The sequence below is a fragment of the Scyliorhinus canicula genome, chromosome 12 (assembly GCF_902713615.1).
Source record: "Scyliorhinus canicula chromosome 12, sScyCan1.1, whole genome shotgun sequence".
NCBI classification, from domain to species: Eukaryota; Metazoa; Chordata; class Chondrichthyes; order Carcharhiniformes; family Scyliorhinidae; genus Scyliorhinus; species Scyliorhinus canicula.
Genome location: NC_052157.1, coordinates 51,744,468 through 51,804,391, shown reverse-complemented (window position 1 = coordinate 51,804,391; position 59,924 = coordinate 51,744,468). Strand labels below are relative to the sequence as shown.

The window sequence follows — 59,924 nt, the reverse complement described above, 5'->3', positions numbered from 1 at the left end:
TTTGGATCTTAGAATCATGTGTGTTTTTAATTTTCCATGATTGAGAGAGAATGAGTGAAATTTTTAACTAATTGCTGATTTTGTTTAATCGTGTATTTATTGTAAAATATGTTAATATTATTAAACGGCAATATGCCAGATTTAAATATTGATGGAGGATTTGTCAATGGCATCAGATTTAATCGGGAAGTGGTCCCAGGATATTGATACCACACAGCAAGAGGATGGGGTCCTTTCGAAATGGAGGAGGAGGATCCAGAGGTGTGTTCATATCCATGAGTTTTTGAAGCTGAGCCTAAGGAGAAAGATCATTCAGTGTCAGAGAAACAAGATAAAAAGGTTTATTTTCTTCCTTCTGACACTGAGTGATCTCTCTTCTGAGGCTCAGCTTCATCCCCTTACACCCCCACCTTAATGAATAGAGCTCAGCGTGGCTATGAACTCTTCTTTTGTCATCTTTGTTTCTGTGCCCACTTCTTTGGCCAGGAGTCCTTCCCCAACTCAGCAGATGCTTTACCCACCCCAATATTCCCCCTCCACCTGGACCACTCTAGCCACGTACCTGCTAGAAACCTTTCATTGAATTGCTGGTGAGTCATTAGGCTCTCTCAATTTCTCTGCTACCCTCACTTACTTCAACCCATCTCCCTTTAAACTTGCAGCACTCCATTCTCTTGGGTGCATCTCGAGCCTCATCATCAAACCTGCTGACGAGAGTAGTGCTGTTTTCTGACCTAACAGAAGCCGAATGCCAATACCAAAGTGAAACAAATTTAATTGTTTTTCTTTTAGCTTAATAAAGGGTATTTGCTGTTCACAAGGCATGGTGGCACAGTGGTTAGCACTGCTGCCTCACAGCACTAGGGATCAGGGTTCAATTCCAGTCGCGGGTGGCTGTGTGGAGTTTGCACGTTCTCTCCGTGTCTGCATGGGTTTCCTCTTGGTGCTCCATTTTCCTCCCATAGTCCAAAGATGTGCAGGGTAGGTGGATTGGCCATCCTAAATTGCCCCATAATGTCTAAAGGTTACAGTAATCTTGCAATACCAGGCTAAAGTCCAACAAATTTATTTGGAATTACTAGCTTTCGGAGCGCAGCTGATGAAGGAGCTGCGCTCTGAAAGCTAGTGATTCCAAATAAATTTGTTGGACTTTAGCCTGGCGATTGTTCCCACCCCAGTCCAATGCTGGCATATCCACATCATGGCTACCATCTTAAAGGTTAGGTGGGGTTCCTGGGTTATGGGATAGGGTGGGGTGGGGTGTGGGCCTAGGTAGGGTGTCTTTCGGAGGTTGGTGCAGATGGGTCAAATGGCCTCCTGCAATGTAGGGATTCTATGATATTGGGGAGACCAAAAGCACACTGGGTGGGTGACCGCTCTGTCCAAACATGATACCATACTCCTGTCACTTGTCATTTTAATTCTCCACCTTGGTCCGACTCTGACCTTTCTGCCCTTGACCTGCAACAATGAGGTTCGAAGCAAACTCAAGGAACAGGACATCATATTTTAACTCTGCACTCTAGAGCCTTTTGAATTCCGTGTTGACCTCAATAATTTTAGATCATAACTTCTGCCTATTTTGTTTCATGTTTCTTTGCTGGTTTGGTTCTCCCCCCCCCCCCCCCCCCCCCCCCCCCCCCACAACCCCGCATATTACACTCCATACATTATCATTCCCTTTGGCCTTGAACCATGAAATCTTCTGTCATTTATTTTCTCCTGCCCTCCATCTATCACAGACTTTCCCTTTGATTTTTTTCTTCCCATCTTTCACTTGCACAAACCTGCAGCCCTGCAGAAACTCAATACATGATTACCACAGCAGTTCCCATTCTTATGATTCTGACCTGATGATAGTTCAAGAGCAGCAATTTCATCAGAACATCCTCCTTTTAAGACATCATCCTGAATTGGACATAATGGGTGTGATCAAATGGCCTTGTCACGCCCGACTCAGTGACACGACATGGTCGTTAAATCTCCCGAGATTTGTGACGCTTGGAACGCTGCTTGCGAGACATCACAATACGGATCTTGCTGTCACTGGGCGAGATCTGTATTTACATATTCAAGTGAGCCATTAGGCTCAAATATATTGGTGCCTGATTCTCCCAAGGCCTGAATGAATGCAAGCGCCTGAGAGACCACACCATGGCATCGTTTAGCACTGATCCACACAAACGTGGGAGGGGAGGTCTCCCAGGCCATCGGAGGCCCCAGAGTGGTTGGGCTCTGGGTAAGGTGGTACCCTGGCTCTCATGCCACCTGGGCACTGCCAGTGTAGCACTGCCTAGGTGCCAGGTTGTGCGTCCCACAAATCGGGTGCGGGGGTGCCCTGCCCTTTAGAGGTGGAGAGAGGGGGGGGCCCTAAGAGGTAAGTTGGGGCAATGGGAGGAGGGATGGATCCGGAGGCCGCAGTGTGGTGTCAGAGGGGGTCGAGAGATTGGGGCGGTATTTAAGAATGGCACCCCAATCTCTTCCTGCACTGACGAGTTCATCCATCAGTGCAAGAAATGAGCTAAGTGCAGCCTCGGCGAGCTGTTCCCAACCGAGGCCGAAATAACAAGAGTCTCGTTTGCAAAGAACAACGGCGCTATATGCGCCCAAAACAGGACTCTTTTTTTTTGCGCATTAAATTGCACCCAATGTCTTTGTCACTGATCAAATACTATAATTCTCCAACACTCATTAGTTGAAAGAGAAGGCTGATCACCATAACCATATTTATATACTGTAACTTCTCCAATCAGGAATGCCTAGGGCCAAGTTATTTCTGGATTATTCAAGAGCACAACCAAATAAGCTGGAAAAACATAAAGCAGTAATAAAAATTGTTTTACTTATCTGAATACTGCATCTTCCAGGTTGCTGCTCCCGAAGTACTGGACTAAAATAATACTGAATTGTTTGGGGCTCCTCAAAACATTTCAGGGCAACTTATGTTTCTAAAGAATAGATTACTAGATTGGTGAGGTTCCAGTGTCTTTGATTTTAATGCAAGGTGCTTCATAGGAACATTAAAATTACTTTGAGCCAAAAGGGACATCAGGATAGGTAACTAAAGGTTTGGCTAAGGACATATGGTTTAGTTTAGGATCTAGGTACCTGAAAGTAGGGCTAAGAAGCCATTGCTTGAAGTTGTTGGAGGAGGGGTACACCTATGGGAGTGAGGTTGGATGGGGATTTGAACACGAGAATGTGAGTTTTCCAGTTAGTGCATTGGTCGACCAGGAGCCAAAGGTCAGCGAGAGAAGGAGTAATGGATTTGATGCAAATAAAGAAATAGGCAGAGTTTCTAATAAATTCAAGTTTATGAAGGGTGGGGGATAAGAGACCATCAAGAGTGTGCGAGATCAAACTCAAATAGTTGAGCACTTGAAACGCAATAGTATACAAGACTACGGACCAAGTGGTGGAAAATGAGATTAGAATAGATGCTTGATGGTTGGTGTAGACATGATGGACTGAAGGGCCTCTTTCTGTGCTGTAAAAATCTGAAATCTAGAGGCAACAAAAGCAGAGTGTCAGCAACAGATGAAGTAAAACAGAGGCAATATTACAAAGGTGGAACTATGTACTTTTGGTGGAGTGGATATATTGAATTGGCATCAAGTACGACACCAAGATTAGCCAGTGATGAGGGAAAGGACTAGAGTTGGTGATTACAGAACAGTATGTGTGCGGCAGGAACCAAAGACAATAGCTTCAGTCTTCCCAATATTTTGTTTGTAAAACTGTAGTTCATCCCAGCCTGGGCAGCAAACAAGAAGTCAAGACAATTAAGAAAGGTAAAGGGGCTGAGGCACTGGTGAGTTCGAGTTGATGTCATCTGTGTACCTGTGGAATCTGATGCTGACTCTAGTTGTAATAGTGCAAGGGCAGGAAGAAGAAGCTATTGCTTGTGATTCTCTGGTTATGACTGGATGGATATGAATAGAATCAGGTTAGTGAAGCCCAACCCAAAAAGACAATGGAAAAGATGTATTGGAAGATAATGTAATCAACTATTTCAAGGTCATAAGAACAAAATGACCCACTCATAACTCAAAAACTGGGTGTGGGCGAAATGGGTTCTGATTCATAGGGCAATGACACCAGTACTGGGAAAAGAGGGAGTTGTATCGTTTCGCCTGAAACATACTGGGACAACTGACAAATTGAATAACTAGGGCTTTAGAGAGGACTTTAAACTAAATAATGAAAACAAAGTGTTGACTCAAGGGAGATTTGGAAAGGACAAGGCCATAGCACAAGGTAAAGATACTGGTAGCGATAGCAGACTGTGACAGAAAGGGACAAAGTGTACAAACATGAGTACATCAAAGTAGGGAAAAACAGTAAAAAGACAGAATTCAAAGTTCTTTATCTGACTGCATGCAGTATTCATAACAAGATGGATGAACTCATTGCACAAGTACAAATAAATGAGTCTGATGCAGCCATTACAGAAACATGGTTGCAGGGTGACTACAGCTAAGATGTAAATAAGAGTCTCACCAATGTTCTGTACCGTTGTAGCAAGATTTTCCTACTTTTATTCTCCATCCCCCCTGCAATAAAAGCCACATTTCTATTTGGCTTCCTAATTGCTGTATCTACCTATAAGTTAACTTTTTGTGATGCATGTACAAGGACACACCAAAGCCTTTGTGCCATGGCATTTTGCAGCTGATATGACGATCATGTCATACTCATTTGCTTATACTTGCTATCGATTCATCCATCTTGCTACAAATACTGTTTGATAAAGATGTAAGATAAAGAGCCTTTAGTTGCGTCTTTAACTATTTTTCCCTGCTCTGACCTCGGGCTGGTACTCCTTGCACTACTCTTTCCTTTCTTACACACACTGGCTTTCATTAGCCACATTACTGCCCTGCATAATTGCCAGTCCTTTCTCTTTTAACTTTCCAAATTTCCTCTCCCTTGCACCCTCCCCCAACTATTTGGTACAAAGCCCTAGTTATATAATCCACTGGTTTTAGCACAGTTCATTTACTGGTGCTGTGCCCCATGAATTAAAACCCATTTCTCCAAAACCAATCTTTGAGGCTTTCCTGGCGATATTAGCAGATTTGAAAGGGAGAGGACAGTACCTGAAGAAAGGGAAGAGATTACAGCATCAGCCAGCATGGGGACTAAGAAGAACTGGGTGGTTAGAAGTTTAATGGAAATGAGTGTTGAGGACGTAAGAGGTGGGTCTCATATATAAGACAAGCTGAGACGACACGAAGGGAGATGAAAAATGTGAAGTCAGGGCAAGGGTTTGGCTTGCTGAACCTGAAATGAAAGGTAAGCAATAATTGATCTCAATTTCAGTAACAAATAAGTCCATGGGCTCCTGGACGTATTGAAAGTGAGGCAGGGGAGAGGGGTTGAAGGATATGGTTAGTTGTGGAGATAATAAACTGGAGTGTTTGTTCCACTCTAGGATATTCCTGTAGTTGTGAGCAGGATCTAATGATTCTTGATGTAGTTTAACTGGATCTGGCAATTAACCAGCTGAATGGTCATATGCTTCGGTTGGACTTGAGGGAGCAAAGGTGGGGGGCTGTCGTGTGAAAATTTGGGACAGGATATCACATTCCAAGATGAAAAAAAAATCCATTACACATTCAAATATATTGTTCATTTCACTTATGCAAAGCATTCCTACATTGAATCAATCCCACTTCATAAAGTACAGACATGATCTAGACTAACTAGCCTGAGGGGCTGAATAGCAAACAGTTGTTCTTATGTTACATGAATCATTTTAATCCATCGCTGATGTATTCCATCTCTATTAAATTCCATCAATTTGATCAAATCATTAATTTTTATTCCATTCCGCTATCCATTATTAAAATATATGGGGGAACTTAGCCAAGAGAACATTAAACTACACAACTAAAATAGTAAAAATACAAAGCAGTTATAACTACTGAGGGCAGTGCAAAGAAACTCATAGCTGAGATTAGCATCAGGTATTTGAGTTATGGGACAAACTTTATAGCCTGGACTGGCGACATCTGAAAGGTGATCTTATAGATATTGATAAAGAGAATTAAAAAGAAAATATGTCCATTTTGAATGGAGTAGAGGCACAAAATGCCTTGGAATCATTTAAGAAATAATTAACAAGATGGGGATGAGAGAAGACAATAGGGTCATTCTAGATGGATAAATTATCTGCTGAATAGCTTTCCTCACCTCTTATGATCTTATGAAAGCATGTCATGAGAAAGAAACAATTGCTGAAAAACAGACATGCTGTCAACCAATTTAAGATTCAGTTGGGCTTGTAACGTAGTTTGCTATCTAGAAGCAAGCAGGGACCTATACTCTGCAGGCAAAAGGAATATGTACAGACATTACATCCTTTTTCAATAAATTAAAGCATAGGGGAACAACAGCTCTCTGTTACATTCATCATGACAGTGTCTTAACCAATCAGAGCTGACTTGTCAACCAATCAGTACCCTTTTTGTCATGCAGTATAGATTGCTGTTCCCTTTGGAATTTGTCATTCTTCCACCTGTGCAAGATGAAAAGCTTCAACAGCATGTCTCTGTTTCCAGAAATACTCTGTACTACGAATGTTACAAGTGCATGCAAGGGTATCAGCAGGCAGTAGGGTCAATTCATATTAAATGCTGTTCCATCAGCTAACTCCTACTCATTGTGGGTTCGCTGATGCATCCGCAGCCCATTGGAGGTACAGAAACGCTTTGTGCAGAAGGTGCATTCAAATGGTTTTTCTCCTGTGTGAACACGTAGGTGTGTATCCAAGAGACTGGGCCAGCGAAATATCTTCCCACACACAGAACAACGGAACCCTTTCCCCTCCTTGACACCAGATACACACTGGCTGGGGGTGGGTATTGGTGTCTCAGAGGATTCACTTTCTTTCACTTTTTCCTTCCTGGCTCTCCTCTTTGCCTTGTTTGAACATGTTCCATCCAGCAGACCTGGACAAAGAAAATCAATTTATTAGCATAAAAGCTTCAGACTGTCCTCTAACACACAGCTCAGTCAGAACCCATGAAATGAGAACAGCTTTCTGGGCTCGACTTCTTCAGAGGCGCAAAATGAGATGGGCAATTCTCAGTGGAACAAAGTAGCTCATGTCAAGTATTTAAATCTGATGGAGTGCACACCTGACAGGAAGTGGCAGGAGTATAGAGAGTGGGAGAGAAGGCCCAAGACAGAGCATGGACCTGGTCAGGCTTGTCAGGGAAGCATAGTCATTGGCTGTCCCTCGATTTGAGGATGAGGTCTACTGAGGTTTCACGTATCTGCCATGAGTCTTCATGTGGCTGAACAGGCCAATTTTCAACTGCAGATCTTGGGCCACGTGGAGCAGGATGTTCTGCATTGTAGTGGGATCTGGATTGCAAGCTTTGCTGCCTTTTCTTTCCCACTATGCCACTGCTCTGCCTCATGAAGGTACTTGAACTCGATGTAAGATGCAACTTGATGGACAAGTTGTCGCCATTTTGAATGATTGGTAGCAAGCCCCTCTCGGTCATTAATGTCAAAGCTGCTGTGCTTCAAGAAGAGCTTCAGAGTGTCTGTGAAGCATTTTCTTTATCCTTCTTTGGAATGCAGCCCATTTGAGAGTTAGAAAAACTGGACCTGGCAGAGGTACGTTTCAGTCATTTGGACACAATATCCAGTCCACCGTGGTTGACTTTATTCAAGGTGAACAGACTGAGTAGGAGGACTGTGAAGTCCCTGCAGGCAGATTTTAGGGTGTTTGGAAAGTGTAAACTGAATGATAGCAATGTCTGCACAGCAAAAGTGACAATACTGGATGAATCCAGAGATATGGTACAGGAATGAGTGCTTTGGAGTTCTGGGCAATGGCATGGATTTTGGGAGAGATGGGATTTGTACAGGCTAATGGCATACATCATACTGTAGGGGAAGCTTCAAACTAGCTAGGTTGGGGAGTGGAAACTTAGGCATAAATTTAGAAACTATCACACAATAATAGTGCAGAAGAGGCCCTTCGGCCCACCAAATCTGCATTGACACATGAAAACCACTTGACCTGTCTACCTAATCCCATTTGCCAGCACTTGGCCAATAGCCTTAAATGTTATGCCGTGCCAAGTGCTCATCCAGTTACTTTTTAAAGGATGTTAGGCAACACGCCTCTATCACCCTCCCAAGCATTGCATTCCAGACATCACCACTCTGGGTAAAAAGGTTTTTCCTCAAATCTCCCCTAAATGTCCCACCCTTCACTTAGAACGTGTATCCCCTCATAACTGACCCTTCAACTAAGGGGAACAGCAGCTCCCTATCCAGCTTGCCCATGCCCCTCATAATCTTGTACACCTCGATCAGGTCGCCCCTCAGTCTTCTCTGCTCCAGTGAATCAAAGCCGGAAATGGAAGGCAGAAAGTTAGTAAATCTGCAAAACGAAGAAAACAAAGGCTAGAAAGTGGACTACTGTAATAAGTCCATGGAGGCAGAAGTCCCTTCACCAGAACTCTTTTTATTTACAAAGCCAACAGTCGAACAACCAGCTGCATTCAGCTTGCTGTCTAGACTGGGAGTGCAGAGAATCTAACACTCCCTGTTATATACAGAGAAAGGGGTTCCCTGTTTGGGCCACTAATCAGGGAACGTGTATTCTAATTGGCCAATCTCAAAGGCCTGGCCTAAGTCATTACGATAAACAATGTTTAATATTTTACACTGCAAGATGTCTAGTGAGGTGTAAGGGACCTTCCCGTTTGCTCTTGTTAGTTCTCTGTTTATTATCTTAATTCCCCTTTATTTTATTTTTGCCATTACATTTTTGATCCATCAATGTTTAATGGACCTGTGACTTTAAGTCAAAGCAGCCTGTACCTTTAATTCAATCAGTAGTTTTCAGAAGACTGGGATGTTTTAGACTGTGATTTGAGATAGACTGGCATCAGTGATAATTTGGTTTGATTGATTTGGTGGATGGCCAATGAATTGGACTGAAAGGCTGTGCTCTTCTGGTAACAGGCGATGATTGGATCTGGTCCCATAGGAATGTTTCAGAGCTTCAAGAGTTGTGTTTTGGTTTTGGTTTGACTGCTGGCAGACCGGAGGAAGGACTGCTTCCTATCCCCTCTCCGTTTTCTCCAGAGAAGCTGTGTTTCTGAACTGCCAGGGAGCCTGGATGAATCTATGTACAGGGGAACCATTATAGGTTGCAAGCAGGGGAGAACCGATTAACTCTCTCTGTAGAAAAGGCAGAGGCCTAGAAATAAACCACAAACTGATGTAAAGCCAAAGGGACCTCTCCAGGAAAAGCTGCAATACATTTGTAAACTATAGTGAAGATTGTTACAGGCTGCAAATCAAGGACTTTGATCACCAGCACGCTGTGCAGAAAGAGTGCTAAAGAACTACCACTGGAAGCAAAGACTCTTCTCTTTTTACCTTCATCCCAATCATTTTCATCCCTTTCCACCACCCACTTTGTCCTCTTGTGGGGGGTAGGGTTTGGGACAGAAAAGGGGGTAGTAGGTTAGCTTGCTTGTTATCCAGGTGCAATTACTGCGTATTTCATCATTATTCTTGTTATAAATAAACATTAATTGTGTTTCAACTTACAAACCTAGTGACTGTAATTACTAGGCAGCCAAGGGCCAAAGACTTTGGGAATTTTTATAAGAATTATTGGCTAATTCACTTGTACTGTGACTCCGGGACAAGTGGGACTGGAATTAACCGTGCACTTGCCTAGGCTGGCATTACAGAGGTCACTGAGCTGAGCTCACAAACGCTTGAAGCAGACTTGTCCAACTCATTGCTAGTCTGTGTACGTTAGTCTGTGTACGTTAGTCTGCATGCGTTCGTCTGCATGCGTTAGTCTGCATGCGTTAGTCTGTATGCGTTCGTCTGTGTGTGATAGTCTGTATCCGTCAGTCTGTGTGCATCAGTCTGTGTGCGTCAGTCTGTGTGTGTTAGTCTGTGTGTGTTATGGGCGGCACGGTAGCACAGTGGTTAACATGGTTGCTTCATAGCACCAGGGACCTGGGTTCGATTCCTGGTATTCTGTCACTGTATGTGTGGAATCTGCACGTTCTCCCCGTGTCTGCGTGGATTTCCTCCGGGTGCTCCACTTTCCTCCCACAAGTCCCAAAAGATGTGCTTATTAGGTGAATTGGACATTCTGAATTCTCACTCAGGTGCTGGAGGGATTTTCACAGTAACTTCATTGGAGTGTTTTTTTAAAATAAATTTAGAGTACCCAATTCATTTTTTCCAATTAATGGGCAATTTAGCATGGCCAATCCACCTACCCTGCACATCTTTGGGTTGAGGGGGCGAAACCCACGCAAACACGGGGAGAATTTGCAAACTCCACACAGACAGTGACCAAGAGCCGGGATCGAACCTGGGACCTCGTCACCATGAGGTAGCAGTGCTAACCACTGCACCACCATGCTGCCTTCATTACAGTGTTAATGTAAGCCTACTTGTGACACTAGTACAGATTATTATAGAACATAGAACAGTACAGCACAGAACAGGCCCATCGGCCCTCAATGTTGTGCCGAGCAAATTATGATTATTAGTGTGTGAGCGTTAGTCCGTGTGTGTGTCTGTGTGTAAGCGAGTCTGAGTGAGAGTGTATATTGTCTGTGTATGTGTGTTAGTCTGTGTGTGCGTAAGTGAATCTGAGTGAGTCTGTGTGTGTGAGTATGCAAGTCTGAGTGAGTGAGTGTGTGTGTGCTTGCAAGAAGCTGTACGTGAGAGAGTGTACATGGAAGTCTATTTACATGTGCATGTGTGTGTGTTTGCAAGAGTCTATGTATGTGTGAAAATTACAGCATGGTAGCACAAATAGTTAGCACTGTTGCTTCACAGCTCCAGGGTCCCAGGTTCGATTCCCGGCTTGGGTTACTGTCTGTGGAGTCTGCACGTTTTCCTCGTGTCTGCGTGGGTTTCCTCCAGGTGCTCCGGTTTCCTCCCACAGTCCAAAGATGTGTAGGTTTAAGTGGATTGGCCATGCTAAATTGCTCTTAGTGTCCAAAAAGGTTAGGTGGGCTTACGGGGATAGGATGGAGTGGACTTAAGTAGGGTGCTCTTTCTAAGGGCTTGTGCAGACTCAATGGGCCGAATGGCCTCCTTCTGAACTGTAAACAAATTCTAATTCTAAAATCTGTGTGTCTGTTTGCGTGTGTATAAGTATGTGTGTTTGCGAGAGTGTGTACGTGAGAGAATTGGTGTGCATGGGAGTCTGTGAGTGCATGTGTGTAAGTCTGTGTATGCATATGTATTAAAAAATTTTTTTAGAGTACTCAATTCATTTTTCCAATTAAGGGGCAATTTAGCATGGCCAATCCACCAAGCTTGCACATTTTTGGGTTGTGGGGGCGAAACCCACGCAAACACGGGCAGTGACCCAGAGCCGGAAGTGTATGCATATGTATGAGAGTGTGTCTGTGTATGTATGTGTGTGAGAGCTTGTCTGTGTATGTATCTGTGCGAGAGCGTGTCGGTGTATGTCTGTGTGTGTGTGCCTGTGTGTGTGCCTGTGTGTTTGTATGTGTGTGTGCCTATGTGTATGTATGTGTGTGAGCGAGTGACTCTGGGTCATTTTGTGAAATAATGAGACTTGGCGTGAGCTGGAAATACAAACCATGGCTTCCTTGTCCTCCCTCCCGAAAATCCTATCCACAAAGCAGGGTGGGAGAGGGGGAAAACCCAGCCTGAAAGGCATCATACTTCTGGCCCCTGCTTTCACATGAATTCCACCAAGGCTAGCAGGGAATGCGCACCACCAGAGACAAATGCAAGGTCATTGTTAGTTCTAGCTCTGCTTCTTATGCAAAGAGGCAAAAATATTTTATCGGTGAACACTGCTGCATTTTAATGGGCACGTTTACTAATTATTCTTTTTTGAAATTCATTAATTTGATATTAAACATAAATTTTAAAAATAGCAATGTTGTATGAAGCATTATTATCTCACCAAAATTCATCATCGGCCTTCGAGTGAAATTTTTTAAAAAATGTGGCTCCCTCACTCAAAAAGGTTGGATACGCCTGGCTTTAAGGGTAGGAATGCACGGTAGCATTGTGGATAGCACAATTGCTTCACAGCTCCAGGGTCCCAGGTTCGATTCCGGTTTGGGTCACTGTCTGTGCAGAGTCTGCACATCCTCCCCGTGTGTGCGTGGGTTTCCTCCGGGTGCTCCGGTTTCCTCCCACAGTCCAAAGATGTGCAGGTTAGGTGGATTGGCCATGATAAATTGCCCTTAGTGTCCAAAATTGCCCTTAGTGTTGGGTGGGTTACTGGGTTTATAGGGATAGGGTTGAGGTGCTGACCTCGGGTAGGGTGCTCTTTCCAAGAGTCGGTGCAGACTCGATGGCCGAATGGCCTCCTTCTGCACTGTAAATTCTATGATTCTATGAACGGCAACTCCACATTCCTCGTTACAGGGCTTTCAAATGATTTGGGGAGGATGAATCATTGGTTAAGAAACAATTGCAGCCGAGTGGATGAGTGAGATGCTAGAAGGGGCAGCCAATGAAGTAATTTGGGTTTACCTGAGGGAGTAAAAATAAAGGAATAGTAGAGAACTAGAGTAAGAGAGAGATAGAGGAGAAAATACTTAGGCAAATTATGAAGACATATGGAAACTAAAAACAAAAGGGCAGCAATAGTGAGGATTTCAATTACCGTAACCAGGCTCATGGTTCCATATGGAAGACAGGCCAATGAAATAGAAGAACCCAGTGAACAAGGAGCAAAGGGTAAATGGTCCATTTTTGGGGTGTATGTGTTTAAAAGGTTGTTTCCATGGGGTTGCACAGTGCTCATTTGTATATCCCTTGCTTACAGGCTGAATGGCCTATTGTTCCTATTTCTTATAGGGGAGGCAGTGGCTTAGTGGTATTATCATAGATTATCATAAAATTTACAGTGCAGAAGGAGGCCATTTGGCCCATCGAGTCTGCACCAGCTCTTGGAAAGAGCACCCTACCCAAGGTCAACACCTCCACCCTATCCCCATAACCCAGTAACCCCACCCAACACTAAGGGAAATTTTGGACACTAAGGGCAATTTAGCATGGCCAATCCACCTAATCTGCACATATTTGGACTGTGGGAGGAAAGCAGAGGACCCGGAGGAAACCCACGCACACACGGGGAGGCTGTGCAGACTCCGCACAGACAGTGACCCAAGCCGCAATCGAACCTGGGACCCTGGAGCTGTGAAGCAATTGTGCTATCCATAATCCTACCGTGCTGCCCAGTATTGTGACTGGACTAATCATCCAGGGTAATGTTCTGGGGACCCAGGTTTGAATCCCACCAGCTGGTGGAATTTGAATTCAATTAAAAACAAAATCTGGAATTAAAAGTTTAATGATGACTCTGAAATCATTCTTGATTGTCGCTAAATCCCATCTGGTTCACGAATGTCCTTCAGGGAAGGAAATCAGCCGTCCTTACCTGGTCTGGCATAAATGTGACTCCAGACCCACGGCAATGTGGTTTACTCTTAAATGCCCTCTGGGGTGGGTGATAACTACTGGCCAAGTGGACGTCCACATCCCATCAAATTGTTTTTTACGTTCTTGTGTAACCATGTGACCAGACTTTATATCACATGCCCCCTGGTCTGTAGGTCATTCAACCCTTCCAGCCCACTCTGCCATTGAACAAGATGATGGGTCATCATCTATCTCAACATAATTTTCCTGTACTATCCCTGTATCCTTTGATGTTTTTAAATGTAGAAACCTATCGTTACTCAACGATCGAATATGTACGACTCTTTGGGACAGGGAATTCCAAAGATTCACTACCATTTGCTTCTTGATATTTGCTCCTCTAACTCCCTCTTACTGAAGAAATTAATCGTCCACTTGATCTTAAATGACCCTCCCATTTGCTGAGGCTGTGTCCCCTGGTTCTAGAACCCACGCCCAGCCAAGGTAAACATCCTTCTCGCATGTACCGTCAAGATTGTAAGAATTTTGTAGGTTTGAATGAGATCACATCTCAGCCTTCTAAACTCGAGAGAATAGGTGAGATGCCCAAAAACTACACATAGGGCGGGATTCCCTGATCCTGAGGCGAAGTGACAACGTCGCCATAAACGCCGTTGCGTTTTACGACGACATCAACAGGGCCCCAGGAGTAGCTATTCCGAGCCCTACAGGAGGCCAGCATGGCACTGGAACGTCACATGGGCGCCACGGGTCTGCGCATGCGTGGTGGCTTCCTTGTCCGTGCCGGCCCCGATGCAACATGGCGTAGGACGACAGGGGCTGGCGCGGAGCAAAAGAGGCCCCCAGCCCAAGAGGCCGCCCGCCGATCGGTAAGCCCCGATCGTGGGCCAGGCCACAGCGGACCCCCCCCCCCCCCCCCCCCCCCCCCCGCCTCACTCCCCGGTTCGCCCCCGAAAGGATGCATGCCGAAGTCCCGCCGGGTAAGACCACAGGTGGACGGCGCCGGCGGGATTCGGATTTTTTTTGCGGCCACTCAGTCCATCCCGGGCGAAGAATCATCGGGGGGCCACGTAGAGCGCCGGAGAATCAGCGGACCGGCATCGCGCGATTCACGCCCAGCCCTGCGATTCTCCGGCCCGGGGTAGGCTGAGAGAATCCCACCCCCATAATACTCGAGACACTATAGAACTGCAGTTGGACATATTTAAACCTCTTGTAATAAAGGCCAACATGCCATTTACCGCCTTAATGGCTTGCAGTTCCTGCATGTTAGCTTTCAGTGACTAATGAACAAGAACGCACAAGTCCTTTTGAAGTTCAACATTTCCCAGCCTCTCAGTATTTAAGAAATAGCTTGTATTTATTTTTCCCACCAAAGTGGATAACCTCACATTTTTTTCACATTGTATTCCAAGTGCCAATTTTTTGTTCACTCACTTAGCCTTTCCAAATCCCATTGAAATGTCTTTGCATCCTCTTAATAATTGATGCTTCCACCTAGTTTTGTGTCATTTACAAAGTTAGATCTTGGTGTGCTGGGGATGACTTCAAAGTTTGTGGATGATACAAAACTTGGAAATATTGTAAACAATGACGTGGACAGTGTGGAATCTCAAAAGGACCTAGACAAGTTGGTGGTGTGGGCAAATAGGTGGCAGATGATGTTCAATGCGGAAAAGTGTGAGATGATGCATTTTGGTAGGATGAACATGAAGAGACAATATAAAATAAAGGGTAAAATTATTAAGGGGGTGGAGAAGCAAAGGGACCTGGGTGTATATGTGTATAGATCACTGAAGGTGGGCTTTATTAACACAGGATAGAGTACAAGAGCAAGGAGGTTATGCTGAACTTATCCAATACACTATTTAAACCTCAGCTGGAATATTGTGCACAGTTCTCGGTGCCACACTATAGGAAGAGTGTGATGCATTGGAGAGAGTTCAGAAGAGGTTTACAGGGATGAGAGACTTTAGTTATGGGGATAGATTGGAGATACTGCGACGGTCTCCTTGGAGAGAAGAAGGCTGAGAAGAGATATGATAGAGATGTTCAAAATCATGAGGGGGCTGGACAAAGTGGATAGGGAGAAACTGTTCCCATTCTTAAAATGATCAAGAATGGGAGGGCATAGATTTAAAAGGATTTGCAAAGGAAGCAAATGTGATGCGAGAATAGGATTTTTAATGTAAGCAGCAAGGGTTTGGAATGCACGGCCTGGAAGTTTGGTGGAGGCAGGTTCAATCAAGGCATTCGAGAGGGGATGAGATAATTATTTGAATAGGAAGAATGTGCATGGGTACAATGAAAAGGCAGATGATGAAACTGTCATGATGCTCATTTGATTGATTCCAGCAACGAGAGTGGGGTTGCAAAAGTGGAACTTCAGCGAGGGGAGGGGAGATATATACAGCAAAACTTCAGTGAGGGTAGAAGAGCTGTGAAGACTGAGACTTCAGCAAGGAGAGCGGGGCTGTAAAGAGCGAGTCTTCAGTGAGAGCAAGGCTGTAAACAGCGAGACTTCAGCAACAAATGCTGGGCAGTACAGGCTGAACATCAGAGAGGTGAGCAGGGGTTTAAAGAGCAAGACTTCATGAGGAGAGCGGGACTGTAAAGAGCAACACTTCAGCGAGGAGAGTGGGGCAATGAAGAGCGAGGCTTCATGAGGAGAGCGAGGCTGTAAAGAGCGAGACTTCAGTGAGGAGAGTGAGGCTGTAAAGAGAGAGACTTCAATGAGAAGAGCAGGGCTGTAAAGAAAGAGACTTCAGCGAGGAGAGAGGCTGTAAAGAGCGAGACTTCAGTGACGAGAGTGAGGATGTAGGGAGCGAGACTTCAGCGAGGGGAGCAGGGCTGTAAAGAGAGAGATTTCAGTGAGGAGAGCGAAGCTGTAAGAGACAGACTTCAGCGAGGAGAGCGGGACTGTAAAGAGCGAGACCAGCGAGGAGATCGAGGCTGTAAAGAGAGAGATTTCAGTGAGGAGAGCGAGGCTGTAAGAGACAGACTTCAGCGAGGAGAGCGGGACTGTAAAGAGCGTGAGGAAATGAACAGAAAGGCATAATCGGTAGTTAGGCCAAGTTAGGAGTAAAATTTTACTGCAGTAGAATAAGGAGTTAGGTTAGTGGACTTTTAAACATCAACTGGGATTCAAGGCAGTAAGAGGGGGATGGGCAGCCACTAAGACCATTTCTTTGTTGCCAGGGATACTGGGAAAAGGGGCCTCAGGCCAGGTTAAGGAATGTGGGGAAAGCCTATGGGAGCTTTGCATTTGTACCGTTGCCTTATTTGGTTGTATGTATGTGAAACTTGATGCAACTTGAATGTATATGAAATTAGATGTTTTGTTCCTTTGTCCTGCACTCTGGCTGTTGAAGAGGCAGGAGACTGGTGGCGTCCTGCTCTCCCAATAGAGTGAGTCACCCAGCTAGCTGGTTAAAATAAACAATAATTGATACCTGCAAATCCGTCTCAAATTTTATTGAGCCCAGACTGGCAGCAAAAGAATCAGGATTGTCATTTGGTGCTGAAACCCACGATTTTTCCAGACGATCACCTCTCATCTGCGAAATCAGAATTGGACTGATCTCGGAAGGGGAAAGAGGAAATGGGCCCATGATATGAGTAGCTGGAAAATTGTCATGTCGATTTTCCTCTCTCTCGTATTCTGATTACAGTCTAATCACTCGCATTTGATCAGGTAAGATCGTCTCGACGAAATTAAAGGTCAGTCTGGCGGATTAGAAGAATTAATTTCAGTCGTGCAGGTACGGTTGAGGGGTTGAATATGATTGAGTGAATACGGAGTAACAATTCAGCTGGTGACTGTTGGAATGTTGCCTAGTCAGTCAGTTGCATGCGAGTTGAAAATTAAAATTGGTTATATTAAATTACACTTTAATTCGGTTAAGGTCTTTAACGGGTTGATGGAATGTCACAGAGACAATTCAGTAAAGACCGCTGATGGAATGTTCTGGAGACAATTCAATTCCGTACAATTAGAATTGGCTAAGTTAAAATTTATTATTGGGAGATATGTTTTTTTGAGTGAAACAAAGAGTTGGGAGATGAATGGCCACTAGGGGGAACCAGAGACTTGGGAAGTTTAGAACTGTATCGGAAAGTGGAGCTCTCAGGATTTGCTAAAATTCTATTCTGGTTTCTTTGAAAAATTCAAACTTTTATTGTTGGGTTGGTTGAGATGAATGAAAGTATAATGATTTGAATTCCTTTTGTTTGAATGGAGATCTCCAACGAATGAATGAGTCCGTTTAATAAGAATTTGTGAAGATCCTCTGGTATTCCTAGTTTTAAAATGTTGTGTTTTGCAAAACGAAGTTGCACATCAATTAGGAGGTATACTCGGCCGTTAAAGTGAGATTTAAAACGGGATAAGTATTTGAAAGTTCTTTAGAAAATCAGTAATAATGATTAACATTGTGGGAGTTAATTAGAACATAATTCTCAGGAAGTAAACAAAAAGTAAAATCAAAATGTATAAATTGGGATTTGTAAATGATTAGTTTCAACTCGGCATAGTCTTGGTTGCTAAAAAAATTAATTAAGAAATAAGAGAACAAAGGAATCTAAATTGAAGTGTGAAGACTAGGCATTCGGTGTGCGCCATGTGCTCCTTTGTTGGAGGTAGCCATGATGTACTTACAATTAAAAATTTTGTTCGGTGTGTTCCAAATTTGTAGAGATTTCAGTGTTTTCTCTGGAAACTCACTACAGATCATATTTACTGATCAGGGATTTTCATACAGTAAAGACTATGGATTTTTTTTTTGGACTACATTGCAGATGGAGCTTTAAGGAATAAAGATATGGGACCGGAGCTTAGATTAGGAGTATTACTTGCAGTATCAGGAAATGAGAATCTGATGGCAGGGAAAGATTAATAAAAATAGATGCAAAAAAAGAGAAAAAATTAAGATATAAACACCAATTGATAACTAGAGGAGATAAGGAAAGCAAAACTAGTAATACCTTTGGCACTAAACATTACGTATACTGTAAATTGCCACAAGGATATGTTAATTCCCTGAACCACTTTCAGGCAATAGTAAGGGAGCTGATTAAACATGATTTGGCTTTAGTATATATTGATGATGTGTTAATTAGAGATGATGATCAGGGGGACACATGTTGAAAGAGTGACCAAAATTATTAAAACACTTAGTGAAGTAGGATTTAAAATAGGGTTAAAGAAATGCCAGATTGGCAGGAGCGAAGTCGACTATTTAGTGTATTCAGTGTCAAAGGCAGGCAGGAAGGCCAGTGTTGGGATGAAAGAGAAAGTTACTAGAATCACAGCGCCTGTTTCACAAAACGGGGTTCAGCAAATCATGGGAACTTTGGGGTATTTGAGACACCGATGGAAGAATGGTCATGAGAGTATGCAGGCTTTCTTTTTCCTCGGAGCAGCAAAAGTAATTTGTACTTTTTTATCACAGCTGATAGAAGTACAGGGGAAGTTGCATTAGAGAATTGGTCCCCAGTTTAAAATGATTCCATGTGAACATAATGAAACATCGTGTCAAAGGTGTGGCACGTCCTGTAGCCCAGTAGTTTGGTCAAGGAGTAATCATATGAAACCTAGGAGATTGACAGATACAGCGTAGTCAGACAATTTGATATTGCATTTAGAACAACAGAAATGGGGAAATGCTTCGGCTCAAAGCAATACTGGTGATTGAAGTTTGTGATGACCTGGGGACGTAAAATTAGCCTAACAGTGCTTAGAGACTGTATCACTGCAATGATGCCGTGCCACAGGATAGATCATATCCCCCAACCGCTCGGACAAGGGAAAAAGGAATGTTTGGGTGTGGGTGTCAGGATGCCAGTGAATTGAAATCTGTTAGCAGCATCGATAGGACAGGTGATACAGTGAAAATGTCATATTCGGAAGTTAGCTTTCAAAAAATCCTGTCACAATCAGAATTAAAAACATTTAAGTAGATGCAGTAGCAATATCCGAAATGTAGCAGGGAAAGTTTCGACCTGATTGAATCACAGAGTTAGAAAAAGAGGAATGGTGGTAATGGAAATCCGGACGTCCTGGAAAGGGTACTTCTGGAATATCCAAGCAAGGATCGGAAGATACAAATCAAGAAATAGGGCCCTCTCCGCCTTTGACCTGTTCATTTGGGTTTCAGATGAAGCAACAATAATACAGATGACGAACCTGAACAACACTCTGGAGAAGAATGTTTCAGACACTATGGGGAAAAAACTAATGATACAATTGGCTACATATTTGAGGGAATTAAATGATAGAGCCCGGAAGAAAAACCTTACGGGTTAGCAACAAATCAAAATATCAAATTATTACTGAATAGTGAAACCTCGGGTCAGACATCTCTAACTAGACGTTAGCTGATGGGTGATCTGTGGTCTCCAGGAGGGGCGTATTACACGGTGGAGTTATTAAGGGTCTCGGCAGACAGCAGCGACTGACGAGGAACCCCCGTATTTTAAATGACAATAGTTTAAGAATCTTGGCAGCTTTCTGCCACGAGGGGAAATCTGTAACCAATGCAGCAACCAATATAGCATTGGAGAGTATAACAGTTATACTGTCCTGTAAGTTGTCAGGGACTGTTATGTATGGATTCAACTGGGTTGTAACCACAAAAAGTTAACTGCATTAAATGTGCGAGTAGTGTTATTGAAAAAAAAAACAAACGAATAATGGCAAGTATACACCTCATGCTGTAAGGAAAATGATAACGGACAAAAGGGGTTTGAAGAAAACTGAGTTATTGTCTCAAGTAAGTCAGGGCTGGCAGATTACATGGTTCAGTACAATGTTCGACGTTAGTGTACGGAAGTCAGGAATAGAAACAGGATCGGTTGAAGCTCCTGCAATTAATAAAGCAAGATAATCAGTGGATAATACATGATATCATAATTTACCATTCCAATGAGAAACGGAAAGCACTACCTACGTAAAAAAAAACCCAGTGAGGGATAAAAGACCTTTTGGTTGCTGATGGACTGAGTTGTGTGCTGTTTCTAAGGGACATGAGGAAGCTTTTACGGTGCTGCTACCCCAAGGTAGTCAGATGACTTGGAGGTAGTGGGACACACGGATATAGCTATTGTGTTACCTTCCTGAGCGGCGACAGCTATGGTTCACGGTGATTGGACTTGAGGAAAGCACAACACAAAGGGTCTATCGGCACTGGTCTGCGAGATGGATGCATTTACCATTGATTTACGTGCACAGTTTACAAATCATGACATGTACATACGAATGACAAGGATGAGGGATAGTTGCTAGTCACTACAACTATAAGAGGGATATAAACCCTACAGCAGGATTCAGCTCAGAGTTAGCTCTCATAGCTCGGTCATGGGGTTTTACCTGATGCATGGATTGATAATACTTGTTATTATAATGATTGGATGCCTTAATATGTGTTGTAAGCTGGCTATGGCTTGGATGATGCCGATAGACTTGGCCCATCATTACTCACCAAGATGACATCCCGTTACTGGTGACCATTACACCAGAAGGAAGCTGGACAGAGAGCCAGAGGCTGTAAAAATGTGATGAGGTGTTTATGTACGGAATACCAGCTCAGTTAAGTTCTGATAACGGGCCCCATTTATTGGATAGATTAACTAGGAGTTCTGCTCCCAGTTGAGCATACGCCAGCAGTTCCACTGTGTGTACTGGTCACAGACGGCCAGCTTAGTTGAGGGACACAATTAGATCCTCAAAACCAACTTGGCCAAATTACGAGTGGACAGGGGGTTAACATGGTTTAAGTTGCTCTCCGTTGCCCTCTTCCAGCCGCGGGTCACACCTGCGGGATCGGCCCGGCTCTCTCCTGCCGAGATCTTTTATGGTAGGCCCATTAGAACACCCTGGAACCTGCCTGTTCCCAGACTGGTCCAGTTTCACCATATGACTGAAGAAAGGACTAACTATGTTCTAGCCCTTACTAAAGCCCTCAAGGAACTCCACAGCCAGGTTCGAGCGGTTCACCCGTCACCATCCCCATTACATTGCTCGCTTGAAAAATGAAACATCAGTGCAGCCTGGTAGTTATGTCATGGTTAAGAACTGGACTCGGAAAGGGTTGGAGCCACAGTGACAGGAGCCCTTCCAAGTTCTCCTTACCACCCCCACTTCAGTTAAAGTGGAGGGGCGGAGTGCAGGGTCTACCTCCACCACTGCAAAATGGTCGATCACTAACCTGCCCCCTTTCCCCAGCGCTGTTTTACAGGTGTGGAGCATTACGGATTGGATACGGGCCACCTGTGCTGTCTTCGGCTTTGCCTCACTTGGAACACCATCTATACCTGTAATCCCGACCAAACTACAAGGACATTTCACTTACGCAGAGGTGACGTTCTCCGATGCCCCCATGTACGAGTATCGACATACTCATAGTATCGACTCATGGAAGGTTATCAAGTTAAAGGACAATGAAGGGCTCATGAAACAATTATATCGGTCCCGGCGATGGGAAGGGAACATTGCATGGACATTGCCTTGTTTGGAGTAAATGTACATTTGATTTTGGATGTGATAAGACTGGTGCAATAAAGGTAAAATCAGTGTGGAGGGGGTAGGAAAAGGTTGTAGGGGAGAGAGGAGGAATAGCAAGAGGACGGAACGAGTAAGAAGGGAGGCACGACGAGAACGCAGGTTATCAGGAGGTATACTTACTTCACTTAGGACCCAGAACGAAGGGAACCTGGGCAGCATGAATCTCTTGTATCAAATCTACCACCGGATGTATGGCCAGGGACTGGTTGCCTGCTACCCGAACCCCACATCGGTGTCTAGGTTATTTTCCGTCTCACCGCTTTGGGGAACTCCCCAAAACGGTGGTTCACTGTCAGAGTTCCGAGCCACCGCCCGAGTACATTACTCTTCCTTACGATCCAGGTTCGGCCCCACCAGCTATTTGCCTTCCCCTTCCTTGGGATAACTCCCATTCACAGTATGATAAGCTTCAACGGTGGAGGGCGTATATACCTAGCCACTTCACTCCCAATAAAGATTCCCGGTCGTACGAGAATTGTTTCAGCAGTGAGGAGCACGGCTGTTTGCTGGTAGAGATGGAAATGAATATAACATGTCTGTTCTCCACTTGTACTGATCGGAAGTGTCGCATAACGCTGACATCAGGTCAATGCAGGCCTTCAGCTTTGTGGCTGGGCGAATGTCTCTGATATCACTGTAGGAACTAGGGCTTTCGTCATTGCTAGGAAGGCCGAATGGGCATTCCAAAGCTGGATAAACTGAGCTACTGGGGATTCCTGCTCAACCGATATACTGATCAAGGATACACCTTCTTTAATGGCACAGCGACCAATGTTTTGTCACCTCCATTTCCCCGCCAAATCACTATCGGGACTCTAATCCCTACCACAGACCCCTGCCCCTCTGCGTGCGGGCAGTCTCAGCAGAATTCTGCAAGAGGGGAATCCTGAGCACAGCTAGGGATTGGACCAATAGGTTATCATGAAATGATAAAAGGAGGAATGAGGAAATGAACAGAAAGGCATAATGGGCAGTTAGGCCAAGTTAGGAATAAAATCTTACTGCAGTAGAATAAGGAGTTAGGTTAGTGGACTTTTAAACATCAACTGGGATTCAAGGCAGGAAGAGGGGGATGGGCAGCCACTAAGACCATTTCTTTGTTGCCAGGGATACTGGGAAAAGGGGCCTCAGGCCAGGTTAAGGAATGTGGGGAAAGCCTATGGGAGCTTTGCATTTGTACCGTTGCCTTATTTGGTCGTATGTATGTGAAACTTGATGCAACTTGAATGTATATGAAATGAGATGTTTTGTTCCTTTGTCCTGCACTCTGGCTGTTGAAGAGGCAGGAGACTGGTGGTGTCCTGCTCTCCCAATAGAGTGAGTCACCCAGCTAGCTAGTTAAAATAAACAATAATTGATACCTGCAAATTCATCTCAAATTTTATTGAGCCCAGACTGGCAGCAAAAGAATCAGGATTGTCAAGCGAGACTTCAGCGAGGAGAGTGAGGCTGTAAAGAGCGAGACTTCAGCGAGGAGGGCGAGGCTGTAAAGAGAGAGACTTCAGTGAGGAGAGCGAGGCTGTAAAGAGCGAGACTTCAGTGAGGAGAGCGAGGCTGTAAAGAGCGAGACTTCTGCGAGGAGAGCGAGGCTGTAAAGAGAGAGACTTCAGTCAGGAGAGTGAGGCTGTAGAGAGAGACTTCAGCGAAAAGTGAGGGGCTGTAAAGAGCGAGACTTCAGCAAAAAGTGAGGGGCTGTAAAGAAAGACACTTCAGTGAGTAGAGCAGGACTGTAAAGAGCGAGACTTCAGTCAGGAGAGTGAGGCTGTAGAGAGAGACTTCAGTGAGGAGAGCGGGGCTGTAAAGAGCGAGACTTCAGCGAGGAGAGCGGGGCTGTAAAGAGCGAGACCTCAGTGAGGAGAACGAGGCTGTAAAGAGTGAGACCTCAGTGAGGAGAACGAGGCTGTAAAGAGCGAGACTTCAGCCAGGAGAGCGGGACTGGAAATAGCGAGACCTCAGTGAGGAGAACGAGGCTGCAAAGAGCGAGACTTCAGCGAGGAGAGCGGGGCTGGACAGAGCGAGACTTCAGTGAGGAGAACGAGGCTGCAAAGAGAGAGACTTCAGCGTGGAGTGGGTGACTGTAAAGAGCGAGACTTCAGCGTGGAGTGAGAGACTGTAAAGAGCGAGACTTCAGCGAGGAGAGTGAGGCTGTAAAGAGCGAGACTTCAGTGTGGAGTGAGAGACTGTAAAGAGCGAGACCAGTGAGGAGAGTGAGGCTGTTAAGAGCGAGACTTCAGTGAGGAGAGTGAGGCTGTAAAGAGTGGGACTTCAGTGAGGAGGGCAAGGCTGTAAAGAGCAAGAATTCAGCGAGGAGAGTGAGGCTGTAAAGAGCGAGACTTCAGTGAGGAGAGTGAGGCTGTAAGAGCAAGACTTCAGTGAAGAGAGCGGGATTGTAAACAGCGAGACTTCAGCGAAGAGTGAGGGGCTGTAAAGAAAGAGACTTCAGTGAGGAGAGCGGGGCTGTAAACAGCGAGACTTCAGCGAGGAGAGTGAGGCTGTATAGAGCAAGTTTTCAGTGAGGAGAGTGAGGCTGTAAAGAGCGAGACTTCAGCGAGGAGAGCGGGACTGTAAAGAGAGAGACTTCAGCGAGGAGAGTGAGGCTGTAAAGAGAGAGACTTCAGTGAGGAGAGCGGGGCTGTAAAGAGCAAGATTTCACTGAGGAGAGTGAGGCTGTAAAGAGAGAGACTTCAGCGAGGAGAGCGAAGCTGTAAAGAGAGAGACTTCAGTGAGGAGAGTGACGCTGTAAAGAGAGAGACTTCAGCGAGGAGCGCGAGGCTGTAAAGAGCGAGACTTCAGTGAGGACAGTGGGGCTGTAAAGGGCAAAACTTCAGCAAGGAAAGTGAGATGCTGTAAAGAGAGAGACTTCAGCGAGGAGCGTGAGGCTGTAAAGAGAGAGACATCAGCGAGGAGAGCAGGGCTGTAAAGAGCGAGACTTCAGTGAGGATAGTGGGGCTGTAAAGGGCAAAACTTCAGCAAGGAAAGTGAGATGCTGTAAAGAGAGAGACTTCAGCGAGGAGCGCGAGGCTGTAAAGAGAGAGACATCAGCGAGGAGAGCAGGGGTGTAAAGAGCGAGACTTCAGTGAGGAGGGCAAGGCTGTAAAGAGAGAGACTTCAGAGAGGAGGCAAGGCTGTAGAGAGACTTCAGTGAGGAGAGTGGGATTGTAAAGAAAGAGACTTCATCGAGAAGAGTTGGGCTGTAAGGAGTGTGACCTCAGGGAGGAGAGCGGGGCTGTAAAGCTTTGCTCCAGAATAGGTGTTAATAGCAGGACAAGGATCACCAGTGTCTGGAAGCAAAACAAGAGAACAAGATCCAGACTCGGGGCAAAAAAAATCAAGATTTCATGTCCTAAAGTTATTGACCTCAATGTTGAGTCCAGAAGGCTGTAAATAGCCTAACTGGAAGACGAGGTGCTGTTCTTCCAGCTTCCACTGGGCTTCACTGGAACATTGTAGCAGGCTGAGGAGAGATATGTGAGCATGAGAGCAAGATGGTGAATAGAATTGGCAAGCGGTTAGAAGGTTGGAGTCATGCATGCATGCAAAGATGTTCTGCAAAGTGGTCACCCAGTCTGTGTTTAGTCTCCCCAATGTAGAAGAGACTGCATTGTGAGCAACAAATATAGCAAACTAAATTGAAAGGAGTGGAAGTAAATCACTGCTTCACCTGGAAGGAGTGTTTGGGGCCTTCAACAATGAAGAGGGAGGAGTGTTACACCTCCTGTGATTGCATGGGAAGGTGTTGTAGGAAGGGGATGAGCTGCTTAGGGTGCTAGTGGAGTGAACCAGGGTGCAACAGAGAGAACAATCCCTTCATAATACTGTCAGGAGAGTTGAAGGGAAGATGTATTTCGTAGTGGCAACGGGGGAAGATAATCCTTTAAATATGGAGGCTGGCGGGGTGGAAGATGAGGAAAAGGGGAACCCTATTATGGTCTAGGAGAGAAGGGAAAGGATATGGGCAGAATGCAAGAAATAGGTCAGTCATGGTTGAGGCCTTGGCTACCACAGAGAAGGGAGCCTTGGTGAAGAAAAAAGAATAGACGTTAGAAGGACTGTTGTGGAAGGTAGCATAATGAGAACAGATACGATGTGAGGTGGAGAACCTGGGAGAATGGAACCCTTACAGGAAGCAAGGTGTGAGGAAATATAGTCAAGGTAACTATGGGAGCATCCAATGTTTTGCTTTTATTTGAGAGTGAAAGATTGGGGTGCATTGGTGCAATAGACTGCAGACACACCTGGCTCTGTTAAACCTGACTCGGGAATAGTTCAGACCAACATCAAGTGGCTGGCCCCACAGTATCATTCTGAGCTATGTGATTTGGTTTTTGACTGACAATCTTCCAATTTGAAAGTGGAGGGCAACACAAACGGAGTGAAAACTTTATGATAAAAAAATCTAACTTTTCTATTTATAAAATATCAAATGAAACTGAGAAATGTAACTATACAATGAAACACTGTTTACAATTTCAACTCAACCCCATTGTGGAAAGTTGTCAGTGAATTTGATAAATCTGCTCATTTATGCACCAGATGAAGTGAATCAAGTTCAATAATGTCCTTCACGGAAGGGAATCTGCACCCTCGTTCAGTCTGGCTATATGGTTTTGAAGTGGTCTGATAAGACCCTCACAGCAGAAGGTGGGAGGCGAGGAAGGAAAACAAACAATAACATGGCCAGTATTGCCTACAGCCTGAAAAATAAAAGAAGCTATGACAGAATTGTGCAAACATATCTGTGTGCTGTGAATGATTCCAATCACCAGTGCAGGGTGGTTTTGGCGTGCTTTACCTTTCTCATCATGTCCTTCTCCTCGCTGGTGCCTCGTCAAGTTACTGGATCTGTAGAAGCGTTTCTTGCACAGAGGACATTCGAAGGGTTTCTCGCCAGTGTGGATTCCCTGGTGCTGAATCAAGTGACTAGATGTGTAAAAGCTTTTCTTGCACACGGCACACTCAAAGGGCTTTTCCCCAGTGTGAACCCGCTGGTGGACAACCAACTCACTGGGCCGACTAAACTGCTTCTTGCACTCGGGGCACTCCACCCGCTTTTCGCCAGTATGGATCCGTCGGTGCACTGTCAGATCACCGGGCCGGTTGAAACGTTTCTTGCAGTCTACACACTCATACGGTTTTTCACCAGTGTGGACGCGCTGGTGCACAGTTAGTTCACTGGGGCTATTGAACCGTTTGCTGCAGTCATGGCACTCAAAGGGCTTTTCGCCAGTGTGGATACGCTGATGCCGGGTGAGGTGGCTGGAGGTGAAAAAGCGCTTTTTGCACACCTGGCACTCAAACTTCTTCTCCCCCGTGTGGAACTGCTGGTGCCTGTTCAGGTGACTGGAACGGTAAAAGCGCTTCTTGCAAACAATGCACTCAAAGGGCTTCTCACCAGTGTGGATGCGCTGGTGAACCCGCAGCTCATTGGACTTGCTGAAACGTTTCATGCACAGGAGGCACTCAAAAGGTTTCTCCCCTGTATGGACCCGCAGGTGGACATCCAGAAGACAACGCCACCTGAACCCCTTCCCACAAGTCATGCACCAGAAAGCATGACCCCCGGGGATTCCCAAGGGAAGTTGGCTGGGCCCAGGCATGCCAGACAATGCGGGCTGTTCATTAATTAATATCTCAGATTCTTTCAGCATTTCCATGCTGGTGGCCATGTGCCCTGCTCTGTCTCTCAAACCTAAAGGAACAGAACAAATTTCAAGCTGTTAGTTTTACATTGCACAGAACTTAGAGCTGCCTGCCCTTTAAATGAGTCTGAATACTGGATGAGATGAAAATAGATAGAGGTATAAACAAGATGGATTAGTCAGTTGGTCTGGATGGGAAAACTTAGGTGAAAGGGTTAAAAGTCCCTAAAAAGGCCCTACTTTTTAAAAGGATAAATTTTACTCAAAAGGTAAGACATGGAGCGGAGCTCCAAGCCATGGTCTGCCCTTCCTGCTCCATGTGAGAGACCAGGAACTTTTCCAGTTCCCAGGACCACCATGTGTGCAAGAAGTGTCTCCAACTACAGCTCCTGGAAGCCCGAGCTTCAGAGCTGGAGTGGCAGCTGGAGACGCTGAAGCATCCGCGAGACGGAGAGTATCGTGGAATACACGTACAGAGAGGTGGTCACACCGCAGGCTCAGACTCCACGGGCAGGAAGGGTATGGATGACCACCAGGGCAGAGCAAGAGAGCTAGTCAGGCAGTGCAGGAATCTCCTGAGGCCATTTCCCAACAAAACAGATATACTGCTTTGGATACTGTTGAGCGGATTGACCTCTCAGGGGAAAACAGCAACAACCAAATTTGTTACACCACGGTTGCTTCTGCTGCAGAGGAGAGGAGTAAAAAGTATGGGAATGCAATAATTACAGGAGATTCAATTGTAAGGGGAATAGATAGGCATTACTGTGGCCACAAACGAGATTCCAGGAAAATGTATTGCCTCCCTGGTTCTAGGGTCAAGGATCTCTCGGAGCGGTTACAGGACATTCTGGAGGGCGAAGGTGAACAGCCAGTGGTCGTGGTACACATTGGTACAAACAACATAGGTTAAAAACAAAAAGAATGAGGTCCTGAAAGCAGAATATAGGGAGTTGAGAAGTCAGACCTCAAAGGTCATGATCTCAGAATTACTACTAGTGCTAGTCAGAGTAGAAATAGCAGGATATATCAGATGAATACGTGGCTGAAGAGATGGTGTGAGGTGAAGGTTTCAGATTCCTCGGGAATTGCGACCGGTTCGTAGGGAGGTGGGATCTGTACAAACTGGGCGGATTACGCCAGGGTGGGACGGGGAGGATTCCCTTGGGGGTAGGGTACTTTCTTGACCTGTTGGGAGGGTTTAAACTAAAATGGCAGGGGGATGGGAACCTATGTAAGGATTCAGAGAAGGGGGAATCAAGAACAAGAAAAGAACACAGCAAGGAGAATAAGAAAAATGATAGGCAGAGAATCCAAGCGTCTTTATCAGAAAACAGCACTGTAAAAAATACTAGGGACCGGTCAAGGAAATTATAAGGACTAGCCTTAAGGTTTTGTACCTAGCACAGTGGCGCAGTGGATAGCATTGCTGCCTCACAGCGCCCAGGTCCCAGGTACGATCCTTGTTCTGGGTCACTGTCCGTGTGGAGTTTGCACATTCTCCCCGTGTTTGTGTGAGTTTCACCCCCAGAACCCAAAGATTTGCAGGGTAGGTGGATTGGCCATGCTAAATTGCCCCTTAATTGGAAAAAATGAATTGGGTACTCTAAATTTATTTTAAAAAAAGGTTTTGTACCACATTTGGAATACTGCGTGCAGTTCTGGTCGCCACATTACCAGAAGGATGTGGATGCTTTGGAGAGGGTGCAGAGGAGGTTGACCAGGATGTTGCCTGGTATGGAGGGTGCTAGTTATGAAGAAAGGTTGAGTAGATTAGGATTGTTTTCGTTGGAAAGACGGAAGTTGAGGGGGGACCTGATTGAGGTATACAAAATTATGAGAGGTATGGACAGGGTGGATAGCAACAAGCTTTTTCCAAGAGTGGGGGTGTCAGTTACAAGGGGTCACGATTTCAAGGTGAGAGGGGGAAAGTTTAAGGGAGATGTGCGTGGAAAGTTTTTTACGCAGAGGGTGGTGGGTGCCTGGAACGCTTTACCAGCGGAGGTGGTAGAGGCGGGCACGATAGCATCATTTAAGAGGCATCTAGACAGGTACATGAACGGGCGGCAACAGAGGGAAGTAGACCTTGGAAAATAGGAGACAGGTTTAGATAAAGGATCTGGATCGGCGCAGGCTGGGAGGGCCGAAGGGCCTGTTCCTGTACTGTAATTTTCTTTGTTCTTTCTTTGTTCTTTGAATGCTCGGAGTATTTGAAATAAAATTGTGAATTAGTTGCACAAAGAGATGTAAAGGGGTATGATATAGTAGTGGTTATAGGGAGATAAAGGGAGATATGGCTCCAAGGTGACCAAGGATGCAAACTAAACATTGAGGGTGTAATGAACTCCAATTGGCTTTATTGGTTGGCCAATTGGAGTATGAGCTCCCTCAATGATAGCTCATTGAGGGGGCCCATATAATCACCTGTGTAGGCTTTGTGAGCAGTCTTAAGTTGACTGGACTGCTAGCAGCACTGTTTGTAGCTGCTCCTGTAATATCGTTATTGTAAATAAATATTGGTGTGGTGACGGAACTCCTGCCTCCCGTGGATTACTACAGAGGGCTATTCAGTTTTTAGGAAGACAAGACAGAAAGGAAAAGATTGTGGAGTTCATTGCTGATTAAAGAAAATATTGATACAGTACTGAGGAATGATATTGTGCAATCTGTATGGGTTGAGTTAAGAAAAACACCACGGGGCAAAAAACATTCGTAGGGGTGGTATACAGACCACCAAACTGCAACGGTAATATTAGGAATAGAATTAGACAGGAAATCAGTGATGCATGTGTTAAAGGAAGATCTGTGATTATGGGTGACTTTAATCCACATATAGATTGGGTGAGTCAAATTAGCCACAGTAAAATAGAGGAGGAATTTCTGGAGTGTGTACGGGATCGTTTTCTGGACCAATATGTTGAGGAGCCAACAAGGGAACAGGCCATCTTGGACTGGGTGTTGTGCAATGAGAAAAGATTAGTTGGCAGTCTGGTTGTGAGAGAACCCTTGGGGATGAGTGACCATAACATGATAAAATTCTTTATCATGGTGGATAGTGAGGTAGTTGATTCTAAGACTAGGGTCCTGAATCTCAATAAAGACACCAGTGGGATGCCAGAGCTCCAGGAGAATCACGGGCACATGTGAGTTTAGTGCCATCACTAAGGAAAAGGTTCTGGGGAAACTGAAAGATCTGAAGGTGGATAAATCATCTGGACAGGATGGACTCACCCATCTAAAACAGATAGCTGAGGAGATTGTGAAGGCATTGGTGATGATTGTTCAGGAATCATGAAGCAGGGCGGGTCCCGGAGGACTGAAAGTGGTTAATGTATCACTGCTGTTTAAGAAGGGAGGGAGGCAGAAGAAGGGAAATTATCGGCCGGTTAGCCTGACTTCGGTCATTGGTAAGATTTCAGAGTCCATTATTAAAGATGAGATCGCAGAGTACTTGGAAGTGCATGGTAAAATAGGACTGAGTCAGCATGGCTTCGTCAAGGAGGTCATGTCTGACAAATCTGGTAAGAGTTGGTTGAGGAGGTAACAAGGCAGTTAGACAAAGGAGAACTAGTGGACGTGATTTATTTGACAAGGTGCCGCACAGGAGGCTGTTAAATAAGTTAGGAGCCCATGGTATTAAGGATTAGATCCTGGCAAGGATACAGGATTGGCTGACTGGCAGAAGCCAGAGAATTGGGATTTTTCAGGAAGGCAGCCGGTGACCAGTGGTCTGCCTCAGGGGTCGTGCTGGGACCACAACCTTTCACAATATACATTAATGATTTAGAAGAAGGAACTTAATGCACTGTTGCTAAGTTTGCAGATGATACAAAGATATGTAGAGGGACAGGTAGTATTGAGGAAACAGGGGGGCCGCAGGCTACGGGAGTGGGCAAAGAAGTGGCAGATGGAATACAATGTGGAAAAGTGTGAGGTTATGCACTTTGGAAGGATGGATGGAGGCATAGACTATTTTATAAATGGGGAAATGCTTAGGAAATCAGAAGCTCAAAGGGATTCGGGAGTCCTTGTTCACGATTCTCTTAAGGTTAACATGCAGGTTCAGTTGGCAGTTAGGAAGGCAAATGCAATGTTAGCATTCATGTCGAGAGGGCTAGAATACAAGAGCATGAATGTATTTCTGAGGCTGTATAAGGCTCTGGTCAGACTCTATTTGGAGTATTGTGAGCAGTTTTGGGCCCGTATCTAAGAAAGGATGTGCTGGGTTTGGAAAGGATCCAAAGGAGGTTCACAAGAACGGTCCCTGGAATGAAGAGCTTGTCGTATGAGGAATGGTTGAGGGCTCTGAGTCTGTACTCGTGGAGTTTAGAAGGATGAGAGGGGATCTTATTAAAACTTACAGGATACTGCGAGGCCTGGATAGAGTGGACGTGGAGAGAACGTTTCCACTAGTAGGAAAAACTAGAACCAGAGGACACAATTTCAGACTAAAGGGACGATGCTTTAAAACAGAGATGAGGAGGAATTTCTTCAGCCAGAGGATGGTGAATCTGTGGAACTCTCTGCTGCAGAAGGTCAAATCACTGAGTGTCTTTAAGACAGAGATAGATAGGTTCTTTATTAAAAAGGGGATCAGGGGTTATGGGGAAAAGGCAGGAGAATGGGGATGCGAAAAATACCAACCATGGTTGAATGGCGGAGCAGACTCGATGGGCCAAGTGGCCTAATTCTGCTCCTATGTCTTATGGTTTTATGATGGTATGAGGCATGAGTTGATTATTATGGACTGGGAAACATTACTGAAAGTAAGGACAGGGGGCAGACAATGGCAGGCATTCAAGGAACGAATGGGAGAACTCCAAAAGTTGTTTCTTCCTATTTGGCGCAATAGTAGAAAAGGAACTGTGGCCAAACCATGGTTTAGAAGTGAAATTAGAGATAGTATTAGATTCAAAGAAAAGGCAGACAAGTTAGCAAAAAAAAGCAATAGGTCTGAGGATTGGGAACAGTTTAAAATTCAGCAATGGCAGACCAAAGGATTGATTAAGAAGTGGAAACATAAAAAAATGGCTGTAAAAATTTCTATAGGTATGTAAAGAGAAAAAGGTTGACAAAAATGAATGTAGACCCTTTACAGTCAGAAATGGGGAAATTCATAACGAGGAACAAAGAAATGGATGAAGAATTAATAATAATAATCTTTATTAGTGTCACAAATAGGCTTACATTAACACTGCAATGAAGGTACTGTGAAAATCTCCTAGTTATCACATTCCTGCGCCTGTTCGGGTACACAGAGGGAGAATTCAGAATGTCCAATTCACCGAACAAGCACGTTTTTCGGGACTTGTGGGAGGAAACCGCAGCACCCGGAGGAAATATATGCAGACATGGGGAGAATATGCAGACTCTGTGCTGTTAAGTGACCCAAGCTGGAAATCGAACCTGGGTCCCTGGTGCTGTGAACAACAATAACCACTGCCGCCTAACTAAATTTGTACTTTACTTCTGTATTCACAAAGGAAGACATGAATTATGTACCGGAAGTTTTAGTGAGGAGGTGAAGGAAATTAGTATTAGTACAGAAACGGTTTCAGGAAAATTAGTGGGATTGAAGGCGGATAAATCTCCAGGGCCTGATAATCTTCACCCCAGAGTACTTAAGGAAGTAGCCCTAGATTTAGTAGATCCATTGGCGGTCATTTTCCAAAATTCTTTGCACTCCGAATATAATCCTAACAGACTCATATGACACTCCCTCCATCCCAGATATCAGCCTGGAGACCTTCGCTACACTCCCTCCATAGTAAGAACATCCTTCCTCAGATAAGGACACAAAGACTACAAACAATTCTCCAGGTGTGGCCTCGGTGGCATGATAGTAGTGGTTAGCACTGTTGCTTCACAGCACCAGGGTCTCGGGTTCGATTCCCGCTTGGGTCACTGTCTGTGCGGAGAATACACGTTCTCCCCGTGTCTGCATGGATTTTCTCTAGGTGCTCGGTTTCCTCCCACAAGTCCCGAAAGACGTGCTGTTAAGTGAATTCAACGTTCTAAATTCTCCTCTTCTGAACCAGAACAGGCGCCGCAATTTGGCGACTAGGGGCTTTTCACAGTAACTTCATTGCAGTGTTAATGTAAGCCTACTTGTGAGAATAAAGATTATTATATAATTGCATTAAAACAGCGATATTCCTATCGTCAAATCCTCTCGCTATGAAGGCCAAAATACCATTTGCCTTCTTTACTGCCTGCTGTACCTGCACGCTTACTTTCAGCAATTGATGCACGAGGATACCAAGGTCTTGCTGGGTATCTACCTTTCTCAATTTACACCCATTCAAATAATAATCTGCCGTCCTATTTTTGCCACCGAAGTGGATAATCTCACGTTTATCTATATTATACTGCATCTGCCATGCATGTGTTCACTCACTCAGTCTGTCCAAATCCCATTGAAGCATCTCTGCATCCTCCTCACAGCTCACCCTCCCACCCAACTTTGTATCATCCGCAAATTTGGTGATAATACATTTAGTTCTCTCGTTCAAAACATTGATATATAATGTGAACAGTTGGGGTCCTAGCACAGATCCCGGTGGTACCCCTCTAGTCACTGCCTGCCAATCGCCCATATGTTATACATTATGTAATCCTAATTATTAGTTGTGAATGGATACAGATAATTCCGAAACAAATGTACTCTTTTGATTGGTATATGTTAATCACTTAGAAGGTAAGGATCAGACAGGCTTTGTTAAGGGTAGACATCTGACGTCAAACATCAGGCGCCTGCTGAGCGTGACAATGACCCCATCCGGGGAAAGAACACCAGAGGTGATTATCTCCCTGGCCGCAGAAAAAGCCTTCGACACAGTCGAATTGAAGTACTTCATAGAGGTACTGGAGAGGTTTGGGCTCGGAGCAGGGTTCACTGCCTGGGTGAAACTCCAGTACCACTCTCCCACAGCGAGCATGCAGACCAATACCACCAGCTCTAAATACTTCCAGCTGCACAGAGGCACAAGGCCTGCTGTCTGCACTCCTATTTGCCCTGGTGATTGAACAACTGGTTCTCATTCTATGCCGATGACCTGCTCCTGTGTGTCTCGGACCCTCAAAGCAACATGGAGGGGGATTGTGACACTCCTGAAAGAGCTCAAACTTTCTCGGACTACAAACTCAACTTGATCAAAAGTGAAATCTTCCCAGTTAACCCACAAGGGAGAGGGACAAGCCCAAAATAAATTCTACCTGCTGATCCAAATTGCCCACGACTGGACACGAATTCACAAATTGAACCTGACTAGTCTGATGGAGGAGGTAAAGAAGGACCTGCAGAGGTGGGACATACTCTCTCACTCCCTGGCGGGGAGGTTGCAGACAATTAAGATGAACGTACTGCCCAGGGTCCTCATCCTGTTTGAAAGAGTGAGGGGATGGGTAAGGGAGCCAGAAGCAGAATGGCTAAGAATGGAGGAGAGTTTCTGCATAGGAATGTCCCGCCAGGCTCTTGTCATAGCAACACACCCATCCCCGACAGCTAAGCACCCCATAAGCTCAGTGGTAATAGCCATGGTCTGGTCATGGAACTAGCTGAGGTAGCACTTCAGCCTTACTGACATGTCCACCATAGGCCCATCTGCAACAATCACAGATTCACAATTGACTCCTCCTTTAAAAGGTGGAGACAGGACAGGGGGGCATTGATAGTTAGGGACGACAGACGCCGAGACACTCAATGATAGAGGAACTGTTGGATGCAGGCGACTTTGGTCGGGGGAACTGCGCGGACACGGATGTCCAACTGTTAGAAGAGGCAATTGAAAATGGTGCACAAAGCATACCTAACCAGAACTAGATGAGCAGGTTCTTCTCGGAGGGAGAGGACAAATGTGAACGGTGCCAGGGAGGCCCGGCCTACCACATGTTCCAGGCATTCCCCAGACTTCCCGGGTACAGGACAGCCTTCTTTGCGGCAATGTCCAAGGTTGTGGCGGTGAGGGTGGAGCCAAGCTCGAAAGTGGCAGTCTTCGGGGTATCAGTCCAGCCAGAACTCTTCATGGGGAAGCGGGCTGACACTATTGTCTCTCTCTCTGATTCCAGGTATTGGGGATATTCTCTCTCACTGATTCCGGGTATTGGGGATATTCTCTCACTCGGATTCCGGGTATTGAGGATATTCTCTCTCTGATTCCGGGTATTGGGGATATTCTCTCTCTGATTCCGGGTATTGGGGATATTCTCACTCTCTGATTCCGGGTATTGCGGACATTCCCTCTCTCTCTGATTCCGGGTATTGGGGATATTGCCTCTCTCTGAATCTGCGTATTGGGGATATTCTCTCTCTCTCTGATTCCGGGTATTGGGGATATTGCCTCTCTCTGATTCCGCGTATTGGGGATATTCTCTCTCTCTCTGATTCCGCGTATTGGGGATATTCTCTCTCTCTCTGATTCCAGGTATTGGGGATATTCGCTCTCTGATTCCGGGTATTGGGGATATTCTCTCTCTGATTCCGGGTATTGGGGATATTCTCTCTCTGATTCCGGGTATTGGGGATATTCTCTCTCTGATTCCGGGTATTGGGGATATTCTCACTCTCTGATTCCGGGTATTGCGGACATTCCCTCTCTCTCTGATTCCGGGTATTGGGGATATTGCCTCTCTCTGATTCCGCGTATTGGGGATATTCTCTCTCTCTCTGATTCCGGGTATTGGGGATATTCTCTCTCTCTGATTCCGGGTATTGGGGATATTCTTTCTATCTGATTTTGGGTATTGGGGATATTCCCTCTCTCTCTGATTCCGGGTATTGGGGATATTCCCTCTCTCTGATTCCGGGGATTGGGGATATTTTCTCTCTCTCTGATTCCGGGTATTGGGGATATTCTCTCTCTCTCTCTCTGATTCCGGGTATTGGGGATATTCTCTCTCTCTGATTCCGGCTATTGGGGATATTCTCTCTCTGATTCCGGGTATTGGGGACATTTTCTGTCTCTCTCACTGATTCCGGGTATTGGGGATATTCTCCCTCTCTGATTCCGGGTATTGGGGATATTCTCTCTCTCTGATTCCGGGTATTGGGGATATTCTCTCTCTGATTCCGGGTATTTGGGATATTCTCTCTCTCTCTGATTCCGGGTATTTGGGATATTCTCTCTCTCACTGATTCCGGGTATTGGGGATATTCTCTCTCTCTCTCTGATTCCGGGTATTTGGGATATTCTCTCTCTCACTGATTCCGGGTATTGGGGATATTCTCTCTTTCTCTCTGATTCCGGGTATTGGGGATATTCTCTCTCTCTCTCTCTGATTCCGGGTATTGGGGATATTCTCTCTCTATCTGATTCTGGGTATTGGGGATATTCTCTCTCTCTCTCTGTGTCTGATTCTGGGTATTGGGGATATTCTCTCTCTGATTCCCAGTATTGGAGATATTGTCTCTCTATGTCTCTGATTCCGGATATTGTGGAAATTCTCTCTCTCTCTCTCTGATTCCGGGTATTGGGGATATTCTCTCTCTGATTCCGGGTAATGGGGATATTCTCACTCTCTGATTCCGGGTATTGCGGACATTCCCTCTCTCTGTAATCCGGGTATTGGGGATATTCTCTCTCTCTGATTCCGGGTGTTGGGGATATTCTCTCTCTCTGATTCCCAGTATTGGGGTTATTCGCACTCTGTTTCCGGGTATTGGGGATATTCTCTCTCTCTGATTCCGGGTGTTGGGGATATTCTCTCTCTCTGATTCCCAGTATTGGGGTTATTCGCACTCTGTTTCCGGGTATTGGGGATATTCTCTCTCTCTGATTCCAGGTATTGGGGATATTCTCTCTCTCTGATTCCGGGTATTGGGGGTATTCTCTCTCTCTCTCTGATTCCGGGTATTGGGGATATTCTCTCTCTCTTTCTGATTCCGGGTATTGGGGATATTCTCTCGCTCTCTGATTCCGGGTATTGGGGGTATCCTATCGCTCTCTCTGACTCCGGGTACTTGGGATATTATCTCTCTCTGTTTCTTGGTATTTGGGGATATTCTCTCGCTCTCTGATTCCGGGTATTTGGGATATTCTCTCTCTCTGATTCTGGGTATTGGGGATATTCTCTCTCTTGGATTCCGGGTATTGGGGATATTCTCTCTCTCGGATTCCGGGTATTGGGGATATTCTCTCTCTCTGATTCCAGGTATTGGGGACATTCTCTCTCTCTGTCTCTGATTCCGGGAATTGGGGATATTCTATCTCTGATTCCGGGTATTTGAGATATTCTCTCTCTCACTGATTCCGGGTATTGGGGATATTCTCTCTCTCTCTGATTCCGGGTATTTGGGATATTCTCTCTCTCACTGATTCCGGGTATTGGGGATATTCTCTTTCTCTCTGATTCCGGGTATTGAGGATATTCTCTCTCTCTCTCTGATTCCGGGTATTGGGGATATTCTCTCTCTCTCTCTGATTCCGGGTATTGGGGATATTCTCTCTCTCTGATTCTGGGTATTGGGGATATTCTCTCTCTGATTCCGGTTATTGGGGATATTCTCACTCTCTGATTCTGGGTATTGCGGACATTCCCTCTCTCTCTGATTCCGGGTATTGGGGAGATTCTCTCTCTCTGATTCCGTGTTTTGGGGATATTCCCTCTCTCTGATTCCGAGTATTGGGGTTATTCGCTCTCTGTTTCCGGGTATTGGGGATGTTCTCTCTCTCTCTGATTCCAGATATTGGGGATATTCTCTCTCTGATTCCGGGTATGGGGCTATTCTCTCTCTCTCTGATTCCGGGTATTGGGGATATTCTCTCTCTCTCTCTGATTCCGGGTATTGGGGATATTCTCTCACTCTCTGATTCCGGGTATTGGGGATATTCTCTCTCTCTCTCTCCGATTCCGGGTATTGGGGATATTCTCTCACTCTCTGATTCCGGGTATTGGGGGTATTCTATCGCTCTCTCTGACTCCGGGTACTTGGGATATTCTCCCTCTCTGATTCCGGGTATTGGGGATATTCTATCCCTCTGATTCCGGGCATTGGGGATATTCTCTCTCTCTCTGATTCCGGGTATTGGGGATATTCTCTCTCTCTGATTCCTGGAATTGCAGATATTCTCTCTCTAATTCCGGGTGTTCGGGATATTCTCTCTCCCGCTGATTCCAGGTATTGGGGATATTCTCTCTCTCCCTCTGATTCCGGGAATTGGGGATATTCTCTCTCTGATACCAGGTATTGGGGATATTCTCTCTCTCTCTCTGATTCCCGGTATTAGGGATATTCTCTCTCTCTGATTCCGGTTATTAGTGATATTCTCTCTCCGATTCCGGGTTTTGGGGATATTCTCTCTCTGATTCCGGGTATTGGGGATATTCTCTCTCTCTCTCTGATTCCGGGTAATGGGGATATTGTCTCTCACTCTCTGATTCCGGGTATTTGGGATAGTCTCTCTCTCACTGATTCCGGGTATTGAGGATATTCTCTCTCTCTGATTCCAGGTATTGGGGATATTCTCTCCCTCTGATTCCGTCTATTGGGGGTATTCTCCCTCTCTCTGATACCGGGTATTGGGATATTCTCTCTCTCTCTCTGATTCCGGGTATTGGGGATATTCTGTCTCTCTCTCTGTCTGATTCTGGGTATTGGGGATATTCTCTCTCTGATTCCCGCTATTGGAGATATTCTCTCTCTCTCTCTCTCTCTGATTCCGGGTATTGGGGATATTCTCTCTCTCTCTGATTCCGGGTATTGGGGATATTCTCTCTCTGATTCCGGGTAATGGGGATCTTCTCTCTCTGATTCCGGTTATTGGGGATATTCTCACTCTCTGATTCCGGGTATTGCGGATATTCCCTCTCTGTGATTCCGGGTATTGGGGATATTCTCTCTCTCTGATTCCGGGTATTGGGGATATTCTCTCTCTCTGATTCCGGGTGTTGGGGATATTCTCTCTCTCTGATTCGGGTATTGGGGGTATTCTCTCTCTCTCTGATTCCGGGTATTGGGGATATTCTCTCTCTCTCTCTGATTCCGGGTATTGGGGATATTCTCTCGCTCTCTGATTCCGGGTATTGGGGGTATTCTATCGCTCTCTCTGACTCCGGGTACTTGGGATATTATCTCTCTCTGTTTCTTGGTATTTGGGGATATTCTCTTGCTCTCTGATTCCGGGTATTTGGGATATTCTCTCTCTTGGATTCCGGGTATTGGGGATATTCTCTCTCTTGGATTCCGGGTATTGGGGATATTCTCTCTCTCTGATTCCAGGTATTGGGGACATTCTCTCTCTCTCTCACTGATTCCGGGTATTGGGGATATTCTCCCTCTCTGATTCCGGGTATTGGGGATATTCTCTCTCTGATTCCGGGTATTGGGGATATTCTCTCTCTCTGATTCCAGGTATTGGGGACATTAGAACATAGAACAGTACAGCACAGAACAGGCCCTTCAGCCCTCAATGTTGTGCCGAGCCATGATCACCCTACTCAAACCCACATATCCACCCTATACCCGTAACCCAACAACCCCCCCCCCCCCTTAACCTTACATTTATTAGGACACTACGGGCAATTTAGCATGGCCAATCCACCTAACCCGCACATCTTTGGACTGTGGGAGGAAACCGGAGCACCCGGAGGAAACCCACGCACACAGGGGGAGGACGTGCAGACTCCACACAGACAGTGACCCAGCCGGGAATCGAACCTGGGACCCTGGAGCTGTGAAGCATTTATGCTAACCACCATGCTACCCTGCTGCCCTAATTCCGGGTGTTCGGGATATTCTCTCTCCCGCTGATTCCGGGTATTGGGGATATTCTCTCTCTCCCTCTGATTCCGGGAATTGGGGATATTCTCTCTCTGATTGCAGGTATTGGGGATATTCTCTCTCTCTCTCTCTGATTCCCGGTATTAGGGATATTCTCTCTCTCTGATTCCGGTTATTGGTGATATTCTCTCTCCGATTCCGGGTTTTGCGGATATTCTCTCTCTGATTCTGGGTATTGGGGGTATTCTCTCTCTCTGATTCCGGGTATTGGAGATATTCTCTCTCTCTCTCTGATTCCGGGTATTGGGGATATTCTCTCTCTCTCTCTGATTCCGGGTATTGGGGATATTCTCTCGGTCTCTGATTCCGGGTATTGGGGGTATTCTATCGCTCTTTCTGACTCCGGGTACTTGGGATATTATCTCTCTCTGTTTCTTGGTATTTGGGGATATTCTCTCGCTCTCTGATTCCGGGTATTTGGGATATTCTCTCTCTGATTCTGGGTATTGGGGATATTCTCTCTCTTGGATTCCGGGTATTGGGGATATTCTCTCTCTGATTCCAGGTAGTTGGGATATTCTCTCTCTCTGATTCTGAGTATTGGGGATATTCTCTCTCTCTGAATCCGGGTATTGGGAATATTCTCTCTCTCTGATTCCGGATATTGGTGAAATTCTCTCTTTCTGATTCCGGGTATTGGGAGTATTCTCTCTCTCTCTGATTCCGGGTTTTGGGGATATTCTCTCTCTCTGATTCCGGGGATTGGGGGTATTCTCTCTCTCTGATTCCGGGTATTGTGGAAATTCTCTCTCTCTGATTCCGGATATTGGGGATATTCTCTCTCGCTCTCCGATTCCGGGTATTCTCTCTCTCTCTGATTCCGGGTATTGGGGATATTCTCTCTCTCTCTCTGATTCCGGGTATTGGGGGTATTCTCTCGCTCTCTCTGACTCCGGGTAGTTGGGATATTCTCTCTCTCTGATTCTGAGTATTGGGGATATTCTCTCTCTCTGAATCCGGGTATTGGGAATATTCTCTCTCTCTGATTCCGGATATTGGTGAAATTCTCTCTTTCTGATTCCGGGTATTGGGAGTATTCTCTCTCTCTCTGATTCCGGGTTTTGGGGATATTCTCTCTCTCTGATTCCGGGGATTGGGGGTATTCTCTCTCTCTGATTCCGGGTATTGTGGAAATTCTCTCTCTCTGATTCCGGATATTGGGGATATTCTCTCTCTGATTCCAGGTATTGGGGATATTCTCTCTCTGAATGCGGGTATTGGGGATATTCTCTCTCTGTGATTCCGAGTATTGGGGTTATTCGCTCTCTGATTCCGGGTTTTGGGGATATTCTCTCTCTCTCTGATTCCGCGTATTGGGGATATTCTCTCTCTCTCTCTCTCTGATTCCGGGTATTGTGGAAATTCTCTCTCTCTGATTCCGGGTATTGGGGATATTCTCTCTCCCTCTGATTCCGGGTATTGGGGATATTCTCTCTCTTTGGATCCGGGGATTGGGGATATTCTCTCTCTCTGTTTCCGGGTATTGGGGATATTCTCTCTCTGATTCCACGTATTGGGGAAATTCTCTCTTTCTGATTCCGGGTATTGGGGATATTCTCTCTGTCTCTCACTGATTCCGGGTATTGGGGATATTCTCTCTCTCTGATTCCACGTATTGGGGATATTCTCTCTCTCTCTGATTCCGGGTATTGGGGATATTCTCTCCCTTTCTCTCTGATTCCGGCTTGTTGGGGATATTCTCTCTGATTCCGGGTATTGGGGATATTCTCTCTGATTCCGGGTATTGGGGGTATTATCTCTCTCTCTGATTCCAGATTTTGGGGATATTCTCTCTCTCTGATTCCGGGAATTGGGGAAATTCTCTCTCTTGCTCTGATTCCGAGTATTGGGGATATTCTCCCTCTCTCTGATTCCGGGTATTGGGGATATTCTCTCTCTCTCTCTCTCTCTGATTCCGGGTATTGGAGATATTCTTCCTCTCTCATTCCGGGTATTTGGGATATTCTCTCTCTCTGATTCCGGCTATTGGGGGTATTCTCCCTCTCTCTGATTTTGAGTATTGGGGATATTCTCTCTCTCTGAATCCGGGTATTGGGAATATTCTCTCTCTCTGATTCCGGGTATTGGGGATATTCTCTCTCTCTGATTCCACGTATTGGTGAAATTCTCTCTTTCTGATTCCGGTATTGGGGATATTCTCTCTCTCTGATTCCACGTATTGGTGAAATTCTCTCTTTCTGATTCCGGGTATTGGGGATATTCTCTCTCTCTCTGATTCCGGGTATTGGGGATATTCTCTCTTTCTGATTCCGGGTATTGGGGATATTCTCTCTCTCTCTGATTCCGGGTATTGGGGATATTCTCTCTCTCTGATTCCGGGTATTGGGGATATTCTCTCTCTCAGATTCCGCATATTGGGGAAATTCTCTCTCTTGCTCTGATTCCGAGCATTGGGGATATTCTCTCTCTCTCTGATTCCGGGTATTGGGGATATTCTCTCTCTCTCTCTGATTCCGGGTATTGGAGATATTCTTTCTCTCTGATTCCGGGTATTGGGGATATTCTCTCTCTCTGATTCCGGCTATTGGGGGTATTCTCCCTCTCTCTGATTTCGGGTATTGGGGATATTCTCTCTCTCTCCGATTCCGGGTATTGGGGATAATCTCTCTCTGATTCCAGGTATTGGGGATATTCTCTCTCTCTCTGATTCCAGGTATTTGGGATATTCTCTCTCTCTCTGATTCCGGGTATTGGGGATATTATCTCTCTCTCTGATTCCGCGTATTGGGGATATTCTCTCTCTCTGATTCCAGGTATTGGGGATATTCTCTCTCTCTGATTCCGGGTATTGGGGATATTCTCTCTCTGATTCCGGGTATTGGGGATATTCTCTCTCTCAGATTCCGCATATTGGGGAAATTCTCTCTCTTGCTCTGATTCCGAGCATTGGGGATATTCTCTCTCTCTCTGATTCCGGGTATTGGGGATATTCTCTCTCTCTCTCTGATTCCGGGTATTGGAGATATTCTTTCTCTCTGATTCCGGGTATTGGGGATATTCTCTCTCTCTGATTCCGGCTATTGGGGGTATTCTCCCTCTCTCTGATTTCGGGTATTGGGGATATTCTCTCTCTGAATGCGGGTATTGGGGATATTCTCTCTCTGTGATTCCGAGTATTGGGGTTATTCGCTCTCTGATTCCGGGTTTTGGGGATATTCTCTCTCTCTCTGATTCCGCGTATTGGGGATATTCTCTCTCTCTCTCTCTCTGATTCCGGGTATTGTGGAAATTCTCTCTCTCTGATTCCGGGTATTGGGGATATTCTCTCTCCCTCTGATTCCGGGTATTGGGGATATTCTCTCTCTTTGGATCCGGGGATTGGGGATATTCTCTCTCTCTGTTTCCGGGTATTGGGGATATTCTCTCTCTGATTCCACGTATTGGGGAAATTCTCTCTTTCTGATTCCGGGTATTGGGGATATTCTCTCTGTCTCTCACTGATTCCGGGTATTGGGGATATTCTCTCTCTCTGATTCCACGTATTGGGGATATTCTCTCTCTCTCTGATTCCGGGTATTGGGGATATTCTCTCCCTTTCTCTCTGATTCCGGCTTGTTGGGGATATTCTCTCTGATTCCGGGTATTGGGGATATTCTCTCTCTCTCTCTGATTCCGGGTATTGGGGATATTCTCTCGCTCTCTGATTCCGGGTATTGGGGGTATTCTATCGCTCTCTCTGACTCCGGGTACTTGGGATATTATCTCTCTCTGTTTCTTGGTATTTGGGGATATTCTCTTGCTCTCTGATTCCGGGTATTTGGGATATTCTCTCTCTTGGATTCCGGGTATTGGGGATATTCTCTCTCTTGGATTCCGGGTATTGGGGATATTCTCTCTCTCTGATTCCAGGTATTGGGGACATTCTCTCTCTCTCTCACTGATTCCGGGTATTGGGGATATTCTCCCTCTCTGATTCCGGGTATTGGGGATATTCTCTCTCTGATTCCGGGTATTGGGGATATTCTCTCTCTCTGATTCCAGGTATTGGGGACATTAGAACATAGAACAGTACAGCACAGAACAGGCCCTTCAGCCCTCAATGTTGTGCCGAGCCATGATCACCCTACTCAAACCCACATATCCACCCTATACCCGTAACCCAACAACCCCCCCCCCCCTTAACCTTACATTTATTAGGACACTACGGGCAATTTAGCATGGCCAATCCACCTAACCCGCACATCTTTGGACTGTGGGAGGAAACCGGAGCACCCGGAGGAAACCCACGCACACAGGGGGAGGACGTGCAGACTCCACACAGACAGTGACCCAGCCGGGAATCGAACCTGGGACCCTGGAGCTGTGAAGCATTTATGCTAACCACCATGCTACCCTGCTGCCCTAATTCCGGGTGTTCGGGATATTCTCTCTCCCGCTGATTCCGGGTATTGGGGATATTCTCTCTCTCCCTCTGATTCCGGGAATTGGGGATATTCTCTCTCTGATTGCAGGTATTGGGGATATTCTCTCTCTCTCTCTCTGATTCCCGGTATTAGGGATATTCTCTCTCTCTGATTCCGGTTATTGGTGATATTCTCTCTCCGATTCCGGGTTTTGCGGATATTCTCTCTCTGATTCTGGGTATTGGGGGTATTCTCTCTCTCTGATTCCGGGTATTGGAGATATTCTCTCTCTCTCTCTGATTCCGGGTATTGGGGATATTCTCTCTCTCTCTCTGATTCCGGGTATTGGGGATATTCTCTCGGTCTCTGATTCCGGGTATTGGGGGTATTCTATCGCTCTTTCTGACTCCGGGTACTTGGGATATTATCTCTCTCTGTTTCTTGGTATTTGGGGATATTCTCTCGCTCTCTGATTCCGGGTATTTGGGATATTCTCTCTCTGATTCTGGGTATTGGGGATATTCTCTCTCTTGGATTCCGGGTATTGGGGATATTCTCTCTCTGATTCCAGGTAGTTGGGATATTCTCTCTCTCTGATTCTGAGTATTGGGGATATTCTCTCTCTCTGAATCCGGGTATTGGGAATATTCTCTCTCTCTGATTCCGGATATTGGTGAAATTCTCTCTTTCTGATTCCGGGTATTGGGAGTATTCTCTCTCTCTCTGATTCCGGGTTTTGGGGATATTCTCTCTCTCTGATTCCGGGGATTGGGGGTATTCTCTCTCTCTGATTCCGGGTATTGTGGAAATTCTCTCTCTCTGATTCCGGATATTGGGGATATTCTCTCTCGCTCTCCGATTCCGGGTATTCTCTCTCTCTCTGATTCCGGGTATTGGGGATATTCTCTCTCTCTCTCTGATTCCGGGTATTGGGGGTATTCTCTCGCTCTCTCTGACTCCGGGTAGTTGGGATATTCTCTCTCTCTGATTCTGAGTATTGGGGATATTCTCTCTCTCTGAATCCGGGTATTGGGAATATTCTCTCTCTCTGATTCCGGATATTGGTGAAATTCTCTCTTTCTGATTCCGGGTATTGGGAGTATTCTCTCTCTCTCTGATTCCGGGTTTTGGGGATATTCTCTCTCTCTGATTCCGGGGATTGGGGGTATTCTCTCTCTCTGATTCCGGGTATTGTGGAAATTCTCTCTCTCTGATTCCGGATATTGGGGATATTCTCTCTCTGATTCCAGGTATTGGGGATATTCTCTCTCTGAATGCGGGTATTGGGGATATTCTCTCTCTGTGATTCCGAGTATTGGGGTTATTCGCTCTCTGATTCCGGGTTTTGGGGATATTCTCTCTCTCTCTGATTCCGCGTATTGGGGATATTCTCTCTCTCTCTCTCTCTGATTCCGGGTATTGTGGAAATTCTCTCTCTCTGATTCCGGGTATTGGGGATATTCTCTCTCCCTCTGATTCCGGGTATTGGGGATATTCTCTCTCTTTGGATCCGGGGATTGGGGATATTCTCTCTCTCTGTTTCCGGGTATTGGGGATATTCTCTCTCTGATTCCACGTATTGGGGAAATTCTCTCTTTCTGATTCCGGGTATTGGGGATATTCTCTCTGTCTCTCACTGATTCCGGGTATTGGGGATATTCTCTCTCTCTGATTCCACGTATTGGGGATATTCTCTCTCTCTCTGATTCCGGGTATTGGGGATATTCTCTCCCTTTCTCTCTGATTCCGGCTTGTTGGGGATATTCTCTCTGATTCCGGGTATTGGGGATATTCTCTCTGATTCCGGGTATTGGGGGTATTATCTCTCTCTCTGATTCCAGATTTTGGGGATATTCTCTCTCTCTGATTCCGGGAATTGGGGAAATTCTCTCTCTTGCTCTGATTCCGAGTATTGGGGATATTCTCCCTCTCTCTGATTCCGGGTATTGGGGATATTCTCTCTCTCTCTCTCTCTCTGATTCCGGGTATTGGAGATATTCTTCCTCTCTCATTCCGGGTATTTGGGATATTCTCTCTCTCTGATTCCGGCTATTGGGGGTATTCTCCCTCTCTCTGATTTTGAGTATTGGGGATATTCTCTCTCTCTGAATCCGGGTATTGGGAATATTCTCTCTCTCTGATTCCGGGTATTGGGGATATTCTCTCTCTCTGATTCCACGTATTGGTGAAATTCTCTCTTTCTGATTCCGGTATTGGGGATATTCTCTCTCTCTGATTCCACGTATTGGTGAAATTCTCTCTTTCTGATTCCGGGTATTGGGGATATTCTCTCTCTCTCTGATTCCGGGTATTGGGGATATTCTCTCTTTCTGATTCCGGGTATTGGGGATATTCTCTCTCTCTCTGATTCCGGGTATTGGGGATATTCTCTCTCTCTGATTCCGGGTATTGGGGATATTCTCTCTCTCAGATTCCGCATATTGGGGAAATTCTCTCTCTTGCTCTGATTCCGAGCATTGGGGATATTCTCTCTCTCTCTGATTCCGGGTATTGGGGATATTCTCTCTCTCTCTCTGATTCCGGGTATTGGAGATATTCTTTCTCTCTGATTCCGGGTATTGGGGATATTCTCTCTCTCTGATTCCGGCTATTGGGGGTATTCTCCCTCTCTCTGATTTCGGGTATTGGGGATATTCTCTCTCTCTCCGATTCCGGGTATTGGGGATAATCTCTCTCTGATTCCAGGTATTGGGGATATTCTCTCTCTCTCTGATTCCAGGTATTTGGGATATTCTCTCTCTCTCTGATTCCGGGTATTGGGGATATTATCTCTCTCTCTGATTCCGCGTATTGGGGATATTCTCTCTCTCTGATTCCAGGTATTGGGGATATTCTCTCTCTCTGATTCCGGGTATTGGGGATATTCTCTCTCTGATTCCGGGTATTGGGGATATTCTCTCTCTCAGATTCCGCATATTGGGGAAATTCTCTCTCTTGCTCTGATTCCGAGCATTGGGGATATTCTCTCTCTCTCTGATTCCGGGTATTGGGGATATTCTCTCTCTCTCTCTGATTCCGGGTATTGGAGATATTCTTTCTCTCTGATTCCGGGTATTGGGGATATTCTCTCTCTCTGATTCCGGCTATTGGGGGTATTCTCCCTCTCTCTGATTTCGGGTATTGGGGATATTCTCTCTCTGAATGCGGGTATTGGGGATATTCTCTCTCTGTGATTCCGAGTATTGGGGTTATTCGCTCTCTGATTCCGGGTTTTGGGGATATTCTCTCTCTCTCTGATTCCGCGTATTGGGGATATTCTCTCTCTCTCTCTCTCTGATTCCGGGTATTGTGGAAATTCTCTCTCTCTGATTCCGGGTATTGGGGATATTCTCTCTCCCTCTGATTCCGGGTATTGGGGATATTCTCTCTCTTTGGATCCGGGGATTGGGGATATTCTCTCTCTCTGTTTCCGGGTATTGGGGATATTCTCTCTCTGATTCCACGTATTGGGGAAATTCTCTCTTTCTGATTCCGGGTATTGGGGATATTCTCTCTGTCTCTCACTGATTCCGGGTATTGGGGATATTCTCTCTCTCTGATTCCACGTATTGGGGATATTCTCTCTCTCTCTGATTCCGGGTATTGGGGATATTCTCTCCCTTTCTCTCTGATTCCGGCTTGTTGGGGATATTCTCTCTGATTCCGGGTATTGGGGATATTCTCTCTGATTCCGGGTATTGGGGGTATTATCTCTCTCTCTGATTCCAGATTTTGGGGATATTCTCTCTCTCTGATTCCGGGAATTGGGGAAATTCTCTCTCTTGCTCTGATTCCGAGTATTGGGGATATTCTCCCTCTCTCTGATTCCGGGTATTGGGGATATTCTCTCTCTCTCTCTCTCTCTGATTCCGGGTATTGGAGATATTCTTCCTCTCTCATTCCGGGTATTTGGGATATTCTCTCTCTCTGATTCCGGCTATTGGGGGTATTCTCCCTCTCTCTGATTTTGAGTATTGGGGATATTCTCTCTCTCTGAATCCGGGTATTGGGAATATTCTCTCTCTCTGATTCCGGGTATTGGGAATATTCTCTCTCTCTGATTCCACGTATTGGGGATATTCTCTCTCTCTGATTCCGGCTATTGGGGGTATTCTCCCTCTCTCTGATTTCGGGTATTGGGGATATTCTCTCTCTCTCCGATTCCGGGTATTGGGGATAATCTCTCTCTGATTCCAGGTATTGGGGATATTCTCTCTCTCTCTGATTCCAGGTATTTGGGATATTCTCTCTCTCTCTGATTCCGGGTATTGGGGATATTATCTCTCTCTCTGATTCCGCGTATTGGGGATATTCTCTCTCTCTGATTCCAGGTATTGGGGATATTCTCTCTCTCTGATTCCGGGTATTGGGGATATTCTCTCTCTGATTCCGGGTATTGGGGATATTCTCTCTCTCAGATTCCGCATATTGGGGAAATTCTCTCTCTTGCTCTGATTCCGAGCATTGGGGATATTCTCTCTCTCTCTGATTCCGGGTATTGGGGATATTCTCTCTCTCTCTCTGATTCTGGGTATTGGAGATATTCTTTCTCTCTGATTCCGGGTATTGGGGATATTCTCTCTCTCTGATTCCGGCTATTGGGGGTATTCTCCCTCTCTCTGATTTCGGGTATTGGGGATATTCTCTCTTCACCGATTCCGGGTATTGGGGATAATCTCTCTCTGATTCCAGGTATTGGGGATATTCTCTCTCTCTCTGATTCCAGGTATTTGGGATATTCTCTCTCTCTCTGATTCCGGGTATTGGGGATATTATCTCTCTCTCTGATTCCGCGTATTGGGGATATTCTCTCTCTCTGATTCCAGGTATTGGGGATATTCTCTCTCTCTGATTCCGGGTATTGGGGATATTCTCTCTCTGATTCCGGGTATTGGGGATATTCTCTCTCGCTCTCTGATTCCGGGTATTGGGGATATTCTCTCTCGCTCTCTGATTCCGGGTATTCTCTCTCTCTCTGATTCCGGGTATTGGGGATATTCTCTCTCTCTCTCTGATTCCGGGTATTGGGGGTATTCTCTCGCTCTCTCTGACTCCGGGTAGTTGGGATATTCTCTCTCTCTGATTCTGAGTATTGGGGATATTCTCTCTCTCTGAATCCGGGTATTGGGAATATTCTCTCTCTCTGATTCCGGATATTGGTGAAATTCTCTCTTTCTGATTCCGGGTATTGGGAGTATTCTCTCTCTCTCTGATTCCGGGTTTTGGGGATATTCTCTCTCTCTGATTCCGGGGATTGAGGGTATTCTCTCTCTCTGATTCCGGGTATTGTGGAAATTCTCTCTCTCTGATTCCGGATATTGGGGATATTCTCTCTCGCTCTCCGATTCCGGATATTCTCTCTCTCTCTGATTCCGGGTATTGGGGATATTCTCTCTCTCTCTCTGATTCCGGGTATTGGGGGTATTCTCTCGCTCTCTCTGACTCCGGGTAGTTGGGATATTCTCTCTCTCTGATTCTGAGTATTGGGGATATTCTCTCTCTCTGAATCCGGGTATTGGGAATATTCTCTCTCTCTGATTCCGGATATTGGTGAAATTCTCTCTTTCTGATTCCGGGTATTGGGAGTATTCTCTCTCTTTGATTCCGGGGATTGGGGGTATTCTCTCTCTCTGATTCCGGGTATTGTGGAAATTCTCTCTCTCTGATTCCGGATATTGGGGATATTCTCTCTCTCTGCATCCGGGTATTGGGGATATTCTCTCTCTCTCTCTGATTCAGGCTGTTGGGGATATTCTCACTCTCTCTCTCTCTGATTCCGGGTATTGTGGAAATTCTCTCTCTCTGATTCCGGATATTGGGGATATTGTCTCTCCGATTCCGGGTATTGGGGATATTCTCTCTTTCTGAATCCGGGTATTGGTGATATTCTCTCTTTCTGAATCCGGGTATTGGTGATATTCTCTCTCCGATTCCGGGTATTGGGGATATTCTCTCTTTCTGAATCCGGGTATTGGTGATATTCTCTCTCCGATTCCGGGTATTGGGGACAGGGTCAACGCCTCCTTACCTGAAAATGGCGCCCGCTGGGTGTTCAGGCCGTGACGCATGCCTGCCCACTCTGCGCCTGCGCGGTTTCTGTAATCGATGCAGCGGCTTCTCCCTCGCGCGGAACTATGGGAGGATCCGGCGCCATTTGTCATTTCTTTTGGGATCAGGACAGCCTTGACTGAACCTGCTAAATCGGTATTCTAGACTACAATATCACGAAATTAACCATGACCTCTTGTCTTTTACCCCATTACGTTTCCTGCCTTCGTGACTTCATTGGTACTCGAGGTTTTCAAGAAGTCCGTGAGAAATACTTGTTGGGTTACGGGTATAGGGTGGATATGTGGGTTTGAGTAGGGTGATCATGGCTCGGCACAACATTGAGGGCCGAAGGGCCTGTTCTGTGCTGTACTGTTCTATGTTCAACACCTATATCATCAACACCAAACCCTGTGCTATCCTCAACTCCTTGAACGACGATATATGGAACTATTCTTTATCACGAGCGTTATGGACTTTCACAGTAACTTCATTGCAGTGTTAATGTAAGCCTACTTGTGACAATAGTAAAGATTATTATTTTTTGCTGCTTCATTTTACTGTCAGTTGTTTTTAATTAGTTTAGTAAAGCCAGGGGAGTCCAATTAATTTTTAAAAAGTATTTTTATTCAGAAAACAACATTACCTACACAAGGCCCTGTACCTCTCACTGATTCACCAAAGGAGCAGTGCTCCAAAAGCTAGGGTTTGAAACCATCCTGTTGGACTTTGACCTGGTGTTGTAAGACTTCTTACTGTGCTCACCCCAGTCCAACGCTGGCATTTCCACATCAGGGTCCTTTCTGGTCAGCCCCACATTACCTGAGTTTATAAGCTGCACTGCTCATACTGGGGGAGCTTGTAGCACCAATGGGCACAAAACGGACTGCCTTCCCCCTCTTCCGCAGCTTCATTCACAGCCAGCTGTCCCTGGAGAGGGAGCATTATGTGTCCACGGGCATTCTCGAGGTCTTCCGTGCCTGGTGGGCACCGCAGGGGTTGGATTGCTTTATCAAACCCTCTTTTAACATTATGATTTGATGTTGCTAAGTTTCCGTTTTTCTGTGTTCGTTTTGGGCAACGCCCCTACCAGTAGGGGACCCTTTTAATTTATCCTTGAGTTAATTTTTGTTATTGTATTCAGTTGATTGGACCCTAAATTAAGCCATTGAGCACAGGGAAACTATCATCCTCAACTGGATGTGTCAGGTGCAGGTTATTACAGCCCTCCCCCAAGTCCGCAAATCCTCCCAAGGAGGACCATGAAGGAGAAAAAAAATTGAGGAAAAAGATGAAAATCTGTGCAACACCTACAGTGGCAGGGCGACTACAGAAAAAACAAACAGCGTTATGATTCCTAGAGGACGCAACCAAACGGGGTGCAGGACGGCCTGGCGTGTTCACTGCTGATCATTACTTCTGGGCTGACACCCCTACTAATCACACCGGGGACGAAGTCACCAACAACTAACCCGGGAACCCATCATGGCGTCGGAGCCATCAGCCCAAGGACCAATCGGCATGGCGTTTCTTCTAGCCACAGAAGGTCCAGATGGGAGGCTAATAGACAACGTCCAGCTCATTCTCCCCGTGTCTGTGTGGGTTTCCTCTGGGTGCTCCGGTTTCCTCCCACAGTCCAAAGGTGTGCAGATTAAATGGATTGGCCTTGCTAAATTGCCCTTAGTGTCCAAAAAGGTTAGGTGGGGTTACTGGGTTACCAGGATAGGTTGGAGGTATGGACTTAAATGGGGGTGCTCTTTCCAAGGGCCAGCAGACTCTATGGGCTGAATGGCCTCTTTCTGCGCTGTAAATTCTATGTCTGTGATCAACATCCCATATGCTCTTTCATACTGCCAGCGTGGAGAAAGGGGATCTACAGCACATCCCAAAACCAGGGGAGCTGTCACCCCGAAGTGTTTCCTGTACATTTCTCACAATCATATAAAACCACATTGAATATATTTTTAAAAACAGCTGGGTTCCTCGCATGCCGCCACAGGACCCACAGTCCCTTAAAGAACAACTAGCTAACTCAACGAGTCTTCACTGTGCTCATCCGCACATCTGGGGCTGGATACTCCGCCCTTCCACGCCGCATTTCTGCCCCGACCCACCGGGAGGTTTCACCGTTACGCTGGCTGGTCAATGGAGTTTCCATTACGTCCGCAGGACCCCCTGGGTGCCAGCAAAATGGAGAATCCCACCCCTGGTGTGCCTCTGCAGCGTACAACCTGCCAGTGTCTTTAGTCGTCAATTATCAGCCGCAGGCAACCGTCAGCTCACAGGCAGGAGCATCGTAGCACAACTCTCCGACCAACCAGTGGCGGAACAGTCCAAGTAACATAATACCACAATCACAACCCAAACAAAATTCCAACAGGGAGGCATTAAACTCAAAAACGGCCGCCCAAGTGGACCACTCTGCCGCGGCAAACCAAATCTGATAACGACAGCAGAAGGAAACAGATGGAAATGTTGCACAGCCCTCAGCAGAAGTCAGTCAAATGATACTACTGGATCCTCCAGGCCCCGGAGCTCACCAGGAAGAAGAGCAAGATTGAAAGTGGAGCCAGGAGGATAATAGAGCATGAGAAATAGCAGGCTGAGAGCAGAGTCAACAGGATAAAAGAGTGCAAGGAAAAGCGAGACGGAGAGCAGGACCAGGAGGATAAAAGAGCGCAAGAATGATGAGACTGAAAGCAGAATGTTTGTTTGGAGCTCCTCGGGACAGCAGGATTTAAACGTGCAAATGGAAGCAACTGGTTAGGTAAGAGTAAATATTTACTTATTTTATGGCTCATAGTTTGTAAGGTCTATATTTGGTTGTCTATAGTTTGTAAGGGCTATATTCTGTAGTGACGAGGGAAGTAGGGTCCAAGAGTAATTGATATTATTTCATAGAATTTACAGTGCCATTCAGCCCATCGAGTCTGCACCGGCTCTTGGAAAGAGCACTCTACCCAAGGTCAACACCGCCACCCTATCCCCATAACCCAGTAACCCCACCCAACACTAAGGGCACTTTAGCATGGCCAATTCATCTAACCTGCACATCTTTGGACTGTGGGAGGAAACCGGAGAACCCGGAGGAAACTCACGCACACACGGGGAGGATGTGCCGACTCCGCACAGAAAGTGACCCATGCCGGAATCGAACCTGGGACCCTGGAGCTGTGAAGCAATTGTACTTTCCACAATGCTACCGTGCTGCCTATTTGATTTTAAGTATCTTACAAAAGGTTTAATTTAAAGGGGTAAGTTATGGCATGAGAGCTCAAAGCCATGGTGTGTTCCTCCTGCTCTGAGTGGGATGTCGGTAACATTTTCAGTTCCCAGGGCCAGCATGTGCACAGGAAGTGCCTCCAGTTGCAGCTTCTGGAAGCCCGGATTCCGGAGCTGGAGTGGCAGCTGGGAACACTGTAGAGCATCCACGAGAGTATTGTGGATAATATATATCAAGAGGTGTTCACGCCGCAGGCTCAGACCCCACAGGCAGGAAGGGTGATCACCAGGAAGAGCAAGAGGACTAGACAGGCAGTGCAGGAATCTTCTATGGATATTCCCCTGCAAAACAGATATACCATTTTGGATACTGTTGTGGGGAATGGCATGATCGGGGATAACAGGAGCAGTCAAATTCGTAGCACCATGGTTGGCTCTGCTGCACAGGGGAGGAGCAAAAGGTGTAGAAATGCAATAGTCATAGGAGATTCAATTGTGAGGGGAACAGATGGACATTTCTGTAACCGCAAAAGAGACTCCAGGATGGTATGTTGCCTCCATGGCGCTAGGGTCAAGGATGTCTCAGATTGGTTCCAGGACATACTGAAGGGGAGGGTGAACAGCCAGTTGTCGTGGTAAACATTGGTGCAAACCACATGGGTAAAAAAGTGATGAGATCCTAACAGCAGAATATAGGGAGCTAGGCAGCAAGTTTAAAAAGTAGGATCTTGTGCTTCCGGTGGCATTATGTAGAGGGTAGACCCACACGAGGTGGCTCCCGCCAGGGTACCGCAATTTTAGCCGTTTGGCAAGTTTCTGGGTGTACATTAGTTCAAACTCCCACCTGTTCAATGGTATAAGCTGCTCAGAGGAACAGGGCAAAATCAGTTGAAGAAATAAATTTATCAATGAAATCGGCAGCTTCCGGGGCTCTTCCTTGGGCAAAATGGTGGAGGCTGCTGCTACGTCTCTGTCCACTCCGCTAACGGCCTCAGCTGATGGCCGACATACATACCAGCATCTTGGTCGGTTTTGGAGAAATCAAACGAGTTGGTAAAAGCGCATGTTGCAGTGATAAAGGGCGTGAAGGTGACTCTCTCGTAAGGCAACCAGATTGCCTCTCTTGAAGCTGAGATGCTACATATGGCCGATGTGAATAAAGTACTGAGGGCCAAAGTGGACCATCTGGAGAATTGTTTTAGGAGGCAGAATCTCAAAATTGTGGGTTTGCCAGAGGAAATAGAACGCTCAACTCCCACAAAATTCTTTTCTAAGATGTTTGGGGGAGGGTGGATTCACGTTCCCCTCCCGAGCTGGATCGAGTGCACCGGACACTCTGGAAGTAGCCGCATCCCAACAAGCCACCATGGGCTGTTATTGTAAAGTTCCATGGTCAGCAGGGGGAAGGGGCAAGTCCTAAGATGGGCCAAAGATCATCAAAATTATAAATGGGAAGGCCAGACCATCAGGCTCCGGAGCTGGAAAGGAGGCGGGTGGTGTTTAACAAGGCTAAAGCCACCCTGTATACGAGTGGAGTTTGATTTGGGGGACAGTGTACCTTTCACTCGAAAGACTTTTTTAGATCCGCTGGAGGATGCAGAGGCATTTGCAAAAAAGCAAAGTCTGGGCACGAGCTGAGTGGCGTTTGTGTGCGACATCTGAATGTTGGGGCTGGGTATGTGGTTGTGGGGAGTTGTTGGGGCTCCTTGTATATGTTTGTATTTCTTTGTTTTTGGGTGGGCCGAGGTGGACCTCGAATGGACCTTCAATGCTCACTTCTACCCTGGAGTTGCTTGCGACTAGGAAAAAGCTGCAGATATAATTTGAATTGTTGTCAACGGGTAAACAAGCTGCGACGGTCTAGAGGGACATTTGATGAACATGGGGAGACAGCCTGCTGTCTTTTAGCTCATCAGCTGAGGCTGCGGGGGCTACTTCCTATGAAATTGTGCAGATAAGGGACTCGGGTGGCAGTTTGGTTTCCACGCGCCTAAAGTCCACATGGACTTTTAAGCATTCTGTTGGGATCTCTGTAAGTCGGAGCCCCCGGAGGAAATTTCCGCCATGGCAAAGTTTTTAAATGGGTTATTTAAATAGTGGGGGAGGGAAAGGCAGGCGGAGCTGAAATTCCCGTAGGGCCATGAGGAAGTTTTGAAATGCATTGGGCTATACAGATGGGTAAAGCTCCTGGCCCTGATGGATTCCCCACTGAGTTTTAAAGGTGTTTGTGGGTCAGTTGATCCCCTTGTTATTGGATATGGTCAATAACTCCTTGTCCTGGGGTCGTTGCCCATTACACCTGCGCAGGCCTCCATTTTGGCAGTCCGGCTGCACAGTGGTTAGCACTGCTGCCTCACAGCACAAGGGACCTCGAGTGCCTGTCTGTATCGAATTTGTACATTCTCCCCATTCTGCATGGGTTTCCTTTGAGTGCTCCGGTTTCCTCCCACAGGCCAAAGGTGTGCAGGCTAAGTGGATTGGCCATGATAAATTGACCCTTAGGGTGGGGTTGCAGGAATAGGGCGGGGGATTGGGCCTAGATAGGATGGCCTTTTGAAGGGTCGATGCAGACTCGATGGGCTAAATGTCCTCCTTCTGCACTGTAGGGATACTATGATATCCCTGATCCTGAAGAAGGATAAGGACCCTACGGAATGTGGGTCATTTCAACCCATCTGGCTTCTGAATGCGGATGCCAAATTGCTTGCAAAGATGTTGGAGCTACGGCCGGAATCTTGCCTCTCAGAGGTGATCGTGGAGGGTCAAACAGGCTTTGTTAAGGGTCAGCAATTGTCAGCCAATATATGTCAGCTGTTAAATATTGGCCTGCCCTCCTCTCTGCCTGAAACGGAAGTATTTGTATCCATGGACGCAGAAATGATTGGGTGGAGTGGGGATATCTCTTTGAGGCTTGGGAGGTCTGGACTTGGCTGAAAGTTCATATCCTGGATTTGGTTGTTGTACAGGGCCCCCACTTCTAGTTTTCACAGTAATGCCTTAAGCACTGGCTGTTTTCACTAAATAGGGGTGAAATGTGTGCAGGAGGGTTTCCTGACACAATATGTTGACAAGCCAACAAGAGGCGAGGCCACATTGGATTTGGTTTTGGGTAATGAACCAGGCCAGGTGTTAGATCTGGAGGTAGGTGAGCACTTTGGAAACAGTGACCACAATTCGGTGACCTTTACGTTAGTGATGGAAAGGGATAAGTATACCCTGCAGGGCAAGAGTTATAGCTGGGGGAAGGGCAATTATGATGCCATTAGACATGACTTAGGATGTGTTGGTTGGAGAAGTAGGCTGCAAGGGTTGGGCACACTGGATATGTGGAGCTTGTTCAAGGAACAGCTATTGCATGTTCTTGATAAGTACGTACCAGTCAGGCAGGGAGGAAGGGTTCGAGCGAGGGAACCGTGGTTTACCAAAGAAGTGGAATCTCTTGTTAAGAGGAAGAAGGAGGCCGATGTGAAGATGAGGCGTGAAGTTTCAGTTGGGGCGCTTGATATTTACAAGGAAGCGAGGAAGGATCTAAAGAGAGAGCTGAGACGAGCAAGGAGGGGACATGAGAAGTCTTTGGCAGGTAGGATCAAGGAAAACCCAAAAGCTTTCTATAGGTATGTCAGGAATAAAAGAATGACTAGGGTAAGAGTAGGGCCAGTCAAGGACAGTGGTGGGAAGTTGTGTGTGGAGGCTGAGGAGATAAGCGAGATACTAAATGAATACTTTTCGTCAGTATTCACTCAAGAAAAAGATAATATTGTGGAGGAGAATGCTGAGACCCAGGCTATTAGAATAGATGGCATTGAGGTGCGTAGGGAAGAAGTGTTGGCAATTCTGGACAAGGTGAAAATAGATAAGTCCCCGGGGCCGGATGGGATTTATCCTAGGATTCTCTGGGAAGCCAGGGAAGAGATTGCTGAGCCTTTGGCTTTGATTTTTAGGTCATCATTGGCTACAGGAATAGTGCCAGAGGACTGGAGGATAGCAAATGTGGTCCCTTTGTTCAAGAAGGGGAGTAGAGATAACCCTGGTAACTATAGGCCGGTGAGCCTAACGTCTGTGGTGGGTAAAGTCTTGGAGAGGATTGTAAAAGATACGATTTATAATCATCTAGATAGGAATAATATGATTAGGGATAGTCAGCATGGTTTTGTGAAGGGTAGGTCATGCCTCACAAACCTTATCGAGTTCTTTGAGAAGGTGACTGAACAGGTAGACGAGGGTAGAGCAGTTGATGTGGTGTATATGGATTTCAGTAAAGCGTTTGATAAGGTTCCCCACGGTCGGCTATTGCAGAAAATACGGAGGCTGGGGATTGAGGGTGATTTAGAGATGTGGATCAGAAATTGGCTAGTTGAAAGAAGACAGAGAGTGGTAGTTGATGGGAAATGTTCAGAATGGAGTTCAGTTACGAGTGGCGTACCACAAGGATCTGTTCTGGGGCCGTTGCTGTTTGTCATTTTTATAAATGACCTAGAGGAGGGCGCAGAAGGATGGGTGAGTAAATTTGCAGACGACACTAAAGTCGGTGGAGTTGTAGACAGTGCGGAAGGATGTTGCAGGTTACAGAGGGACATAGATAAGCTGCAGAGCTGGGCTGAGAGGTGGCAAATGGAGTTTAATGTGGAGAAGTGTGCGGTGATTCACTTTGGAAAGAATAACAGAAATGCGGAATATTTGGCTAATGGTAAAATTCTTGGTAGTGTGGATGAGCAGAGGGATCTCGGTGTCCATGTACATAGATCCCTGAAAGTTGCCACCCAGGTTGATAGGGTTGTGAAGAAGGCCTATGGTGTGTTGGCCTTTATTGGTAGAGGGATTGAGTTCCGGAGCCATGAGGTCATGTTGCAGTTGTACAAAACTCTAGTACGGCCGCATTTGGAGTATTGCGTACAGTTCTGGTCGCCTCATTATAGGAAGGACGTGGAAGCTTTGGAACGGGTGCAGAGGAGATTTACCAGGATGTTGCCTGGTATGGAGGGAAAATCTTATGAGGAAAGGCTGATGGACTTGAGGTTGTTTTCGTTAGAGAGAAGAAGGTTAAGAGGTGACTTAATAGAGGCATACAAAATGATCAGAGGGTTAGATAGGGTGGACAGCGAGAGCCTTCTCCCGCGGATGGAGGTGGCTAGCACGAGGGGACATAGCCTTAAATTGAGGGGTAATAGATATAGGACAGAGGTCAGAGGTGGGTTTTTTACGCAAAGAGTGGTGAGGCCGTGGAATGCCCTACCTGCAACAGTAGTGAACACGCCAACATTGAGGGCATTAAAAAATTTATTGGATAAGCATATGGATGATAAGGGCATAGTGTAGGTTAGATGGCCTTTAGATTTTTTCCATGTCGGTGCAACATCGAGGGCCGAAGGGCCTGTACTGCGCTGTATCGTTCTATGTTCTATGTTCTAGGGGTGCGAGGCAGGGATTTCCATTGTCTCCGCTTCTATCTGCTTTAGCAATTGAATCGTTAGCTACAGCGTTAAAATCTTCTAGTAAGTGGAAGGGGATAAATTGGGGAGGGAGGGAGCATAGCGTGTTCTTGTCCGCAGATGATCTGCTTCTTTATATTCCGGACCCAGTCTCCACTATGGATGAGATAATGAAGCTCCTAAGGAGTTTTGACTCCTTCTCAGGGTGTGGGTTGAATTTGGACAAGAGTGAATACTTTCTGCTGAATCCCCCCCGGGGAGGGGAGCCTATCTGGGGATGTTGCCTTTTCGCCTGGTCTGATCTCGCCTTCTGTAATAACTTGCAGCTGGAGGATGGTTGTTTTCCTGTGCCCAATGGTGCTGAAAGCTCCCCCCCCCCCCCCCCATGGGGTAGCTTATTAGGACTGATTAAAAAGCTCAGCCAGTGTGGGGCTGACCAGA

The 59,924-nt window shown here is 45.9% G+C and overlaps 1 protein-coding gene across 1 annotated transcript; it reads right to left on the bottom strand.

The window, feature by feature from the left end:
• Positions 1-2,823: 2,823 nt before the first annotated feature.
• Positions 2,824-50,852, bottom strand: LOC119974233 (zinc finger protein 235-like). The gene is made up of 3 exons (XM_038813001.1): positions 50,813-50,852; positions 26,796-27,692; positions 2,824-6,953 (listed from the first exon to the last, which is right to left on the bottom strand). Exons 1-3 carry the CDS (start codon positions 50,850-50,852, stop codon positions 6,658-6,660), a joined length of 1,233 nt encoding a protein of 410 aa, XP_038668929.1. The 3' UTR covers positions 2,824-6,657.
• Between the last annotated feature and the right edge of the window lie 9,072 nt (positions 50,853-59,924).

Coding starts and splice junctions, on each gene's coding strand:
- LOC119974233 (XM_038813001.1), bottom strand. CDS start 50,852: ATGCGTCACGGCCTGAACACCCAGCGGGCGCCATTTTCAG. Junction 27,693..50,812: donor CCAGCGGGCGCCATTTTCAG/GTAAGGAGGCGT, acceptor CTGTTCCTTTAG/GTTTGAGAGACAGAGCAGGG. Junction 6,954..26,795: donor AGAAGGACATGATGAGAAAG/GTAAAGCACGCC, acceptor TTCTTTGTCCAG/GTCTGCTGGATGGAACATGT.